Source organism: Oreochromis aureus, linkage group 7 (genome assembly GCF_013358895.1).
Source record: "Oreochromis aureus strain Israel breed Guangdong linkage group 7, ZZ_aureus, whole genome shotgun sequence".
NCBI lineage: Eukaryota > Metazoa > Chordata > Actinopteri > Cichliformes > Cichlidae > Oreochromis > Oreochromis aureus.
This window is the reverse complement of record NC_052948.1, coordinates 52,545,392-52,617,480: the sequence shown is the minus strand read 5'-3', so window position 1 is coordinate 52,617,480 and position 72,089 is coordinate 52,545,392. Positions and strand designations below refer to the sequence as shown.

Genomic DNA, 72,089 nt, shown 5'->3' with positions numbered 1-72,089 from the left:
CCTCTTGTCCAACATCAATGTCAGACTGCACAAATGCTTTTCTGGATGAATGCGCAAAAAAAATCCAACAACAAACTCCAGGATCTTATGTAAGTGAATGCAATGCAAGAACAAGTCCATATTAATACGTGTGGATTAAGAATGATGGGATAAAAGCTCATGTAAGTGTATTGTATAGGTGTCCCAATACTTTTGTATAATCTCTCACAATAATCATAAAGAAAATAATTTCGTTGATTATTTTTTTGTGTAACGTGGCTTCTTGGCAATAAATCTTATACCGTTGGAATACCTGTTTATATACCCTTGAATGGCACCACATTTGTGGGTTGAGCAGCAGAGTTAAGAATGTGGGATGCTCCTATGAAAAGTGTATACAGTGGTATCAGTCTGAGTGTTTCTCCACTTAATTGATCTAGCAGTCTGGCTTATCTGATCAGTGTCAACTTGGCCATATCAATTCACAGCAACTTGTAAACAACTTTATAAACACTGTTTATGTAGAGAGGTTTGATGAGAGGGTACTTTACAAAATTTAGAGAAGCAGTATTACATCACCCCAATCAAAAAGCCAAAAGTTCTTTGGTATCTGGGACTGTTTAGATTTAGTTTTTTGTGTTTTTTCCCATTTCCATTTGAGGATATCTACTAAAACTGTGTCCAACACTCATTGTGTCCAACATTCATTTCAATCTGTGGAGCTTTTGAAACGTGTATGCCATACTGATGTATGACCCTGATGGTTGTGTATACAAAACTACAAAAGTTTGAAGATGAGCAACAGTGCTTCAGGGTAAGGCGTCTTCCCTGAACCCAGGGAACCCAGTGAACACAGGGAGCGCACAAAGCACTTTGACTAGTTTCATTTTAGCATGTGATCAAATTTTTTCATGAATTAATATAGCTGGAATTGTTACAGACAGTGCTGGGCATCAAATGGCTACACTGTGGCTCTCTTCCACAGCATGTCTTTTATCCTCTCTTCCTTCTCTCACCCCAACCAATCACAGCAGATGGCCCCGCCCCTCCCTGAGCCTGGTTCTCCCAGAGGTTTCTTCCTGTTAAAAGGCAGTTTTTCCTTCCCACTCTCGCCAAAGTGCTTGCTCATAGGGGGGTCATATGATTGTTGGGTTTTTCTCTGTATGTATTCTTGTAGGGTCTACCTTACACTATAAAGCGCCTTGAGGAGACTGTTGTTTTGATTTGGCGCTATATAAATAAAATAAAATTGAATTGAATTGAATTTTCTGCATTTTGCAGCAATAGCACAACATGTACGTATTTATGCAAGAAAACGATTCTCAAATGCGAAACACAATTTTTCGAGCAAAGGATCTCTGGCCCATTGTTTTCCAATCCTGTCAGCACTGTCTGCAGCACATGTAGCAGAGTAGCATCACAGCTGAACAGATGGTGGAGCAGTCAGATGGCGTCTTTGCAGCAAGATGCAAATTAGTTTGTGAAACACCTTGCCAACAGGTTAATCTACAGTGACCCCATCATACATACTGTTTCTATATATGTATGAGCAGACATGTTAATAACCTTACTGCAAAAGTCATGCTTTTATACAAAATTCTCCAAATAAAGAGAAAACTTCTGATAAGAACATCATGCTGTTCTGATTCTTATGATTTGTGTTCATTTGTGCTAGTTTTGTTTCAGCTTTCTGCACAAGGATCTTAACTGCCTGTATAATCAGATCATTATCAGAAGATTGTTGTCAGCCTTGTTTTCCTCTTAAAAACCTGCTCACCCTTTTGCCTGGTCTAGTTGATTCCTTCTGAAAGTAAAGGCCTGGTGTTGCTGCAAAAGTTATAAACCATAGTTCAGTGCAGTGTCAAACATCCGATTTCTGCCAAATAGGATGCTCTTTTATGGTTAGACCGTTTACAGCTTATTTAAAAATACACAGTAAAAGGACTATTGTCTGCAACTTTTAGAAACAAATGCTGCTTTGTCAGACGGTTTTTCATGGAAACAACCTCAGAAAATAGAAACATTAGCCATTGGGGATTTTTGATGAATTGAGTGAATTGAGGGCTGTTGACTACAGATCATTGTCTGAATATTACAAGACAAGGGAACTTACTGGCTTAAAGGTTATTTTGTGTAACAACCTAACAATGGACATCATCTCAAATGGTGCATTCAAAGTTTCCAGTTGTTCCCAAGATTAGCTTATGGCAACATCAGTTAAAGACAGCTGGCTCAACACAAACTGTTTATGCGTTTCCATGATTTTACTCTCAGGCAGGGAGAATCCTGGCGTGTGGTCACGGTGAACTCATACTGCTGACAGAGCTAATGTACCATGCTGCTTTGTCAATGAATAAAACCCAGTTACAATGGGCAAACTATTTCCTATCCAGCACTAATCATACTTACTAGACTGCTAGCAAATATCTGCAGCAGCGTCTCTTTGCACCACATATTAAGAATGTCACTCTTGCGCATATAATTTGTCCACCACTTTTGCCAAACCTTCCTCCTTGTTTTCCCATTTTACGTTAAATTCAGTTCTATTTTATTTCAATACCAAAACATCACAACGCTTGTCCCAAGATGCTTATATTGTAAGAAAGAGAACTCCAACAATCAGACCATCTGGTATGAGCGAGCACTTGGTGACTGTGGGGAGGAGGAGCTCCCTTTTAACAGGAAGTGACCTCTACAGATGCTCAGGGAGATGAGGCATATGATGTGACAGGCGTGGGGTTGATGGTAAAAAGCAAAGAGAAAAGGACAACAAACAGGACAAAAAAGAGAAATGCAGGAGAGAATAGAAAAAAAAATGACATGCAATAATGGCGCAGAAAAGCACAGGAAGTGTTCAGTGCATTATGGGTAATCTCCCAGAAGAGACTTCCTGTGCTTTATTTTCACGTAACTGAGCCTATAGCAACATAACTTACAGATGCTGGTTCCACAGTAGATGGGCCTGATAACCAAAGGACTTGCCTTCTATTCTACTGGAAACCAGAGGAACCAGTAACCCTGCAATCTCAGAGCAAAGTCCTCCTTTAGGGATAATATGATCGTTATAGGTCTTCAATTATGGAAGAAGTGTGACAACTAAGTGACTTGTCCTAAAAAAAAGACCACAACTATGTGCTATGTCCTAATCATAAAAATGCTGTCACTTTAATTTAGATGAACAGCACTGTTATCTTTGCAATGTCTGGAAAACAAATGGTAAATTTTGGTGACATTGGGTCGATGCAGCTATTGTGACTGGCCAGTTGAGTATTTTCTATGCCTTGTGTTAATTTCCAGCTACTTTTTCCACCCCAGTCTTTGAATTTATCAGTGAGAGAATCATCATAATAGAAGCAACATGACTTGGACTTCCTGCAGAAGTCTAAATCGGAGTTTACCATCTATCTTGTACAAGATATTTCTGCTGTGAGCAGGAGAGCAAGCTCCACTGTCATGTTAAACTGCTCAAAATGTTTAACTTCAAACATCAAGAACTTTAACTACTGGCCTGCAGAGCTGACACTAGTGATCAAGACCTCAGGCTGAAAACTCCAACTTGGAAGCCAGTTTCTATCCAAGTGGGCATGTCCAGTGTGTATTTTAACAGTCAAGCATTTAAACAAAACTCAAGTTTGTTACATGTTCCCCCTAATAGCTCTACTGATCGAAATTTCCTAAAAGAGGTACTTTTTTGTGATGTATTGATATAAAAGTACTGGAAACAATTCTGTTAGAATGTCCTCCCTGCTCTGTGTTAGGACTGGCGGACTCTGAAGCAAGACGAAACACAGGAAGTCAGTTTAAAGTGTTTATGTGTGCTGCGAACTGTGGACTGAACTTAAGAGGTTGTAGGAATCTGAAGTACAAGGGTGCACCTGGTAACTTGGAAACAACTGGAAAACTGTTAACACTAAGTGAGCTGAACGACGCCACCATGAAGAGTGATGGAAGGATGTGGTGGAGAGCTGGTCCTGTAACACCGCAGGTAGGTGATGAGCAGATAGAGATCAGGTGGGCGAGTAAACACAAAGGCAGCATACACTCACACGTGGAGAGACAGGAAGAGAGAGAGAGACAGAAAGTGGCAGGTCTATGTGGGGACCATAACATTAATCCATGAGTTTTTCTTCCATCCTTGACCCTCCCATTGTTGCTTCCATGATAGAGGTTGTTGGAAAGCATGGCAGCAGGATATACTGCAATTTATGTGACTAATGGATGGAAGTAAAGTTGAAAAAGGGGCCAAATGTTCCTTTTAGGAATATGATGTCCAACATCACACTCAGAGGTAAAATTAAACATCTTTGGATTTCATGTGAAAAGGAAACCCACTAAAAAAAGATTTATTCATCTGCTTCAAATAACCCCTGAGAAGCACATTTACAGTAGAGAGAAAGAGGAAAATTCTTAGTTTCCTCCTGGAACCTATATATTATCCCAAGTTTTTGTTTTTAAAAAAGCACAGCGTACTTCCCAGTGCCTTTTATTTGTCCTGACCAGCAGAAATCAGTCTAAACATCCAGCTTTACCTTTGACTCAACTAAGAAACAAAAAAGAAGAAATGTTTAACACAGGACATCAGGAACACATCAGTTACATGTTTTAAGTTAACTAAAAGGTCTTTTATTTGCATATTTAATCACATTTCTGATAAAATAATTTCAATATTAAACAAAGCTAACCTGAGTAAATCAAACAATGCAGTTTTCAAATAATGATTGCATTTAAATAATAAAAACTATCCAAATCTATCACATTTAACCGCATTTTAAGTTGAGATTAATTTCACTGACCACACCAATACCTGATTACTGCCAGACCTGCTGAATCAAGAAATCATATAAAAAGAACCTGTCTAAGAAAGTGAAGTAGGCTCAAAGATCTCCAAATACAACACATTACAGTATATCACTATGTAACCAAAATCACCAACATCTATCAGTCTGGAAAGATTTACAGAGTAATTTCTTAGGCTTTGGCACTCCAGTGAATCACAGTAAGAACCGTTATCCATAAATGGAAAAATCTGGAATAGTGGTGAAATTCCCAGGAGTAGACAGTCAACCAAAGTTACTCCGACAGTGCATCGATGACTCATCCAGGAGGTGACAGAAGGACCAGAGCAACATCTAAAGAACTGCAAGCCTCAATTCCCTTAGTTAAGGTCAGCTTTCATCATTAAACAAAAAGAAAGAGACTGGGCAAAAATGGCATCAATGGGAAAATATTCTGTGGACTGACGAGATAAAAGTTCTGCTACATCTGGAATAAACTAACATCATTTCATGAAAAGAACATCAGACCTACAGTCAAACATGCTGGTGGTAGTGTGATGGTTTGGGGCCGCTTCAGGATCTGGACAACTAGCTGTAACTGATGGAACCATCTCTCTAGAAGAAACTCCTGAATTTCCGGCCATTATTTGTCCTGAAGGTCAGGTGCAGTTGAGTTATGCAGCAGCAAAATGATCACTGAAACTGAATCACTGAAAAAATCTGTGTTACTGCCAAAACGTTTGTTTTGACTGTATTGAGTGTCCTGGAGTCATATCATGATACTACTGTTACTGTTATTGTTAGCAGCATATTGAGTCATTGGGTGGTTTCCAATCCCCGCTGGATACAAGGGGCAAATTCTCAGCCCTGTACTTGACCATTTATTATGCTTACGATTTTTTTTGTATTTTTTAATTAGCAGGAGGTCTTAGTTTCTAAACATGACTAGCTGTGGTAAAAATACTGTAAGTTAGTTATGTTTTAAAATGTGATTAAATGTTCTTTTTTACACTCTCTTAGTATCCATTCGATATAATTTATCATGTAGTGTATTGCCACCACTGATTAAAAGAAAACACTCGTTAAAGTGCAAAGAAACTGAGTCAGTGAGGTCAATGTTCATTCTATATTACCAATGGAAATTATCGGAGACCTGTTCTTTTAATGGCACTGTGAAGTTTAAAGGTAAACATCAAATCTGTCCAATAAAACTTTTTATTTGTTTAACAGGATGAAATTAAAGTGAAGTACAGGAGTAACCAAAAGGCTGTTAAAATCCAGTAACTTGGTAATAAAGAGAAGTCTGGCATTTCATAAATCACTTGTTTTTATAGAATGAAAAGGTTCGCAACAAGAAGCTTTTTAGGTCATAGTTGCAATATGTGTGTTTGTAATGTTGCAAATATAATGTTTGTGTGTGATGCAAACCTAATTTTGACATCAAGTAAGACTGTTTCTTATTTTGCAGCGTACACAGCACAGCAGATCTAATAAAATCAGTTGCAATAGTTTTTTTTAAAGAAATAAAGTAACCCATATTTGCAAAACAGTAAAGTCGGGTGGGATTCAAAAACCTGCTAAAACAATCAGGTTAATAAAATCTTAACTGTCAACTCTGTCATCTCTGCCTTTTGTCAGGGAGACAAAAGATTTTACAGTAAATCCAATAAATGTAGATGAGTGGCGTTCATGTCGCTGTATCCAGACCAGCCTGCCAGCTCTAATCTCTCTCTGTCTGGAAGCACTGACCTCTTTTGTTCAGTTGATGGCTTATTAGCTGTATTGATTTTGGCTTCTTTACTTTACAGACCTCCTGCAGAGAGCCAGATGACCCGTGCACATATCAGCTACTGTCGGCCACCGAGAGCACCAACAAACTTTACCAGTGTTTCTTGCTCAAGATAAATTCCCAATTTATTGATGTAAATTTTTGCTGTTTTTTGCTTTGATTTTAAAGACAAAAGGAGGAGTACTCCACTGAAGACTGATCTGGATTAAGTGTCTCCTGTTATACTGGATCATGTGTTACAGCCTTGCATGCTGTTTTTTCCCCCCTGCAGTCACTTCATTGATGGAAGCTTCTCACAGAGGACTCAGTTGCATCTGCTGCATGAGCCAAAGTGGCTGACACATTGTGTGTTGTAAGTACTGAGACGTTTCCACTTATTTTATTGAATTTCAGACAAATCAAGGATAAGTTTGGTCAATATGGTGTCATATGTACAAAGCATCTAACTGAAAACACTTTTCATGTGTTTTAAATTTTAGTGAAGTATGAAAGCTTTATGGCCAGCCTGATTGATTTGAAGGGCATCTGATATCCAGTGACACTGTAATATGCATAATATTTTAGAGTTATTAACTGAGTATTAAATGCCTTGGCTCTTTATTTGCAGTTTTTTTCCTATACACACACACACACACAGACACACACACACACACATGGTTTTTAGTATCCATGTAGGTGTTAGAAACATTAAAAAACACTTGTGTGTTTAGGGTTAGTATTATAGAAAAAATCATAAATGTTGCGTAACCCTCAGCTTTGTTTTGGAGTATCTGAGAATTGCAGTTGTCTGATCATGATTTATGTCAACAGCTGGTTGAAAGCAACATCTTTTCCCCGATCGGTCTTTTTGAGATGTTTGTGATTTCCTCACCATGGTTTTTGAATCACGTTCTCCGTGAGATGGATGGCAGTTTGAGGCAGAACAGAAACTGATGTTTGATACAACCTGGAAACACTGTCAGGGTTTCAAATTTTTATATCGCCAGGGGATAAACGTCAACAAAGAAAACAGACAGTTTGTCATGGTGATTCTTATACAGACTGGTTTGTAGGCAAAAATTAAAGATGTATTCCAGTTTTAATAGAAGTAATAGAAAGATTTGATTTCAGCTCTTTGTTTCATAAAAGTATTTTTACTTTGTTAATAAATGCTTCGTCTTATGCATTTACTACTTCTGGAATGGATTATTGTAGTTAATTATCATGATTTTGTCCTAAAATCTCACTGAAAAGCCTTCAGTTGATCAAAGATGCAGCCAGAGTACTTTAGGGACTAGAAAGAGAGCATATTTCTCTCATACTGGCTTCTCTTCTCTGGCTCCCTGTTAAATCCAGGATCCAATTTAAAATCCTTCTCACAGTTCTTGAATAATCAGGCCCTATCGTATGTTAAAAACCTCATAGTACCATATCGCCCCATCAGAGCACTTTGCTCTCAGAGTGCTGGTTTACTTGTGGTTCCTCAGATAGGCCTGATAGACGGGTCTGCCTCCCACTTCTACTTCTACTGCCTTCTACTTTTAGAAACTCAAGAAAAAAGTAAACCTGCAGTTCGAGAGACTGGAACATCAGTCTCAGTGCCCTCAAGATATGATGGTACAAGATGTTGTACACTGTAAGGATTTTAAATTCAATTCACAGGGAGCTAGTAAAGAGAAGCTATAAATCTCTCTTTGTAGACCCCATTAGTACTCTCACTGTAGCATTTTGGATCAACTGAAGGCTTTTCCAGGGACTTTTTAAAACAAGAGGAATAAAAATAGTCCAGCCTTAAAGTAACATTTTTAGACTAGTTTTTCAGCATCATTTTAGCTTAAGGCACCATTTTGCCTTTAAGCATTATGTTTCATTCAAAAAGAGGATCCAAATGCAGACAAGAGAAGGCAGGAATAAAACTGACAAGGAAGCCATTAGTTGTTAACACAGTTTACAATCCAGGAGACCAGAGGAGTGATTCAAATCAAGACAGGAGTGAAGGAGAACCCAGACAGTCCTAACAATTCATAAAAAATAAGAGAGAGGGACGGAGCTATAAATACACAGGGAACTAATTGTGAACAGGTGGAACTAATGAATATGGGTGAAAACAATCAGCTCGGAGCAGGCGATTATAAGGAGCAGAAAAACAGACACGGACGGGAAGTAAAACAACAAAGGCTGTGTGAGGAAAGCCAATTACCAAAATAAGACAGGGCACAACAACAAGGGCAATAAGAAGTTGATGCAGGCAAAGGAGCAGACAAAACAGAAACAAAGCAAGAAGCTGACCAAGAAAGACACAGGATGTGACAGACACGACAGATTAATGGCATGATTTAACTCACAAAATAACATGCCTTGAGTGATTTATGTCACTCACTGCTTTCAGTGTACAAAAATGTAAAATGGTGACATTTTGGCAAATTCTTATCTTGAGATGCTGAATTTGAGAGTTTAGGCATTTAGGCGATGATCTGAAAAAAAGACACTGAAGACCAAAAAACATGTCAGAGTGGGCGCCTGTGTAAACCTATGCAGGGTTCGTCACAACCTCCTGTATGAGTAACCTCTACGGAAATGTTCCCACTCCTACTGTCACCCACATCTGAAGGCAAATCGTGCAGTTGTCGTGGTAACAGCAGATTGTTTTGGTTAGTTGCGGTGGGGCTTTCGATGAGGGAAACTGTGTCTTCAGAAATTTGTCTTGTAGAGGATTTAGGACTCTCTCGCTGACCTGATGTGGGTGGAAAGTCTTCTCAAACAGCTCAAAAACCTTGTCTTTTACTAGTTCATGTGTACGGCTCCCTGACTTCCTGGAGCATCTTGGTCTATGATGACGGATTTAAGCATGCTTTTTTTTTAAAGCCAGTCATTAATATGTAGCAATTTTAACTAAGCACATGCCTTTACATTAGAGGAACTTTATTTTTGGTAGGAATAAGGGCTGAGTTTTTCCTCATCTTTCTTGCTGCTTTCCTGGAAGTAGTGCTTGATACGTCACTGAGAAATACATTAACTGAAACTTCAAGGCCTTCATCCTTAAATATATACTCACTCTCATTTCAAAACAATTATTGGTTACTATGATTATGCCTCTTGTAATTATCCCTCATACGTGCCAGGTCATAACGTAAGGTCTTCAGCCAAGGATGTGCTTGCCATCCCACAATCCCAGCTGATGAGAAAGGGTGCCCAGGCCTTTTATGTTAGAGCACCCACTCTCTGGAACAACCTGAGGAAACCACATTGGCAAGCTCATTATTTTATTAATTTATCTGTATTTTTATAAGCAGGCTTTCTCAGTGTTTCCAGTTTTAGTTACTTTACATCTTGTCTCTTGTAAAGTTTAAAGCTATTACTTTTAATTTCATTATGTTTTTTTATGGAATCTCTTGGTGCTGATAATCCTCCCACAGTGTTGCATATCTTTTATTATCTGTCATTATCACGCTAAGACTAACTGACTTTATCTCAAATCATATTTCCCAGAAATGATGACTTTCCACTGGAAACGATGTTTCATACGCTATGCTAATGAAACAGCTCCACATTAGAAATATCTCTACTGCAAAAGAGAAAAATATCAACAAACTGACACTTCTAAGCTGTTTGTAACAATAACACTGAAGTGTTTTGACTCGTGTCCCATATTTAGTGTGACTATGACAGATAAAAAATATTGTTTATGAACTGTGAGCTTAATATTTGTGTGTGATGTGTAAATACTCCTTCCTCTTGACCTCAGTTTGATTGCAAATGTTTGCTGAAAACACAACACGTGGAGCTGCACGTGGAGCAGCTGCATGAAGTTGTCCTTGTGCGGGAGCTCACGCAGCATTTCTGGCAACACTTTATACAAATAGACTCAGGAGCCAAAAAGTAAATAACTTTTCAAGGAACTACTGTGCTGAAGTTGCTTCCTGCAGTACCTTTGATTTATTTAGTCAGACATACCTTGTTTAGAAAAATAGAAATTATACTTAAAGGATCTAATTGGCCAGCTGGGGATGTGGTGGAAACGAGGAGTTGAGTCATTCGAGAGACTCGGAGTAGAGGTTAGAATTTGGATCTCCTTTTACTGCTTTACATCAAAAGGAACCACTAAGGTGATTCAGGCCTCCTGGGCTCCTCTTGGGTGAGGTGTTCTGGGCATGTCCTAGCTTCGGGATTTCCCCAAATGAGCTGGAGGAGGTGAGAGGGAGGTCTGGGCTTCTCTGCTTAGGCCGCTACCCACTCTGCCCTGGATAAGTGGCCCTGCCAGATAATCAGCTTTGGTCAGTCAAGTCTAATGCAAAGATTTTCAGTGTTTTTTATCTTTTCTGGATGGGTGTCAGTGTGACACATGTACATTTATAAACTAACTAATACCTTCAGTGATTCTGCCTCTGGTCGCTATTTGGCCTGTTTGGATTGACAGCTGACATGTTTTTTCCTTTTTACAATTAGACAATGATGCACATACCTGTGGGATTCACCACCAAACACTTATTGGGAAAGTATTTATTACTTGTATTACTTTTAGCTTACTTCATGAAGAACATTCAAGACTCTTTTTGGATGTTGGCTCCTTTTGTTCCCTTCTTTGTCAACATGATCCCACACTGCTTCAGTAATGCTTCTACTACACAAACTGTGTGTTTGAGATCAGTTTCAAGCTGAAAAAAGAAACCACTGCCAATCTGAAAGATGGTGTTGCATGGTGGATCAAAATCTGTGTTCATAATTCCATCAATTTGGACAAGATCCCCAACATGACTGATTGAAATGCAGCTCCAAACCACGGCACAGCCTTCACTGTATGTTATAGATGGCTGTAGATTCTCTGTGTTGCCTCTCTCCCGACCTCTTCTGTACATACTGATGATGATTCTGAACAAAATATTTTAAATTTACATCCATCACTTCATAAGACTTATTGGAAATGATTTTTAGCCCAGTTCTTGTGTAACTTGGCGTACCTCAGCCTTTTATCTGTTTCACTTCCTCATTAAGGGCTTCTTGACAGGCACCTTTCCACTGAGACCTTTTTTGATGAGGCCTCGTCAAACAGTAGATGAATCAACTGAAGGGCCAGTTGCATGTCTTATCTGTTTCCTGTCTTAGGTCTTTACTGGAATTCTTTCTGTGTGATCTGCACACCATACAGAGAAATGACAAGTTTTCATCTAATAGCTATTTGGAAATGAAAGGCGGGTCCAGCAATTCTATTTTGTGTCTCTCAAACTGTGCTGACACTGCATTAGTGATCTGCCTCCTTAAAAATCAGACTTAATAAATAATTGATTTGTAAATGTTCCACAAAGCAGTGTCTCCTACTTCTTACCTGTGTTCAGCACAAATACCTCCTAAAATGTATTCGTAATCACCAGTTTTGTTTGTTTTGGGGGGGTTTTCTTCACAAATTTACATAGGTAGGATCTCCAACTGCAACCACAGTGAGTGGGATCAATGTAATGAGTGTTTTGTGGGTACTTTGTCAACCCTGCAGGACAACATCACACTTCATAACAAACTAGCACATAAATGAAAACAGAAAATACTGAAAAGGATGAAGGCTAACAGCTCACAGCTGGAAATATACAGAATATATTGGAGACTGCCTCCTGGACACGGTAAAAAGACTCTCAAAGAGTCATAAACCCTTAAAACAATCTGTACCCACAGAATTATACAAAACAGCAAAGTTATGTGGCTGGTTATGCTATTTTGGTAAATTTACTCTGTTTACTTAATAGACAGTTCACAGTGGCTTATGCGGTCTGAAAGAAACTGCAACATAACTCAACAACAGGCATGATTTTCATTCTCTAAGCTAACAGATTATCTCTTTTATGTTGACCTTTATGCTGTTTACCAGGCATAAAAGGATCCTGTAAGGGTTATGCCCAGACTTCTCTGTCCTTCCTGTCCAATGCAGAGACAAATGGGGTGCTGTGCTGCCTCAATATGACGTGAGAGCAAGTTTGAAATGTAGCCCACTGTATCTACATGATGTATTTACTTTAACCTGGCTGTATACTTTAAGGCATCTGTACAGCAGAGCCACTGTTGACAGCAAGTGAGGGCTAGCTGGCTCATCAGCACATCATTATAACAACAGGCTGACTGACTGTGGGGTGGCTGATATGTTAGTGCTCCAGTATTTTATCCTGCCCGGGTAAATTTATTGTTTGAACAAAGGATCTTAAATTGTATCCAGGGTTAGAAGATTTAGTTACTGTTTATATGTCCCTGCTAGAATCATATTTGGTGTCATTAATCTTCATATTGAACCATTTTCAAAGTTTAGAAAATTTCTCGTAGACTTAGCTCATTAATTTTTATTAGACTACTTCTATATAGTAATAACAATTTAAAAAATTGCAACAACTGCAGCCTGGGCTGTAGAAGACGTCACGGGAGTGAGAACAATCAAATTCGTGCTCCCACACATTTTCCATATGTCCTTGTCCAAGTGGAGACCGCAGAGTTCCTGCAGCTGTGTGCATAAAAGAGCTGAGTAGCTGCTAACTAAGGCCAGACTGAATAGCCTCTGTGAAGACCAGCCATCTCCCACAGTGGGGAAATGTCAGCTAAAAGGAATGAGGCAGGCCTGCAAACCAGGGAGGCCCTGCTGGTTCAGAAGAGACTACCAGTGCTATAACTCATCCAGGCCTGTTTTCAGCTGCGTGCTATAACTTCTATACACAATAGGCCCATAGCTTCTTCTGAACTATAATATTAACTCTACAGGTCATTAATAAGTGACTGAAATTAAGCATTATAAGATTCACAATTTGAATGTCCTTTGTTCAAACTTGACAAATATGTGTTGACCAATTTTTTTTGAGGCAGATGTGATTCCAGCTTTTTTCTGTGGAAACATTAGAGAGAAGGAGAACTATATTTCTTTTTTAGGCATCAAATGCACTATAATTTTTATTTTTTACTAAGACATTGATCGCTCCCTGATACCTTAGATCATTATTTCAGATAGACATAACCAGTGTGATATCACCCATCTGTTTGTGGTTGTTTTTTTGTTTTAAATATGAGCTAAAAGCTAATTTAGCCAGCTGAAAATAAAAATAATTTAGCAAAAAAACAAAAAACAAAACAAATTAACAAAAACCTAAATGGTTGATTCAGATGACTAAAAAGACTACTGGATCAGTTATTTAGGAGGGGTTTTTTTGCAATGAAAACTGAACAAGCTGAAATGGGAGCCACCTGTTACTCAAGTGTAAACATGTTCATTTATCCTGCAGATTTGGACATTATACCATGACAGGCTACGGATGTGACTTGTATGTGGAGCACATACAGCATATAACACATGCCTATGTCTTCCAGGTCGGAAAAATGAAGCCAATGTGGAAGTGTCTTAAACCTGAATTCTATCTGAAGATCATGTGGTGATACCTGTGGTTGCAAAACAACTTCCTCTCTAGTAGATGTCTGTGGAAAAACAGCTTTCATTTTGTAAATCATGCTATGGAGGATTAGCTACGCTCTTTGGATAATGACTGGTCAGTCACAAGTTGTTGAGCAAGAAGCTTCACAGCAATATCCCCAACCACTATTTTTTGCAGGCAAAAATGAACTCTGTAAACCAGTGAGTGATGTCATGATAGCTACATCCATCTTTTACACTGTCCGTGGTTTTGGAGCCAACTTTAAGTGGCTATTAGAGGAACTGCAGTTGCTGCCACTTCAAGTTGGTTTCATTTTTCAAAATATTTAGTTTGAATTTGTGGTGCTGCTTGATCAGCACTCTTGATCAGCAAAGACCTAAAGCAGGGAGGGAAAAAAAGGCAAGTTTGATGAGCAGGCAACCATATGCCATATGGCTGGAGAGCAGCAGGCCCGGGTTTGAGTCTGACCCATGGCCCTTTGCTGCATGTCTTCCTCTTTCTCTCTGTCTCCCTGTTTTCCTGTCAGTCTACACCATATCTATCTAAAAAACCTAGGTGGTTTTGTTTATTACCTTTCCTAACAAAAATACAATGACAATAATTAACATTTCAAATTTTAATAAACTAATTAACTGTCTAAGTTCAGAATCCTTAGAAACTTTAGCTAAACAATTCTGAATATACAGCTTATGATGAAGCGGGAGTCATTATCAAGTGACTGAAAGCTTCACTTTCACTTTTTTTTGCCTTGAAAGTTTTTCTTTGCCTTACACAAGTTACAGCATCTGTATTTTTTTTGTAGATAGAATATTGTAAGAATAAGAAATCGCAAACGTTGTGTCTAAGCATCCTATCTGAACATTTTTTGGCGTGGCCTGTGGACTCTCCATGCTTCTGTTCTCTTTAAGATAAAGTGAATATCTGATTTTACACACAAGTGTCTTTGGGATTGCATTAGGAAGGGCATCCGACGTTAAAACAAAATAAAAAAGTGATATGTCAAACATGCGGAACTACGCACAGTGGAAAACCCCTGGAGCAGCTGGCTGTAGCTCGCTTGTATGTATTTTAAAGCAGTGGTGGAAAGAGGGTTTCACAAAGTATGAGCTTTAGACAAATTAGGAAAAGGTAAGTTAAATAAAACATCTGCACATCTTGTCCTGATAAGCTTTTCATATTAATTTACCTCCTCCAACTGAAGGATAAATAAAGGCTGTGATAAGGGGGGGCAAGCGGACATTACTTTGGTCCAGTAGGTTGTTTAAAAGTTGGAAGCTCTGCTGTGCCAAACAAGTATTTTAAACAGAAAACAGAGCCTTAGCAGGACTGCAGCTGGCATGAATGTCATCGACACTCTGGAGAGGATTACAGTTTAGTACACTAACATAAACACCAATAGATTCTGCCAGTAGTCTTGGCATAAGCGCGTAACATGATATCAGAATTCACACATTTACAGCTTCATACTGGATGATATTTGTCAGCTGGGACTTTGGTTGATGTTTTGGGACAATGTGCGTTGCTTGTTCTCAAATCCTAAGAAGATTTATTAATGGAAAGAAAAATCACATTTCCACTGTCTTCTTGAGTTGGCAGGCTTCACTGTTAATATGACAATAATGCTGTGTAAATGTTTGGAAAAATCCATGCTGATTTTCAGAAAAATACATCAAAGAGAAGCAATGATATTCAGTGCTTTGTCACTGTTTGAATTATTAAGTTATTTATAGTAAAGCAATCATGGCAACGGCAGCCTACGGTAATGACTTCATTTTAAATTTCTCAGAGGATGATGATATCTGCTGCTCAATTTTCTCCGTGGCTTTCAGAAATCTCTTTTTGTGGTTAATAAACCCCGAACATCTCAACTTTACAGCACCGAGATCACTGAGGCATGCAGCAGTGACAATAGACATTCCTAATGCAGTCGGTGCATGTCATGTACTTCTTTGTCTGTTTTAATTGGCAGATATTTTCTTTCCTTTAATAACGATAACTCAGTAAAACCATTAACTCAGGAAGCTAAACTGATCAAAACATGAAAGTGAAGTGAAATCGGGTGATGTCGACTGCAACGGCAGATGCGTATTCCTCTGTAGTTTTATTGGAGTAGATGTCATAAGTGACTATTTGAATTGAGACTTATTATTTGGTATGATTAGATATGTTTTTATTAGTGGTGCCATGACTCCTGGGACTCAAAGATATTGGATGGATTGCCATGAAATTTTGTTCAGACATGCCGCTGCTAAGCATGCCATTCCTAAAGTCAGAGTAGTTTTGTAGCATTGTGAACATGATGGCATGCTGCGGTTTAGCTCAGCGCACTGGGCCGGACTCTTAGGCTGTGTTTGGAACTGTTCACTTGTGATCTTCACAGTGGGCTTAATAGAGAACAAGTGCAGACAGCTGGTGAGACATTTTGGGCACTACACGGATGCCATTTTTACAGCAACAGCTGGAGAACATATGCACCACACTTGAGGGAGAGGATGCTACTATTTTTGAATAATAAGAAATTGTTATTGTCACATTGCTAAACAATAGGAATACATACAGTACATACATCTAAGCACACATGGGTATATTTACAACATACTTGGGCTGAACTAGCTCCACAAACACAAAACAGGTTAAACAACAAAAAGTGATCAATTATTGACTGATAATGGAATCCACAAGTAAACAAAGAGGCAAGAGAGGTAGACACATGGAGAACAAACAACTAATCTGACAACTGATAAGGGACAAGACCACACACAAACTTATAAACACACACACACACACACACACACACACACACACACACACGCACACACGCACACACACACACACACACACGGGGACCGTGTTTTAGGGGCCGCCGGTGAGGACAATCAAACATAGGGCAGATCAAACAGTCAGAAAGGGACAGAAAACAGACACCAGTGGAAACAATTATGGAATCAGAGGGACGAGAAAGGCAGAAGACCGAAAACCTTAATCACAGCACAGAGACAAAGAAAAGTGGTAAGCACTACTTGATTCATTCAAAGCACTTTGTTTCACTTCAATAAGCTCTTCAGGGTTTGGTATCTTGCCCAAGAGTTTGTTGGCATGCCAGGACTCAAACCACCAACCTTCCATTGAGGAGATGACATGCTCTACCTGCTGAGCAACATCAATCCTGTCGTAAATGAAGGAGAGACGTAGTATCAAGGAAAATATGGACATGAGAACCACAAGAAAGAATAATGATTAAGTTAAGATAGCGACCAAAGCCCAACAAAAACCATGTGTGATGTCATGCAATATAATTTTTGTACATAACAATACATGACATGCTGACAGTTAATTTCTTTTGACAGAGTAACAAATGCTACATACATGTACATATGTATCTGCTGTTTTATGTTTTTTCTTGTAGTTTCCTGTAGCTCAGCCCCAGGATCGATACTGTGCATCACTCTGAAATAATAATGCAGCTTTGATGAAAACGGATTGATTAGTAATTTCATCACAACTGCAACAACTGCAGTGATGACTGACTGGTCACCGATCTCAGTAAGCCTATCAGACCCTGAGGTTGATTAAGCACCAGCTCCACACAGACAAACACAGCTGCTACATTCAGTACATATCAATGACCCGTGTCATTAATCCTTCAACTACGCTAATGTCTGGGCCTGCAGATCCTCTAATCTGTGAAGAGCATAAGCTCATTAGAGCTATTACAATGAGACGACAAAGGGAGGTGATCTCCATCCAGCCTGTCAGTTTAGTGTCAGTTAAAGCTGCTCTCAGCAGATGTTCTGGCAAGCCTCAGGAGTGACCTAAGAGAGGTTAGTAATGCCTTCAGAGCCATATTAGTTCATGTTTATGTGAGCTTTGACACTTCTGGTCTGCTCACTGTCTGCACATGGCTGGTAGAGAATCCAGTGCCCACATGAGGACGGATCTTTTATGGAGGCTTGTCACTCTTGTCATCAGTGTTAATTATTTCGACCTGATGCAAATATTAAACAGTTTTTATGTGTTTAGACACATCATTTTAGAGCTGCAAACCAACAGCATTTACTTTTCCTGCAGTTCATCTGCTGTTACAAGCAGCAAACTGCCATTATTTCACCTTAGAAATTCCTAAGTCATTCTTCTGATATTAGCCATGAATGAACCAGCTGTTGTCATGAAATAAATCGATGGCAGATGGAGCTTATTAAACGTTTCCTGCAAATGTCACTGGGCTGTAAGAGTTATAGCGGATCATAAAACTAATGAGGTCATCAAAGACTAAGCTTCCCTATGTCACTATGTTTACAAGTTACTGACAGTTTGTTGATTATAAATCTGGTGACCACTTCTGGAAAAAACCTTACAATCCGATGTATAGATAAACAGATACGGCTCAGCAGAATATTAGACTTTAACTTCATAACATTTTTTACGAGAGCATAAACACTGAAACTGGCAACAATCTGAATCACAAAGAGTATAAAATGTTCTAGATTATTTTGTTCCATAAAGAAGCCTCAGACAAGAAGACCTGATAATATAGAAAAACAGAGAAAAAGCCACCAAGACAGCGGAAGACCAAAAGATGAGACCACAGACATCTCAAGCCCACAATGCCACAGGATGTTCAGAGTTAGTGTCAGTCTGAGCTGTTTATTTCACTGTTTGCACTGTTTGCTGTTTATTATTCCACTTGCAGGCCCAGAGTATTTGAATTTCAATATTTTATAGCCTCTCCAGAGGTAAATATACATGTGGGGCTTTGTCAGGTCAAGAGACTAAGTCTGTTCTTGGTTGGTCTATACTTTGAAATGATAGTGTCCTTATTAGCAAAGGTATCCAGCATAAACAATATTCCAAAAGTGGAACAAGGCAATTAGAAAGAACCACTAATGAGGACAGCTCATAATCTTAGTCAGTGGTGAATCAGACCCTGACTGTAGGGGTTCTGGCTGAACTTTACTGGTAGCGTGACTGGCCTGAGTTTAAGGCTAGCTAGTAAAATCAAGAAAATGCTGCCCTTCTACTGCACTGCATAACTGCATAAATAAAAAGTACTTAATTAATCATGGCATTATTTTGACACACTGTAGTCCACTTTCAGCTTTGAAGTGTGACTCTGTAACCATTTATTTGCTTTGTTGTCCATTTTGCGACATGATCAAATTTAATGCTAATGGTAGTTTTATCTTTACAGTTTCCAAGTTAAGACTGAGCTCCATGATTGCATCTCTGTCTTAAGGTGGGACTAGAAACATTTTGCTTCTCTTTATGCCAGTTTCATTGTTTAGATTATAGAGAACTGGACCGAGCAACGTGTCAGTACAATGAATGTTCAGTCTTTGGTGAGTTCTTAAAGCAGGAAAAAAACATGTCATTTGAAGAAGAGATAATAATACACAAAAGAATCCCATCCAGTCATATCTTGTAATGCTAGTAGAAATAAAGGAACTGTAAATTTAATGAGCTAAAGCCAGATAGTAATTGTTATTATTATCTTTATAATTAACTCTTCAGCTGATAATACTAAAGAAAGTCACATGTGTGTTTTGTCAGAGACCACACACAAAGCACACAATGATAATACGTTATTGTCACACAGCAAATGTGGCTAATTCACACTTAAGGACTGACAGCTTTTGCTAATCAGAAGAGCTCGTAAAAATGTAAAAATCCACCAATGCCAAAACAAAAATTATTTAATCTTATCAGAGTTGAACTGAGAAGCTGAAACCTGTATAGTTTTAGATTTTTTGCTTAAAGAAATTATATCATTAATCAAAATCGCACCAGATTATTGTTCTGTCATTGAACCAGTGTTTTTATGTACTTCAGCCAGTAATCACAGGATGCTTTCTGTGCATGTAAGTTGTTGTTCGTTTGTTTTTTTAACCTTAATTTTAAGCTGAATTCTGAACATTTACTCAACCCTCAGAGCATGTTCTTAGTGTTGTCCATACTATAATTCGACCAAAGTGATGATGTTGTGAGTTGTTATGGCCGTGCATAATTTAAAGCTGTGTAGGTGTGGCTGTTGTGGTGACAGTTCTCTTGTCCGTCAGTTGGTTAGTCCAGACTGAAAAACCTTTGGAAGCATTGCAATAAACAGCTGTGGTTGGACCTCAGTGGGTGATTTAGTGACTGTGGTTCCTGACCTTTCTCTTTGTGCCACCATGAGGTTCCCATTTGTGGTTCTGAGAGAACAAATATGAAATTTGGTACTGATAAACCATAATTGTTACTGTGAGGATGAATTCATTTGATGATATCTTGGCCTATTTTTAACTGATTTAGGCTAAGCTAGTAAAAAAGAGTCAAATATGCTTTGAGTAAGCAACTGTTAACATGATAACCTGAAATGATGAACTTTACGTGCCTGCTAAACATTAGCATCCTTGCATTGTTATTACGAGCATTATTGTTATTACGTGTTGGCCTTCTGACATTAACATTAAGTCAAAGCACAGCTGGTCCTAAGTACAGCCTCACAGAGCTGTTGTGTTGGCGTCTTGGAAGTCGGAGACATGGTTGTTTAACTGTTTTGATCCATTGGTGGCAGACATTCTTCAGTTGCAATCATAACTGACATTTGTTTATAGTTTCCGTAGCAGTGGCTTCCAAACGTTAAATGGTTTGTGCCTGAACCAAATGGGCCGTATTGCAGTGTGTAGAACATGTGAAACACATGTGCAGTCTTAAATTAAAGGGGACCACAGTGTCAACTATTTACTTCAATCCACAGACATTTTGTCCATCTGCACGGTTCTCCTTCAGACCAAATCCCTGGAGCCTTCTTGTGCTTGGGAGAAGATTTAATTTTATGAATGTTGATAGATTTATTGAGTTTCTCCTCAGGCTGTGAGTGGACTCTCTTCAGCACCTGAACTTCCTGTTGAACATGTAAATATTTCCTTACATCACAGGATCTTGAAGTCCAGACATGTTTTTCCTTGTCAGACTTGACTGTCCTGCAATGAAAAGTGACAAATCTACTTAGCACTGTTGTGCCATTGTAATAATCCAGGTTTATGGTTTTAGTCCATTAACTGAACCCTCTGAGGTTCCCTTTTCTTCTCAGCAACAAAGCCAGAGATACCTTTACCGACTGGATTTTGTTTTGTTTTGCTTGGAGAATGCAGACGTCTGTTTCAAATCACATTCAACATTTTGTTCAGAAATGGAAGCACCATATGGAGCCGTAATAGTGTTGCACTGGTGTAAGAAAAGCAAAAAAAGCCTCACAAATCAACAATTCATGTATACATGAAAAAGCAGCTATGTTGAGTCACAATGAAAAAAACAACTTTTGATAAGGACTTGCTGCTTTATCCGAATGTTATTGTACATCATTATGAGTATCTAGTATCTCATTTAAACACAGTAACAAAGAAGATGAGGTGAACCTGGATCAACAGACTCTACCATCCTTCATATTAAAGTTTTTTTTCTCTGCTTGTGTCATGATCCGGAGTCCGTGACTCCGTGTTTATGTTTTAGTTTATTATTATTCTGTGGTTTTGGTTATCTTGGGTGTTTGTACTCTTCTGTTTCATGGTTCATGTTCCTATGTTCTGTGTCCCCCAGTCTGTGTTAAGTTGGTGTGTTATGTCATTACGTGTATGTGTTTCCTGTTTTACTTTGAAGGTCCGTGTCTGTTTTCAGTGTGTTCAGTTTACTTTTCCCCTGTCTCGTCAGGTCTGATTACTTCCAGCTGTGCCCTCCTTTTGTGTCTCATTCCCTCGTTATCCTTCTGTGTATTTTAACCTCGTGTCTGCCTCTGTTAGTTGCTGGTTCGTCTGCGTTGTTACCCTCCATGTTCTTGTGTGTTCTCCCTGCATCTCCGTTTCATGTTTCAGGTTTGTTTTTGCTTAGCTTTTCCCAGTTTAGTTTACTCTTAGGTTTTGGTTTTTTGTCCACCTTATCTCCGTTTGTGTCACTCTTTGGTTAATAAAGCTCGCTCACCACTTAGCAGTCTGCATCTTGGGTCCATTTATATTTACACACGGCCTGCCTCGGCACCCCGTGACAGAACGAACCAGCCAGCATGGACCCAGCGGCTTGCAATCCGTCTGAGGAGCTTAAGGATGACATCATTTATAATGTGGAGAATCTTCTCGGTCTGTGGCTGGAACACCCCGGAAGAGCTTACGCCGCGCGGTGGAAAGCCGGCTACAACGGCTCTTTCCGGCCTGCCATGGCTAATGGAGTCGCTTCCCCGACCATGCAGGCCTTTCTCCACCTCACGCCACACCTTTTTTCCGCCACAACTACCTCGCTGCCCGACCCGCCGGATGTGGTTTTGCCCGGCCCGTCAGAGCCGTCTGCGGGGAAGAAACGGCGATCGCGCCACCCCACAGCCGGACGAGCGGACTCCTAATTCGCCGGCTGTGGTGAGTGAGGACTCTTTTCCGTTTTCGGACTGTGTGACTGTTTATTCCGGGGCTGTGTTTTGTGTGGCAGATACTAACGTGAACAGCTATTCACCCGCTCAGCAGCTTCAAGCCCAGTTAGCTGCCCAGCAGCCACTGTCAGCTCAGTCTCCAGGGTCAGCTGCTCACACTCTGTCAGCTCAGTCTCCAGTGTCAGCTGCTCACACTTTGTCAGCTCAGTCTCCAGTGTCAGCTGCTCACACTTTGTCAGCTCAGTCTCCAGTGTCAGCTGCTCACACTTTGTCAGCTCAGTCTCCAGTGTCAGCTGCTCACACTTTGTCAGCTCAGTCTCCAGTGTCAGCTGCTCACACTTTGTCAGCTCAGTCTCCAGTGTCAGCTGCTCACACTTTGTCAGCTCAGTCTCCAGTGTCAGCTGCTCACACTTTGTCAGCTCAGTCTCCAGTGTCAGCTGCTCACACTTTGTCAGCTCAGTCTCCAGTGTCAGCTGCTCACACTTTGTCAGCTCAGTCTCCAGTGTCAGCTGCTCACACTTTGTCAGCTCAGTCTCCAGTGTCAGCTGCTCACACTTTGTCAGCTCAGTCTCCAGTGCTCCCAGTTTCACCCGCAGCTCAGGCCCCTGTGCCGCCTGTAGTTCAGGCTCCAGTGCCCCCTTCAGTTCAGGCTCCAGTGCCCCCTTCAGTTCAGGCTCCAGTGCCCCCTTCAGTTCAGGCTCCAGTGCCCCCTTCAGTTCAGGCTCCAGTGCCCCCTTCAGTTCAGGCTCCAGTGCCCCCTTCAGTTCAGGCTCCAGTGCCCCCCGTAGCTCCAGTGTCCCCCGTAGCTCCAGTGTCCCCCGTAGCTCCAGTGTCCCCCGTAGCTCCGTCGCCAGTCTCACACACTCACTTTATGCAGGGAGAAAGTCTAAGTTCCACCCAGGGAGATTCTTGCGCTTTAGCTGCTTCAGGCGAAGTAATGCACTCAGGGCCTCCCCAGAAGCTAGGTTTCACCCCCCAGCTGTTTCTGGACCCCTGAAGATTAAGCAGCCCTCAGAGAACTCCTCCGTGTCAGTGTTGCCTGGGCAAAGCCAGTGCTCAGTGCATTGCCAGCTGCCTTTATGTCGGCTAGTGGACTCTTTGCTTCGTGTCTCCGCTGGAGGGTCCGAAGGACCGCTCCGGCCTTTGCCTCGTGTCTCCGCTGGAGGGTCCGAAGGACCGCTCCGGCCTTTGCCTCGTGTCTCCGCTGGAGGGTCCGAAGGACCGCTCCGGCCTTTGCTTCCTGTCGTCGCTGGAGGATCCAAGGGATCCGTCCAGCCTGCAGCGCCTCCGTCTCCGGCTTCCACGCCGCCGCCAGCTGCAGCGCCTCCGTCTCCGGCTTCCACACCGCCGTCGCCTGCAGCCGCATCGTCCACGCCGTCGCCTGCAGCCGCATCATCCACGCCAGCTGTGGCTTCTGCTTCAGCCTCGTCTGGCCCAGCCTCCGTGCCTTCAGCCTCGTCTGGCCCAGCCTCCGTGCCTTCAGCCTCGTCTGGCCCAGCCTCCGTGCCTTCAGCCTCGTCTGGCCCAGCCTCCGTGCCTTCAGCCTCGTCTGGCCCAGCCTCCGTGCCTTCAGCCTCGTCTGGCCCAGCCTCCGTGCCTTCAGCCTCGTCTGGCCCAGCAGCTAACTGGCCACTTTCCAGGCCACTGGCCAGGCGCCATCGCCGTCGTGGGCGGCCCCCGGACGCCCTTTGCCTGAGTCGCCGCCGTTGCCTTCCGCACGGCCGGCCCCCGGACGCCCTTTGCCTGAGTCGCCGCCGTTGCCTTCCGCACGGCCGCCCCCGACGCCCTTTGCCTGAGTCGCCGCCGTTGCCTTCCGCACGGCCGGCCCCCGGACGCCCTTTGCCTGAGTCGCCGCCGTTGCCTTCCGCACGGCCGGCCCCCGGACGCCCTTTGCCTGAGTCGCCGCCGTTGCCTTCCGCACGGCCGGCCCCGGACGCCTTTGCCTGAGTCGCCGCCGTTGCCTTCCGCACGGCCGGCCCCGGACGCCTTTTTGCCTGAGTCGCCGCCGTTGCCTTCCGCACGGCCGGCCCCCGGACGCCCTTTGCCTGAGTCGCCGCCGTTGCCTTCCGCACGGCCGGCCCCCGGACGCCCTTTGCCTGAGTCGCCGCCGTTGCCTTCCCCACGGCCGACCCCCTGAACTGTGCCCACGTCGGCGCTGCGCCCTTCCGCGTGGCCGGCCTCTGGACCACCTTCGCCTGCGTTGCCGCTGTTGCCTTCCGCACGGCCGGCCCCCTGAACTGTTCTGCTTTGGACTTTGTGTTCTTGTGCTCGGGTGTGTTTCTTTTCTTTGGGTTTCGGACTCGTGTTTTGTTTTTGTTTTTTGGCTTTCTGGGCCCTGTTTCACAAAGCGGGTTTAGAAAACTCAGAGTTAAAAATGATACTCAGGGTTGAGTAACCCCGAACTGTCCAACTCGGAATATTCGGTTTCAGAAAGGCTGATAACAATTAGTTCAATCAACGCGAGTTGCTATAACCCCAAGTTAAGCGCCACAAGACGAGGATACATAAAGCCCTGATTAGTGGAGCACAGATTAAGCGAGTCACCATGGAGATGGAGGAAAAGAAGGCGCGGTCAATGTATTTTACAGAGCTTGAGGCCGAAATTCTGATGGCAGCATATGCCGATAACATGCAAATTTTGCGGAAAAAAAGTAACACAGCCTCAGCTGCAAAAGGAAGCATGCATGGCAAAACATAGCCGACAGAGTCAATGCGTGAGTGTTAATTTAAACATTGATCTAGGGATTTCCACCCATTTAACACGTTATTTTATTATATTTTATTTTTTATTTTATACATTTTATTTTGTGATGTGATGTGAGCTCTGCGGAGAATTTGGGCTTCAACATCTACTGGCTCTTCAAGGAAGGGGCACGCCATGTCTGACACTTCCTACAGTCAGGTTTCCGACAAAGAGGCGGAGAAAGTCAGGGTTAGTTGAAGTAAACCTGCTAGGGGGCAGGTTAGCTTCACGGAGTGTGTCGTCATAGTAACTCACTCAGAATTAATCTAAACTCGCTTTGTGAAACCGAAAACCCAGAGTTTTCGTTAACTCAGGGTATACTTACTCAGAGTTTGCACTAAACCAGCTTTCTGAAACAGGGCCCTGGTGCTCCTGTTTTGTTTTGCCTCAGGCCCTCCGTCCTGGACCCCCTCCGCCCGCCCTGGTCGGGTTGTTTTTCTGGTTGTTTTGTTTCTTGTTGGGCTGTCTGGAGCCAGCCTTTGAGGGGGGGGTCCTGTCATGATCCGGAGTCCGTGACTCCGTGTTTATGTTTTAGTTTATTATTATTCTGTGGTTTTGGTTATCTTGGGTGTTTGTACTCTTCTGTTTCATGGTTCATGTTCCTATGTTCTGTGTCCCCCAGTCTGTGTTAAGTTGGTGTGTTATGTCATTACGTGTATGTGTTTCCTGTTTTATTTTGAAGGTCCGTGTCTGTTTTCAGTGTGTTCAGTTTACTTTTCCCCTGTCTCGTCAGGTCTGATTACTTCCAGCTGTGCCCTCCTTTTGTGTCTCATTCCCTCGTTATCCTTCTGTGTATTTTAACCTCGTGTCTGCCTCTGTTAGTTGCTGGTTCGTCTGCGTTGTTACCCTCCATGTTCTCGTGTGTTCTCCCTGCATCTCCGTTTCATGTTTCAGGTTTGTTTTTGCTTAGCTTTTCCCAGTTTAGTTTACTCTTAGGTTTTGGTTTTTTGTCCACCTTATCTCCGTTTGTGTCACTCTTTGGTTAATAAAGCTCGCTCACCACTTAGCAGTCTGCATCTTGGGTCCATTTATATTTACACACGGCCTGCCTCGACACCCCGTGACAGCTTGTTCATGTATAGAATAAAATTATGATTTAGTAAATGCTTTTTAAATATAAGTTATATAAAATTTATCTGCAAAATTTTGCTTTTTCATTTTTTTTATTTGTAGGATCTTTAACTTGCACAATAAAACGTCTTGAGGTGACTCAAAGATGACTTTGGGGACTGAATTGTGGGTAAAATTGAGGCTACAATGCTTCAAACCTTCAAGCTCATTTGTTACCCGTTGAATATCACAATGACTGCTGGTCTGGGATTGGCAGAAACTTGGCTTTAACACAGCTTTGGGTTATTCATGACTACCTTCTTGCTAGCATGTAGAGGCTGGCAAAGAACTGGTATCCTGTGAGCAGGAGCAGACAGTGTTTTTCCCCCTTTTCCCCTATTTAAAATCCCATCCAGTCTGGCAGCTTTGCAATCAGATTTGCGATCTGAATGCATGGTGGTGCCGAACACGTTTTGCTTTTACAAGAACCCCTGCATAGAATCTCTACAGGCTCCTCTTGTTCATGTGAATCTTTAATCTGTGTATTTATTCATTTCTTTTTGTGTTACTTCAGCTATTGCATTATAAGTTAAATAGTATGGCAATGTCTATGTCAAGACAGGCAAGAGACAAAAAAAAAGGTTGGAAAAAAGGTAGAGATGTTAATCTCTGTTGCTCAGATATTGTGCAATCAACTATTTACTTCCTTTGCTGTAGCTCAGGAGGTAGAAGAGGTCATTTACTGATTGGAAGGTTTGTGGTTCGATCCTGGCTCCTCCAGTCTGCATGCCAAGTATCCTTGGGCAAGGCACTAACCCCAAGTTGCTCTCTGATGCATCCATCTGTGTATGAATGTTAGAAAGCTTAGAAGAAAGTGCTTGCGTGATTGGGTGAACGTGGCATGTTGTATACAGCGCTTTGAGTACTCTGGGAGAGTAGAAAAGCGCTATATAAGAATCAGTCCATTTATCATTCATCCACACTAACTGAAATCAAGCAAATTCAGTTTTGTGTTTTTTTTTTTTTGTTTTTTTTTAATTCTCTATTTACACAAACGATATAACCTGTAACATGGAGAATATGACACTTCTCAAATATGCAGACGACACTGCCTTTGTGGTGAACCTGGCTGATTCTGACAGTTTTGCATTATATTGTCAACAACATGTTCTTGCACCAAACCTAAAGCACTGTTTTCATTTTTATAGTGTGTTGCATCCCTGTAAATGAGTTTGTGCTCATTCACCTAGGTTAAGTGTGTCTTCTTAGAGGAAAATAGTCTTTCACTCTTTTAATTGTGCCTACATGATGGACGTGAATAAAAAAATCGTAGCAAAGCACTCAACACCTGTGAGATGCCTCTTTGCCGCAATGTGTTTCCTACAGCACAGGTTTTACCAGTGAGTTCTTATTACTCACTGTGTTTATTGGACAAGTGGAATATGATTGCACTGGCTATTTCAGATATTGCTTGGATACGGCCTTTTCATTGTGGGAAGGCAAAACTGTGATTGTGGCTAAAATTTTAAATGAATTGTGCAGCCTACGGATACGTCTTTCTGAAACTCACAATGAAAAATGAAAAAAAAATTCTATAATGGGTGCTAATGAGTGAAGACAATAGGAAAGTGTTTACAAAGGTCAAGCCTAAGTTCCATTTTCTTATACACTTTGTAGGATTTAAAAGATGTGTTATCTTGACTGTGCACAGATATATTTCAAAGCTCACTGACCTCAAGTGCCTTTTCAAACAGCAGAGACCGACTTCTGATTGCCGCTTAGTGTTGTGTAGACCAGTGATCCCCAAACTTTTTTGCACCACGGACTGGTTTATGTCCGACAATAGTTTCACGGACTGGCTTTTAAAGTGTCGCGGATAAATACAACAAAATAAAACCAGTACTAGTACCAAAAAAAGAAGATTTATACATAACACACGGGAAAAGACCCAGGGAAACCGAGTAAATGAAAAATAATTTAAAAAAAATAATGATTAAAAACCATAAAAACTATAAATTTCACACCCGTGCCTCAACTCTCGCGGCCCATTACCAAACGACTCATGGACTGATACCGGTTGGGGACCGCTGGTGTAGACTATATCTGTGCCAGTTTAATACACAGAGCAGCTCCTTATAGTATGACAATTTTTAAAATGATGCCTTCAACATTTCTAAATAGACAGGCATATAGTGAAACAATGATGCTGCCAAAGCATAACTGTTTGATAGAAAGTCAAAGAATCTCTAGTCTCAATAGTGGAGGTGTTTAGAGTAGGAATAATAGCAGAAGCAATAATCACTGAGATACAATATTTTGTTTTGGACTGACATGACTAATGTATCAGTGAGCTATCCCTACAGCCATGCTGCTAATAAAACCTTTAAATAATTTAGTCTTTGTATGATGTAACCCATTTCTGTCACGTCTTCACAGAATGTAGAAACTGAGAAAATTATCATTCAAAGGTTCCATTCACAACAGACTGCAAACTGTATATCTTAACAGTCCCACAGACTCACTTAAAAGATTTAAGCTGATCCTCATCTAATCATATTAAGATTAAACTGTGGAGGCTGCTTCCATATGCTGGCACATTGCTTTTTCTCTCCCTGGGCTTCAGTTATTTAGTCTTTATATAGTTTATATTATATTTATATATTTATATAGTCTTGCAGTTATTGCATTCCTGTCTGTGGTGACTGCAAGATACAAGATGTCATGAATTCCATTAACACATGTTTGTTTCTCATCTGTTCAGTTAAATGTGTTAAATGAATGTCTTCATATGAGAAATATTTGTATGGTAGCAAAACACTTCCTTTAAGAGATTTCCTCCACTGTTTCATTTTGACTTTTATCCATCACCTTTATTATATAATTGGATAGATACCGAAAGTATTCAATCAGTAATCGTCTATTTTGGTGATTTTTCTCATCTGTGGTTGTGCAAATACTCTAACAGAGCTGGAGAAAGATTTGTATTTCAAGGAGGATTAGAGTGAAGCATGGAAATAAGTGGAGATTGATGACGGAGGGGTAACATGAAATGACAGTTTGAGCATGCTGAGAAAAGATTGGGATTTATTTTTGCAGCCTTAATCATGTAGGAGAAAATCATAAATCATTATTGCAAAGTGAATCTAGTTGAAAGCAAATGTCTGTCTGCTGTCTACAGTCTTCCTTCACTTTCGTCTTATTGCCTGGCTTTCCCCTCTAATTTCCCTACACAACCACAAGCACCGCTCACTCTGTCATGACTCCCGGCTACAGTGGCATCTCATTTAAAGGAAGCAGACCAGCCCTTGTATCCATCAGTCACAGCAGAGGGAGGGAAGACGGGGCTGTGAAGGGAGGGAGAAAACGACTATTTAAGGGCTCGAGTTTAAAGCAATGGGAGTCTGACCTAAACACTCCTCACACTTTAAAAGACATTTCCTCCCACTCTTTCTCTCTCTCTCTCACCCTCTCTCTCTCTCTCTTTCTCACTCCTTGTCTCCCGCTTTTCACTTACTCCCTCTTTCAGCTGAACCCCAGCCTGAGCTGTGAACTGTGAGGGAGGATAAAGAGCTGGACTGACAGAGCTGCCACCTTGCTGGAGAGGCTGTATGACGGAGCAGTGACACAACAGAGCGAAGCATCATCTTTTTTCTTGGCTTCACTAAATTTGTGAAGACCCGGAGGAGCGCCTCATGTTACCTGTGGGGGCTTGTGACAAAAAAACAGAGGTAAGAAGATCTATTTATGAATTTCTCTGAGTAAACAGTCATTTGAGTTCGTGCAGCAAAGGTCAGTTTTCTCATTTCCTTTTGTTTTTAAGTGAAAGTAGTCAACTTGCACTAGTGAAGCATACTACAGAACCAAAAGGCACAATTATTATTTATTGGAAGTGCATTCTTGGTGTATACTGCAACTTCTTCCTCTGTCAGACTCACACAGCAGCCAGTGCTGGGAGCAGCGGTGATGACTGACTGCTGTGGGAGTGAGCATGTGGAAGAGTTATCCCAGGCTTTGATCGCCTCGGTAGAAAGGCCAGCGCACTTTGTGCCAAAAAGAGACCCTTGCAAAAAATGTTGTCAGGTTGTAGATCAGTACTGGGAGAAAATATAAAAATAACAGCTGTCCATCTGTGTGTGTGTGTGTTTCTGCACGGGGCCAAAAAAATGCACAAATATCCCTGTGTCTGGTGAGGTTTTGCAGCCTGATGATTCATCATATTACTCTGGGCAATGCAGTTCAGACTTCATCGTGCATCATTTTTCCACCACTGAGATTAAATGAAAGGAAAAATAGGCGATGCTAGTGACGTTGCCAGCATGGGTAAAGAGAAATGAAAAAATTACATCCCTCAGCCACTCAGTCCATTAGCTATGCTTAATTGAAATTTAAGTCAAAGTCAGTGGTTTTAACTTCTGTTTCATCCTTTGTGTGGTGGGTTTGAATCACCAGCTCCAGTCCACATTCAGCAGAAATGAATATTTCAGCTGAATGAGATTATAATCGTTCAGTTCCTCTGATGTGCAGTTTTATCCCCCTCACCCACGCTACTTCAGCTCATACCTAGAAGGCACACACACATACCTCTGTCTGCTATGTGCCGTGTGTCCTGGGATGATTGTGTGCACCCGAGTGAGAAAGGTGTCTGTGTCAAAGGGACAGCTGGTTTAATAGCCGGAGCTCCCAGAGGGCTCATATGACACTGGTTCCCTCTACATGACCTTGACACACAGAGTCAGGGGTCATAACTCATGCTTCTTTAGTTTATGTAAATTATGTTTTGGGTCCTGTTTCAATTTTTTTTTCTTCAAGTTTCAGAATTCATTCGAGCAGCTGAAGGTTAGCGAGTGTAGTGAACTGGGTTTAATGAAAGTCTTTCCTTCTTTCCTTGTTTCTGTTCATGGAGGAAATATCTGCTGGTAACATGCACAACAGTAAAATGCCCACGCTTCACTCACTCACAGCAGATTAACTAATTTAAAAGGACACATTTAGACACTTGCATAGTATTTCCTCCATTTATTAACATATATAACATAACACACGTTTGAATTTAAGAGCATGCAAAATCAAAAAAATTACTTTTAAAAAAATGTTTATTTTTGCAGAGACACAGTAATTGCTACTGAAATTGCTGAAAGTCTGCATTCTATTCAGGCTCACCTCCAGACACAGTGAAACTGCTTTTTGGTACTCTTAAAGTCCCACGGGATAATATCTGCCATGCTGCAGTGGGAAACTTTGTAATCTGCTAATGAGGTGCTGCTATTTCTCTTACTGTATCAGCTACATTAACTACTCTAATTACCTTTCCTGAGATGATTTCCAGCTGTTTCTGATGTTGTCGAGAATCGGGCTTTGTACTTTGTAATGCATGGAAAAATAGAAATGTTAATATATCACAGATGAACAGATTGATCCACGCGTTTATTGTTGACCACTGGCTGAATCCTGAGATAATGCTGTCAACCACAAATGTTTTCCATACGGAGTGTGTCCAGACTTGCTACACATACAATCTATTAATGGATGCTTGTGTTTAGCATTAAATCTGCATGCAGTAGCACTTTTGGTCTCGCCAAAGGTTGAGCTATTATATGGACATAAGACGAGAACCTCAGTGCCTTTTTTTCAGTTTGACTAGGCAAAACAGATGTGATCAGCCCAGGGCCAACATTCCCAGTTTCTCTTTTCCACGTGGGAAAGTTCCCTTTTTGCTGCCAGCATGGGGAAAGAATACTAAAGCTACGGGAACTGGATTATAGCTTAGTGAACAGGTTATATTTATTTCAATTTTCTCTAAATTGTCTTCCCATGTCCCATAGTCAAAGGAGATGTCCTTGGTCAACCCCAGGGCTTCTCTGAATGATGTGTTCTTGGCTTTGTACTGTAAGCACTACCGTTCTCAGTAGTTTAACTTTGCAAAAACATCAGATCACATTCATATAAACAAAGTTTCCGCTGGTTTTGAAAAGTTACAAAAAAGAAAAAATGTGCTGCCAGTTATCTTTTTAAAAAGCCTTTGAAGTTATTTCAAGTCTGAAGTTTAAAATGTAAAATTTAAGTTAGTGTGATGTGTAATGTACACATAATTTACAATTACTGATATACGGGTGACATGCAGAGCCTTTTACACTTTCACAGCTGCCTCCTGCAGCTTGCTGCACGTTTTCTGCAATCTTTCCTGGCTAAAAAACTACTATTTACTATTAGTGCTGTAGAATTTTTTAGAACCATTCCTTCAGTAAAAGTAACAATAAAACACAATGAAAACACCTCACTATATGTAAAACTATATTAGTGGTAAACTGTACATACATTTTTAAAAATAAAATACTTTGCAGAAAATTGTGTTTTTTAGCAATGTTATATTGATTAATGTAACTGCTTTAGAAGCTTTAGGTTGAGCTTATGTTAAATAATTTATATTTTGTTTAATCAACAATCAAAAGGATCCTGTGAGGATCATGTATTTGTAAATAAACACCTGCTAATGAGCTCAAACACAGATTTAAAAAAAAAAGTATATTAAATATTTTTTTAATGTAAAAACAAACAAACAAACAAACAGGTTAGTAAAAATTAATGAACAATTAACAATTAATTTAATTAATTTAATTAATAATTTAAAATATTAATGAAAAACAAAGGTGGTGTATGAGGAACACTGTTGGTTAAACTTTTCTCATAGATGCTAATTTCAAAATGCTAGTGGAGCTTCCATCTGTTCAAACCATACATAGCAAGAGTTCCCTTCTCCATTACCAAGGCATTTCTGGTTAACGTGTTGATGGAGTTATTAAAAACATTTCACATTGCATTCTAACTCTTCTATATATTATATATACATATTGGCCAAGTCAGTCACTAAGTCATTTCTAATGCTACTTCTACTACAGCATAGCCCACTGATGCTAGCTGATGTCAGAGCTTGTCTACTATGCTCCCATTAATTTCCCATTAGAGACAGATGGGGGACTAGCAATGCACATGCATATCAACCAGAAAAAGGTGTTATTCCCCAACTTGACAAGCTCAAGAGATTGATAATGGAAAAAAGACCTTTGCAAAAACTGAGGTGCACTACAGATTCCTGTGGAATTGGACACAAACGGAGTTAATCCTGCTTCCAGAGACTATTGCCAACTGTAGCTATATGATGGATGAATGCAAACAGGCCAGAAGCTTTAACGACAGAATGTTGTTTGAGATGAAAGGAGAAGGATCACTTTAACTTTGACATTTTAATTGATGTCTGTTTTAGATCTCACTACACAAGCACTGCGTGCCTTGCTTGCACCTCTTACTTTTAGAATGTTTTTTCTGCTCTATACAGCATGGAAAAGTGCACCCAGTCAGAAGAAATGAATCAAAACAATTAATTAATGAACCTAATTAACTTCAATTAGTCTTTCAATGAAAAAGTGTTACCAGGCAGTATTTTCTTAAAAATATGTTGAATTCCATTGCCTATTATTTCAAAAAGTCCATATTGTACATTTATGATAGTGATGGTGAGCTACCTGTGGGCATTATCAAGAAGATTAATTTTTTTTGCCAGACTGTAAATTACAAGTGATATGTGTTGTAAAAGTTTCAAGAAGTAGATCGCAAACACATTGTAAGACCAAGATTTCAGATTTACAACTCTAATCGTAACCTACCTTTATCCTGCCGCTCACCAGATGTGTGAGAGCCTCGTGAAACTTAACCTGGGTTTTATATGGGCGTTTAAACAGGTAAGATGAAGGACAGTGAAAATGCTGGCAGGGGGTGTGGGACAAAAGCCAAGTCAGGTCAAAGGTGGTCAAGACAAAGGAAAGAAAAAAGGACAGATGAAAAAGCCTTACCTTCAAACCTATATCTCTGAAGCAGCAACAGTTTTACAGCCTTTGTATTGCATGCGACCATTGTGATTTAGAGATGACCATGCTGCTGTCATCCAAGTATAACAATAAAAATCAAAGGAAACATTCAGCTATCACTGCAAACTATATTCAAACTGTTTTTACTGTTTCAAAAACTGCTTGGCTAAAGCCAACAACTCTTGATTCCTTTACCAGCCTATTCTATTTTATTGATTTTCCCCAAATATAAAATCGTTGTGCTTCCTTACAGGAAGATTCAGCACAACCTGTAGCGAGTCCATCATATTTTAGAAGAAATATATTCATATTTTACTCTCAAAGTTAACACGTACATTAACAGTGAACCGCTTGATGTGCAATAACAAGGAACTATAATTTTTCTGAGCTCAGATAACATCTTGAGTCAAGGTAATCCAGTGGTTATATATTTTACTGTAACCCACTGTTAGATTTTTCTTAAAAAATTGTGAGGCAGATTTTGTTCTTGGTATAGGTCTCACTATTCAAAATAAAATGTATGTTTTTTGTGTTACTGCAAGTAGTTGTATGTACATCTAGGCTTTCTTGTGTAGCTTTAAGAGGATGAGGATCAGCCACAGGTGTTTTGATTTTGTGTCTCAAAGGAAAAAATACTTCTTGGTCATAAATATATGAATGTGCAGTCATGGCAACCCTGAGATCCAGCAAAAGCTCAGCTGAAGCTTTTCTGAAGATACTTTCCGTTATGCGATAGCTGATCATTGTGTCAATAAACAGTTTCCAGAAACTCTCGAGAGAACATAAATCCAGGTGCACCACATGTCTTTTTAAGTCCATAACTGCATTTTTGGAAGTAATTTTTCACTGGTTTGCATGTGCAGGTGGCTACCAATCAAAGAGTCTGGACAAAATCCTCCTGTACTGCCAGAAATGCAGCTTCTTTAAAGAGGTATTGTTTGCTGCCTCCCAGGTGTGCCAGCAGACAAGCATGTGAACCTGAGGGCCTATCTGGATGACTTGATTTGCTGGCTATTTGTGAATGCAGTGATTATTGACTGATGAGCAAAGGAATTTAAAATCTAAAGCCTGCAAATGCAGTTAAGCAACAATAACACAGCTTTGATATATCATAAAACTCCATAAAGGAAGAATTTTTTCCAGGGCCTTACTATTGATTTTCAGTATCTCGTGCATACTTAGATCATTTGGAAACTCATCACTGTGTAATCCAAGAGGGCTTTCCCGCGCTGAGGAAGAAGCTTGTCATTTTACTCCCACGAATTAGAGTGTTGTTGGTGTCCAGCTAATGAATTTGGGCAAATAGTGCTGTGAATGAGATGAGTATGTTTTCACACTTTTTTACCTCATTTTATGTGGACACTCGAGAATTGGGATTATCATTTTTTGAGTAAAACAGCAGATTTTTTACATATACACAAACAGCGTGGAGCAAGTTGATGTACCAGGACACCTGTGGATTATTTATAATAGGGTTTATTTTATAAAGCAGGGCTTTAATGAAAAATACCTTTCCCTATTTATTATGCAAACTATGTACAAGATTATCAAAAATGTTTTCAGAATCAACTTACTACATTTATTGGATATTTATTTTGACTGTTTAACACCAGCTGAAAAAACAGTCCAAACAATAACTGTGTCATATCCTAAATGTTCATGTTGCACTGATTTCCATCTCTCAAGCTTCTTTCTTTCTCTAAACAAGACTAAACTAGTCACATGTAGTGAACTTACACCAAATCACCAAACCCTATTCGCCTGTACAGTTGATTGTTATGAAAGACAGGCATTATGAAAAACTGCTTTAAAAGACTTGCTGTAGTTGCGAGGTATTGGATGTTGTGGATGGCTTTTCGTTCGTTAACATTTCATCTCAATCCTTTTTTTCAAGAAAACTGATGTTTTCTTGGAACCTCATTGCTGGTTCTTCAGGTGTTTTCTCATATATATATTAATTGTGCCACAAAGCATTAAATACTAAATTGCTGTAACAATGTATCTGTCTGTCTTTCCAGAACATTCACCGTTAACCAGGATCGAGCTTTTGTCTGAGGTTCACACGGATATTTATTTCACTAATACGGCGCTATACATCTAACATGGGTACACAAGGCCTTCTGGGCTGCCTTCTCCTAATCACTTGCCTCATCTTATCAAATGCTGGGCTTGTGAAAAAAATCCTACGGCATCGACGACAGACTTTGGCATCCCCTGAAGATCATAACATAACCCTCCCGAGTGCAGATCATCCTGTGGTTTTCAACCACGTCTATAACATTAATGTTCCTGGCAGTTCCTTGTGCTCAGTGGACCTAGACGCTACAGAAAGTACGCACCTTCATCCCAAAGATGCTCCAGTCTCCTCAGGCCATCACATGACCGAGCACACGCTCGATGGGGAGAGCCAGATTGTCTTCACTCACCGCATCAACATACCTCGGCAGGCCTGCGGTTGCACCGACCACTTGCCCGGTCTAAAAGCCCTCATGAGCCGGCTTGAGATGCTTGAGGGAGAAGTTTCAGCTTTGAGGGATCAGTGCCACAGTGAAGGGGCCTGCTGCAGCGCTCAGGTCAAAGGTAGGTGTAATTTTTCCATCACGCTGTGTCAGTCACATTTACCTGTTAGAGCCAGCAAAGTAAAACAATCCTTTATTTATCAGACTCTGCAATGAAAAGTGCTTTGTAACCCCACAAGGCTCGTTCATGAGTCACATCTGTTCCATTCATCTGGTGAGAGTTCTTTGGAATTTAATGTGGGGGTGTAATTTTAGCTGTACAGTAGAGGACACCAGCTCATCTATTAACTTTGCATGTTTTTTTTGTTATTTTTTGGATCAGTGAGGGATTACATAAAGTTGTATCAGTACCAATGAAAGCAAGAAAACAGTAGCTGCTAAAATAAGCAGTTTGGCATTTTAGGAAATACACATTCACTTATGCATCTGTTGGCTCTTCATAGCATACAGAAAAGTCTTTCTTCACTGCCAACTCTCAACAAGAAAGTAAAAAAAGCATGCTTTCTCCAAATGTCAAACTATTGCTGTAGATGATGAAATTTTCAAGCTGACTGCATTTGTCATTGTTATGCTGCATTTTTTTTAAAGGTGAAGTGGGAACAAAACCTTACTGTAATGGTCATGGAAACTTCAGTGCTGAAACCTGTGGTTGCATATGCGAGCCTGGCTGGAAGGGACCCAACTGCACCGAACCCGAGTGCCCAAAGAACTGCCAGGACCGAGGCCACTGTGTGGATGGAAAGTGCAAGTGCTTTAAAGGCTTCGCTGGAGAAGACTGCTCAATTGAGGCCTGCTCTGTGGACTGCAGCGTGCACGGCCAGTGCGTAGGTGGCGTTTGCGTCTGTACGGATGGTTTCTTTGGCGAAGATTGTTCTCAGAGCAAGTGCCTCAATAACTGCCTAGGCCGTGGGCGCTGTGATGACGGAGACTGTGTGTGTGATGAACCATGGACTGGCTTTGACTGCTCTGAGCTTATCTGCCCCAAAGACTGCTACGACCGTGGGCGCTGTCTGAATGGAACTTGCTACTGCGATGAGGGATTCACCGGGGAAGACTGCGGAGAGCGTATCTGTCCCAACAACTGCCATGGTAATGGTTTCTGTGTCGATGGCCAGTGCGTCTGCACAGCTGGCTACAGTGGAGAAGACTGCAGTCAGCTCACCTGCCTGAATGACTGTAATGGTAGAGGAACCTGCTTCAGTGGGATGTGCATCTGCGACACAGGGTATCAGGGTGAAGACTGTAGCCAGTTGGCATGTCTGAACAACTGTAACAACAGAGGCCAGTGCATAAATGGACAGTGTGCGTGTGATGTCGGCTTCCAGGGAGACGATTGCTCCGAGCTGTCCTGTCCAAACAGCTGCTTGCACAGGGGGCGCTGTCTCAATGGTCAATGTGTATGCGAGGAAGGCTTCGCCGGTGAGGACTGCAGCATCCGCACATGCCCTTCAAACTGCTACGGCCGTGGAGAGTGCACCGAGGGGCGTTGTGTATGCCACGCAGGCTTCACTGGTGAGGACTGCAGTGAACTGAGCTGCCCCAACAACTGTAGGAATCGTGGCCGGTGCATCAATGGTCAGTGTGTCTGTGACGAAGGGTTTGCAGGAGAAGACTGCAGTCAGAGAGCTTGTCCCAACGACTGCCTGACCCGCGGTTACTGTGTGGATGGAGAGTGCATTTGTCACGAAGGCTATTCAGGAGACGACTGCTCCGTGGTCACCTGTCCAGATAACTGCAACAGCAGGGGGCGTTGCGTTGACGGAAGATGCATGTGTGAGATCGGATATGAAGGAGAAAGCTGTGCAATGCTGAGCTGCATCAATAACTGCCAGGACAAAGGGCACTGCGTGAACGGTCAGTGTGTCTGCGATGAGGGATACATCGGAGAAGACTGCTCACAAGGTAAGAGGCTTTAGACAAAAAAAAAAAGATTTGAAAGTTCACAATTTTAGAAAGTTTCCATGTGTTAACTAAGTGCACCATAAAAGCAAATGCAGAGTGATGTAATTTCCTTCCGTTCTCAAAATTCACTCACCACTCTTCTTGAAAGAAACTATTCTGGTGAATATAAAAGAGGGTTTTGGTTTTTGTGCTGCCCTTGTCTGTACTCGGTTTGTGCTTTTTTGGCAGTTCTTCACACCACAGCCAGATGTGTGTCTGGAGTTTGCATTAGCTCTACGTGGTTGATATTCACTGACTTGAGGGCCTGAGAAAATGTCTAACACAACACCCTCAGCTGTTTTTTTCTTGATTTTTTCCAGTATCTCCTCCAAAGGACCTAACTGTTGGGGAGGTCACCAGTGAGACTGTCGACCTGTCCTGGAACAATGAGATGCTGGTCACAGAGTATCTTGTCACATATGTGCCCACAATTCCTGGCGGTCTTCTCCAAGAGTTCACTGTGTCTGGAGACAAAACCGCTGCAACTGTTAAAGAGCTTGAGCCCGGTCTTGAGTATCTGATTAATGTCTACGCTGTTCTGAGTAACAAGAGGAGCATCCCTGTGAGTGCACGGGTGGCCACAGGTATGCCATATTTGTTTCTGTGTTCATTTGCTGTGAATAGGTTTAGAAAAAGATAATAAACATTTATTAACTCTCTCTCCGTCCCCCCTAGACCTTCCGCAGCCAGAAGGTTTAAGATTCAAATCAGTAAGAGAGACCTCAGTCGAGGTCATTTGGGACCAGCTGGACATCCCCTTTGATGGCTGGGAGATCTATTTCCGCAACATGGTGAGTCTGCCCATCTCTGCTGAAGACTTGCCTGCATTTTATTAGCCATTAGGGGAAAAGTCAGAGGTGATAAGCGATGCCAGCTTATTGAAAGTCTCAGCGATACACGGATTTATTTTAGTGGTAACCATTAAATTTGCTTTGACATATGGAAAAGTTTAGTGAGGGCAAATCTGGATGTTATAGAACTGCGGCTAAAACTGCTGCTGAGATACCGAGGCAAAGTCCAACCAACTCTTCTAAAAGGAATGAATGTGCCAGCTGATAAGTCAGAGACCTTTTAATATTCCGTAGCCTTAAAATGTGTTGTCCTTTTCTGACTTTCAAGCTGCCGCTCCTGCCTTTTTGTGCCTTGCACGAAGAAATATACTGCCTGCGGTACACTAAACATAGCCAAACCTAAAGTGTAATGAAAATGCTAAAGCAGAGGCACCATCTTTTAATGCTTAAAGCTGATTTTCTCACAGCAGTCAAGTTTAATGCATATTCTCTACTTTAACATGATTTTTCTATATTATGTAACTTTTACAGAAAGAAGAAAATGGAAAAGTTTCAAGCACCCTTCCACCCTCTCAGAACCAATTCTTCCAATCAGGGCTTGGACCAGGACAGGAGTATGAAGTCTCCATCAACATCATCAAGAACAACACCAGAGGACCCCAAACAACCCAAACATTCACTACCAGTGAGTTTCAAGCACACTTACTATTTACAGTCATGCAGTTTATGGCTGCCTATCATCAACTCTCGACCATAATCGTCACATTAGAGTCAGAGAAGATTTTAATTTTCCTGCTCTATTTGGCAGCTATTAGTACCTTTTTGGGGGCAGCACAAATAGCCTTCACTTTGCCTGTGCAATGTGAGCCAGAGTGAAATTCCATAATGTAAAGAAGAAGAACTACAAGAAGAAATCCCAGGTGGCTCTCCATAGTTCCATCTAACAGATTCAGGGTAAAGAGTAATAACTCAAACTAATTGAATCTAAGCATAGCATGTCCATGTCATAGTTGCTTTTTTTCCTCTTCCAATAAATCTTTTGCTCTTAGCTCTCGTCCTTGTCTCGTTGAAACTTTTATTGCCGAGTTACTCCATACATTAAGTTATGAAATGGTTCCAGTTCCTTACGCCATCAATATGGCACGCCAAGCCAGACAACTTCCTTTGAGCATGGAAAAATCATTTAGTTAACAGGACTGTTTTGATGGACTCTCTGGGTATCACACCGTTTTGTTTCTGATGTCATTTATTTGTGTAGGCTGAAAGTCGACACAGCTCCCACAGAGGAACAATAGAAGCGAGGTTAAACTTTTCATACCCTTGTACCCCCAGTGGTCCTTTTTTAGCATGGATCCAAAATGTGGAGGAAAAATGTCTCCTCCACATGTTAACACAGGAGATTTGTCAGGTAGTGACATGACATCAGACTTAAAGGGAATCACATTATGTTTCATAATGACTTTTCCTGTTGTGGTGGTTGATATCCAAGTTGAGTTATGCAAGATGTATTTTATGTTTAAACGCGCACAAACAAAACAACGATTACTTTCTCTTCATCCAGGTTTTCTTTGTGAATTTGTATTGTGAACTCTGTATTTTTAGATAATGAATTACACATACAGAGACGGATTAAATCTTTGTTAGAGACATTTCTCTTCTTATTGACGCCAAAGGTAGACATAGTTTTTTGGAAAGCTTGCAAGATGACACTAGAAGAGATGGACATAGCTTGTGGTGCCATGAATTGGTTTTGATGTTACCGTTTTGGTGATGGGTTTTTTTAGCCAAACATGAACATATCTGAAACACTAAGCAGTTGCTTGGTTAGCAAGCTACATGTATCAGCATCTTCTACTACTTTATGATGCCGAAATATCTTTTGTAATCTTCAGGATAAACAAAGTGGAAACCAGCAGTGACACTTAATATTTTTGCACTGATAGTGCTAACTTACTGATTTTTAGCAAAAGTGTTCACACTCAACATCTTAGGTTAGCATGATTAGCAACATTAGCTAAATAGAGCCAGCTTACATTGATTACAAATAAGTTATGTTTGAATATTAAGCTACAAAAAATAACCCCTGGATGCATCAGTTTCTAGGATAATTACCACTCTTCACAATTTTTCTCTTTTTGTGAATCAGTACCTCTGTTGCGGTTAGATGACATCATGTTTCTTCATGCATCTTTTCTTCCCTCTGTATCTCATCCAACTTTCCTTCTCTTACTGAATTACAAATCTAGAGATCGACGGCCCTCAGCAGGTGGAGGTGAAGGATATAACGGACTCCTCGGCTCTGATCAGCTGGTCTCAGCCGGTGGCTCCCATGGATGGAATCACCATGTTTTACATGCCCAGCTCTGACCCTTCAGATGAAAATCGTGTGGATATATCCCCCCCAGACAAGCAGTACAGCATTGATGGTCTGAGGCCAGACACCGAGTACACAGTGTCGCTCATTTCCAGGAGTGGAGACATCACCAGTGACCCTGTCACTGCCACATTCACTACAGGTTGTCTTGTGATAATAACTGTATTTTCTGTTTTAGTTCACTCTATTGTTATATTTTGAGACTTCTATGCATTTGTACACTACAAATTAGAGCAGTCTAATGTAGTATTTAAGCTTATTGTATGTTTGTAGGTCAACGAGTGTCAAGTCATTACATAATTAATGAAAGAAACTCTGTTTATGTTAGCCCTGGATGCCCCCACGAACCTTCAGACTGTGTCCCAGACAGACAACAGCATCACCCTGGAGTGGACCAACAGTGAAGCTGATATTAGCAGCTATCGGGTAAAATACAGTCCCATCTCTGGGGAAATTCATGGTGAAGAAGTGTTCAAGCGAGGATCAGGAGATAGCACACAGGCTACCATCACCAGTAAGTATCACATGGATTACAGTTTTTTCTGAATGCTTAAACCCTAACTGTGATTCTTATAGCACAATTTCTAAAACTATTAATACTTATAGCAAAACCACTCACTGAGTTTGCAAAACTAAAAGCACAAACACTGCTTTGCACTCAGTTTGCCATTTTGTAACACACACTTTGCAGAACTGTAAACACAACTCACTGCTTACACTCAATTTCCAAATGATCAACGCACTCCTAGCAAAACTATACACATTCATGGCTATTATTTACACTATTTTGCCAACTGTCTGGCACACTGTCACATGTGAAAACTTTTTTAGATAATTAGTTCACTTTGCAATCAGCCTAAGCACTATAATACAGGTAAGCTGTGTGTGTGGAGTACAATGGAGGGAGCAGGAAGAGTGAGAAGTAGAGGAGGCCGAGGAAGAGGACGTGGAGGTGAAGAAGTAGGACGAAGAGGACGACAAGGACAAGGAGGAGCAAGAGGAGGACGAGGAGGGGGGGTAAGAAGAGTAAGAAATAGAATTGCTGATGACATCAGAGCTACAATAGTGGACCATGTAATCAACCATGGAGTGACCCTGAGGGAAGCTGGCCAACGGGTTCAGCCTAACTCGAGCCGCTACACTGTAGCAAGCATCATAAGTACATTTTGAAATAGGAATCGGTTAGTACAGTCACTTTGCACTAAGATCTGTAGCACTGCCATGCTAATGAGAAACACAACAATACCATAGATGTAAAATTCCAGAAGATATTTTCCTCGGTGCCTTCGACTAGAGGACATTTCATGTGATGTAGACAAAATTTTGTGGCCAGATCCAGAGAGACGACACGATGTAGACTGATTTCTTTTTTTTCTTCAGTGAAATTACTATTTCGTTTTGACTTGGAAATAAACACTTGTGTTTGTTTTGATGTGTGTGAATAAACACCAGTACTTGAAGTTTGGATCTGTCTATGTTTATGGACCTATGACAAAAGTATGACCTCAATCTGACATGGCCTACCTGGTGCACAGAGAAAGCAAAAGCCAGATGTGTTTTTCATTCATACCATCAGTGTGTAGTTGGTGCATTGTGTGCTTATTAATTTGATGGCTTGCTGTTGGATACCAAAATACCATTTTTACAAAAGTGTGGAGAGTTAAGCAAAGGTTATTCGCTTTTACAAGAAAACTACAATGTTTTGCTGATTGGGTGAAGAGTTTTCTTATTTGTGTGTAGAGTTTTGCAAAAATAGCCAATAGTTACAAAAAATGTGCTCAAGCCATCAGAAAAAACTGTAATATAAATTAAGCTTGACCACACACATGCAATATCTAGAATTGCATTTGTCAACCAACATGGATATTTAGCCTCCGTCTTTCTGCACCGCAGGGCTAAAGCCGGGTACAGAGTACGGGATTGGAGTGACTGCTGTGAAGAATGAGAGAGAAAGCCTCCCAGCTACCACAAACGCAGCAACTGGTGAGAGACACTGCTGAACAGCTGTCCAAACACTCCTCCTTCACACCGCTTCATAAACACACAGACAGATAGGATGTGTTGAAACAAATTGAGTGGTGAAATGACACTAATGGGCTGTTTATCTACCTCATTTTTCTGTCAGACCTCGATCCTCCCAGAGATTTTGAGGAAACCGAATCCACAGAGACGTCTCTCACCGTCAGGTGGCAGAAACCGCAGGCCAAAATCAGTGGATACAGGCTGGTGTACATCTCCAGAGACGGTCAGGTTGGGGAGGTGGGGTTCCCAGCTGCAACGACTACCTATCATTTGCCTAATCTGACTCCTGGGATGAGCTACACCCTTACTTTGACTGCAGAGAGGGGGCACAAAAGGAGCACACCCGTCTCCCTGTCTGCATCCACAGGTGGGTAGGGAACCATTTTGCCACAGTTTGAATAAATAGAATGAATAAGAACGCATGCATTTGTAGTTAAAGGCTCTGTTAAGTTCTTCAGGATTTCATCGAGGAGCTAAAGATAAAAGGATCTACAGACAGGTTCAGCTGTTGGAGTTCAGGGGTGTCAGCATCATTAATTCTCTTTTATCTTACTGTTCATTGGACAACCTGAGATTGTTTCCCTCCACAGTAAAAAGATCATTTCTCCTATCCTTTTTTTTTTTAAATTAATTAAGATTGGTTCATAGTAACAGCTGCGTTTTTTGCATATATAATGCTAATCGCAGCTTTGTAACCAAGGCAACCAGGACTGAAAGCTTGAAAATGATCATTTGTGTACATGTTTATAAATACAAGTAGAGATTTGCTGGCTGGAAATAAATCTGCTGCCGACCAGCACCAAGAAACTATTACTTCATCTGTTACTAAACGATGCTTTCTTGATTTTCTTGTTTTCCTTGTAGCCTCTTTCACTTTTTATTTAGCTGACTCAGATGACCGTGAGCTAGTGACTCCTACAGGCTTGGAGGACAATGTCATTAGCTTTGTGTATCTAGACCCCTCCGAGTCCCAGTTTTCTGGGACCGAGCCTGAGGATGAGCCTGGAGTGCTGACTATCTCAAGTGTCACGTCTGATGGATTTGATCTGTCATGGAAACTAAAGGCTCGTGGTGTCTATGATAGTTTTGCACTAGAATATAAAGACACTCAGCGATTGTGGGACATGAGAGAGGTTCAACTTCCTGGAGATGCCCATGGCTCTAGAATCCATGGCCTGACGGCATCGACAGAATATCTAATAAAACTTTATGGAATAACAGGTAGCCAACGAGCTGCGCTACTTGAAGCTGTTGCAATCACAGGTATAAGTCTCTCTTTTAGGGTTTTTCAGCTTCTCCCTTCAGTGGAAGCTTTTGATTAGAGGCCAGACTGATATGGCTTGCATGCTGGATTCTTTGTTCCCAGATTTCACAAGACTTTTTTTTTCACTGAAACCATCATCTGCATAACCTTTGGCATGACTCAATTTGAACCTAACAAATGACTCTGTTTTTACAAAAATCCATCCCGTTTGATTCTTTGGTTCCCAAAGTTCAAATGCAAGAAGAAATCCACAGTGGCACCAGTGTCTAGCCTGGATTATTAAAGCTATCAGGCACACTGGTTTTCTACTGAGCTGGCTGTCCCAGTTTCCTCTTGTATCTGAGCTTTTACATGAAAGCCTTGTCCCATTATTAACCCCGTTTAGAGAGATGAGTGATTCTCTAATAGCAAATTAAACCAGGTCGCCTGCATGTCTCATGACTAAGACTCCTCAGTCGTGTTTTAGAAAAGCCGAAAGAACATGGCTGTGCATGGCTTCAACTTAATTTGAAGACAACTGTATACTTTCACACTAGTGGACTATGCAGAGTCTTCAGAAAGTTAATGACCCTGCTTCAGGTGTCATTAATGCCTTAGCAATGGCTTGATGATTTAGCCGTCATAATATATCCATGATTCAGGTAGAGTAAAGACAGAATTTTGTGCAGAATTATTATATTTTTCATGTTAACCGATTGTTTTTCTTCACATGATCTTTTACAGTTTCCAGCAGAGCCAATAAGAAATTCATTCTTTAACCTGCTTTTATTCATTCAGCACCCAAGCCCACATCTCCAGATGTGCTTACGCTGAGTATCAAAGATGCCTCAACGCTCCCACAGTCTGTTCCGGATAATGAAGCTGTTCAAAACCCAGACATCCTCGATACTCTAAATAATGAAGTAACTTCCACAACTGATTCTGGCGGGATAAGCTCCGGTGCCGAGCCTGAGAGCTCAGTCTTGGACCTACTCGGGGATCTCACAGTCAGTGTTACCGCCACTAGTGTAAAGCTGGCGTGGTCCGCGCCCGATGAGGCGTTCGATAGCTTTTTGGTGGAGCTTACTGCTCCGTCAGCAACAACGCAACCTCGTGTGACCACGGTACCAGGAAATATGAGGAAGGCTGAAATAGAAGGGTTGTCCCCTGCTACACGCTATGATATTACATTGCAAGGGCTGGTGGAAGGGGAGCGATCTTTACCTCTAAGAGTTTTTGCTACTACAGGTACATGGAACAAATATTTCTTATTGTAGCCCTTCATCTCAATCCATCATCATCATCATCATCATATCTTTTATCTCCTATGTCTGAACAATTCAGAATGGTTGAATCATTTCTTTTTTCCACAGATACTTCATGTTTTATTGTAAAAGATAATCCTCATTGATCTGATCTTGTCTTTTGCTGAACTTTTAAATCCTCACAACAAAGTATTAGGTCCACAAAAAATCTGAGATTTTGAGATTAATGCGCATTTAACAAAGAGACTTCTAATATTGAAAGTTGTTTTTAGCTGAACTTAACTAACAATATAAAAGTCATGACAAATGAAGGAAAGTTCTAACATGTTGTTGGTAGAATTTGTTAAAAGTTAGAATACTTCAAATTATATTAAGAATGTATTATTTAAATCTGATAATGAACTCAAAATTAAATATTAGTATTCAGTTTTGACTCTAATGTCAAATGTATTATAAATATACGATATACTGCAATATATCAAATATACAACATTCAATACTTTAATATCAAACATTTCAATTAAGAGTGTAAAACGTTTTTTTGAAAAATTATTTTGTGATTAAAATGAAAGTGATTAGAGTTTAATGTTGTTCAATATTTAGGAATTTTATTTTATTTTTTATTTCACAAGTCCCTCGAAGGACAATTACTATACTAAAAGTTTGATGTTTTATTATGTTTTTATTACAACTTGATGATGTCAGCCTGTGATGTTCATATGATATATTACTTGATATGGTTTCTTGAAATATTTTAACTTTGTCCTTGGGCGCTAACAGTAAAGGTCAAGGTCAAATGCTTAGCCAATCTAGGTTCTTGTGTCCCCAATGCCTAGTTTTAAGTCAATCCATAAAAAATTATGCATAATGTTAAGTTTTTACTGATTTTTTCATATTTGGCATGACCTTGACCTTCACCAAAAATCTGCTTGAGCTATTATTGGTATCCACCATTTGACAAAATTTCAAAATAATATCTTGAAAACTGTTGATGTTAGACTGCTAACAAACAAACAGACAGACAAACAGACAAGCGAACAGAACCAATTACAGATTTCTGCCCTTCAGTGGGATAAAAAGATGAGGAGAATTTAACCCTCCAGTTTTGTGCACCCCCACCCCCCTTACTTTAGTGTTCCCGGTCAAAATTGAGCTTTCTGTTTTAACAGCTCTTAAATTAGCATAACAAACATTTTTCACCACCAAATTCAGTTGAGTGGGTCGTTCAGTGGGTCGTTCAATAGGTCATTCATTTGGTCATTCAGGGGGTCATTCAGTCAATGGGGGTCACTCTTGACTGGTAACACCACAGATGTATATTTTCTAAGGTTGATTAAAACACTCAAAATTCAATGAAAGAGGTGATCATCACTTTTGTCTGTTCAAGTGCATAGTGTGGAGGATGTCATAAGGCCTTGAGGCAATCAGATGTAAAACACAATATTTATGATTGTTTTAAGTTGTAAATCGGTCAGATTTGACCTGAACACGACAGGAAGGCACGAGTTAATTTATGATAAGATTTTTCTGTTTTTTGGAGGACTTTATTCCGCCACACTACTGAAATATTTATAACTATATCCTCAATTTTTATTTGCAATTTTATCTCAAAATCTGAGATTTTTTCCCCACTGTGCTCCTAATACTCCTGATATACTTTTTTTTTTTTTTTTTTTTGCCTTAAAATGAAATGCATAATCCATCTTGCTGTCCAGCTGACCCCAGTCTGATATGTCTATCTACCAGAGATGCTGACGCCAATGGTGGTGAACCTCACCATCTCTGACATAACATGGGATGGCTTCACTGCGTCCTGGAGCCCCACGAGTGGGGACTTTGACAGCTTTGTGATTGAGGTAACAAACCTGGAGAATTTTGCAGAGAGCCAGAACCTCACTCTGTCCGGAGACGCTTTGAGCCTGGGTATCTCTGGGCTGAATCCCAACACCAGCTACATGGTTGGCCTGTATGGGATGTATCAGGGCTCCTTCCTTGAACCTGTGTACAGTGAAGCCACCACAGGTACCTGCAACTTGCAGCGTTGCAGCCTTTTGTCCTCTAAACTGTCCTTCTTTTCCATGAATAATTTCTACTAAAGTCAACATCTGTGAAGCATACACATAAATAGCTCCGTTGTCTCACTCTCAGTGGAGCGTCTTCACCTCGCAGCATGAAACAAGAACATCATGATAATAACCCAATTGTTGTTTATGGCCTCAATGTCCAACACCCTGGACACAGTGCACTTTACTGCTTCATCTTAACCAACATGCCGTATACCATTCCTCACCCTCCAGCCACTGATTCTGTCTAGCTGAGAGAGGGCAGGGTGATGCGTACATGTGCCTCATCACTGAGCCAAACCCCTCAACTTACCCTCCGACTGCTCCCCCTCATCCCAAAGTGCATGAAGCCCCCCCTCTGCCGTCCCTGCATCGTGGTCCGGTCTGAGGCTGATGTGCTGCAATGATTGCAAAAGCAAACCAATAACTCTCACCCTCCCCCGCCCGTCATACAGCAACAGTGCGATAATCTCATTTCATCTCATCAGCCCTCATTCAGCGTATAATTGATTAACCATGACCCATCATTTGCCCGTCGATGTGCAAGCGCTCATAGTATGCGTGAGTATCCATGTCATCTTTCAGTTTGCGTGAATGACGCTGGGGTGGTTTTGTGGATTCTGATGAAGTTTATTTTCACGGAACATCAAAGTAAACACGGTCATTTCCTTTTGAACTGCTAGGTGGCAAATGATTAAATCTTCTTGTCACTATCAAGGTAAAAAGCTAATAACATAAATTGAAGCTAACAGTAACATCACCTCGATTTACATCAGAATTTTGTTTTTAGTGCATGCTTGCATGTAAGGACTATATTTCCTGCAACATGTAAATAAGGTTTAGCTCTCTAACTCATCTGCTTTGAATTGCTTTGATGCAGCGTTATGCATTGAACTGATCAGCATTAACACGCCCAAACCATGCTACATATGCATGAAATCTGCTTAATCACATTTTCAAATTTAAGTCAATGATTAACAACTCAAACTTGCAGGTAATTTTGAAGGCCTTTTGAGTTTCTCTCCTTGGCTTTACATGTTGCTTATATTCAAGGTAAAGAAAAAGGTATATTTGGTTTCCAGTCATGAGCCTGGAAATATTTTTACAGTGACACAATTCTCTTAATTTTGAACACGGCTCTACAAGCAATATTAAGGGACGCACTGAGATATGATTCAAACACAGACTTTCAACTTTAATTTACAAGGTGAAACAAGAATGCTGCATTGCCACAGCTGAGAAATCACAGCCATTTTAATGCATAGTCCTTTTTAAATGTTGAGTTGAATTGCTTTCATAGTATTCTCTGTAAATCAGCTTTGCTGCATTTGGCTGAATCACAGGAGACAACAAAGCTCTGCATATTTCAGAAATTGTCCAGCTGCTTCTGTGTTTGGTCACATTAGCAATAAACACGTCTGGCCTGGTAGCTTTAGAAACCATGCATGGCTTTTGCATATTCTCTTCACTGTGTTTTACATTGTTTCTATATGTTTGAAATCATCGGCTATCTCCATACCCTTTCAGTTTTAGAAGGGGTCCAGCTTTTTTCGAATCCAGGATACGGGCGGATTTTTAATATTTACATCATCATTCTTGTTCCCCTTGAATTAAATTTGAAAAGTCTGTGCTTCAGTTGCCTCATGATTGTGTATTGCAAACGTATTGCGGTGGCAGCCACAGTTAGAATTGTGAAAATTGTGTTTCTGTTTAAAAAATCCTGGATCTAATTGTATTTAAATAACTGTGGTGCAGGATTTTTGCTTTGCATTTAATGCAAAAAAATTACATGCATGTATTTAATCACAGCTTCTCAGACTGTCAACAGTTACTGTTGGTGGTGGTGAGTGTCCCGTAACGCTAAATGTATTTCTTTCTAGAAAAAGATCCGTTTCTAATCATTTACTTGTCATTTAATAATAACATTTTCTGCATAAATGCCTTGGTGACAATCTAATCATGGTTTCTTTCTTTAGTGAATCAACCAGTGGTTGGCAAAATATATATCTCGAACTTAACGTCAGAGAGCTTTTCAATCCTCTGGAATGGCACTGAAGGAGAGTTTGATGGTTTTGTCCTGGAGATAATTGATTCTGATTGGCTGATGGAGCCAAAGGAGTATAACATATCCCATGATGTAAAGTCCTATGATGTCACAGGGCTCAGGCCCAGCACTGATTACATAGCCTACCTCTATGGAACGTACAAGGGATCCAGAACAAGTGCAGTCAGTATTGTTGCATCGACAGGTAATTGGTTTTATGTGTATCAAATTATTAGTCTCCAAGAGAATTGTTGTTACCTTCACTCTAAAGTTGACTTGGGTTTTAAAGTGACAAATACATGTGTTATCCTTTTTTTTTAATAAATGTATATATTTTATATTTTCTCTCCCCTGTAGCTGAAGAGCCTGATTTGTCCAAGCTAGTTGTTTCTAACATTACCTCAGACAGATTCTCTCTGTCTTGGCGGACAAGAGAGAAGGCTTTTGATAAGTTTATAGTAGAAGTCAGAGAGTCTGCTTTGCCCTCTCAGGCAATGGGGCGCGCTCTGCCTGGAGACGTGCGCTCCACAGTAATGGCGGGGCTCAAAGCGAGCACGGGCTACAACATAAAGCTGTATGCCACTGGTGTTGATGGCCAGAACACACAACCCCTATTTGCTGTAGCTACAACAGGTATCACATGACTTGCATTTCTTGACACTGGACATACCTCCTACATTGTTATGTACATGTATGCAGGACGACATAACTGAAAAGCCATGTTCTTTTTTTATTCAGAGGACATCCCACAGTTGGGGCCCATAGCTGGTTCATCTGCGAGTCCACATAACCTCAGCTTGTCCTGGAGCACTGTGTCAGGTCATTTTGATGGCTTTGTTATCCGAGTCAGTGATTCTGAGCAGCAGTCTGAGACACTGGAGTTCAGATTGCCTGGTGAAGTCCGTAACATTACAGTCACTAACCTGATGGAAGCTACAGGCTATGATATTGAACTATACGGTATTTCTCATGGGCGTCACACTCCCACAGTGTTAGCCCACGCTGTCACAGGTACTACGTATTTTACTCACATCTTTTATTCTAAAACTTGAAGTATACTTTTTTTCCACCAAAACTAAAAAGGAATTTAGCTCCTTTTATCAGTTTAACTTAGCAGAATAACTAAATGAATTCAATATGCAGGTAAAAATCCCGAAACACCTTAAGAGCAAAGCTGACATGCATCACAAGCAGCTATTGTTTTTTTTTCTGACACTCATAATCAGCAAGCATTTGTTGATGCTTGATCCATAGTCAGTATAAAACAGACATGGTTTCTGGGTCTCAGGGAAACCAGTATGGAAGTGCTCTAAACCTGCATTCTATGTAATGGCCACCAGAGGGAAAACCATCAAGTTTCAAAAAGACTCAAGACTTAATAGGAAAATGGCACAATTCCCTCTTCCTGTATGAGTGCAATAAACCCTTTTACTTAAAACTTCTTGGGCTTCAAGCCATTCTGAATATTTTATGCCCATTTTGAAAATTATGGTCATTCAAATAGTGAGAAAGAAGGATAATCATTTAGGATATGCTAACATCTTGTAATGGACACATTCACCTTTAATCTTTCACGCCAACTTATTAACCAACTAAAGAGCTAGACAGAATTTAGAAACCTCTAAACCTTGTCCACCCTAACTGGAAAAGTTATAAACCATTTTTATTTGTTAATAATCATCCACCTGGCTTGTCCTCAGAATTTGAAGTTGATTTCTTTGACTTTTTATCTGATTTATTTCTCAGTTCATATAAAACAATTATTTCAGGCAAGTTTAACATCCATGTAGTTGTTGAAAATGACAGCCTCATTTAGTTTTTTATTAGGTTTAATTGGCTTCTCTCAAAGTGGAGCCCTCCCACGCACCACTTTAATGTTAGAGAGGAAATATTATCTTACTAATTTAGAAGATCTTTGTTTGGCCTCAAAATAGTTCTTGTAAGAGTAGTTGGCAAACAGTTAACTGGTCATTTGCAAAACAATAGTTTATTTCAAGAGTTTCATTTAGGATTTAGAGTGCATCATAGCACAGAAACAGAGCTAGTAAAGGTTTTGAATGATCTTTTTATGGCCTTTGACAGTGGACTCATTTCTGTGCTTGTCCTGTCAGACCTCAGTCAAGCATTCATTGCAATTTTAAAACATGGTGCAGGTATTAAAGGTTCTATGCTGCAGTGATTTAGCTCGTATCTCTTAAATAGACTCCAATTTTTTCAAGTAAATGGGTAGCCTTCTTCCCACAAAGATGTTATTCACAAAGGATTTTGTGCTGGGACCAATTACATTTACATTATACATACCTATTATTAGGAAACACTGCATACATTTAATTTCTATGCAGATGACACCCAGGTTTATTTAAATTTAAATTACAGACATAAAGGTATGGATGACCTCTAATTTCCTACTTTAAATTCAGATAAAACTTGGGTTATTGTAGTCATTCCTAAAACAGATATTTGCTTTAGATGACATTACCTTGCCCTCCAGTAACATCTTCAGCATGCACATTAAACAAATGTAGAGGACTACTTACATTCGTTTTCACAATATTGCTAAATTCTGAAACATGCTGTCTCAGAGTGATAAAGCTAGTTCATGCATTTATTACTTCTAGGCTGGACTTTTGTAGTTCATTATAATCAGGTCACTAAAAGCTCCTTGAAAAACCTTCAGTTGACCACTGCAGTGAGAGTACCCATTAGGACGAGAAAGAGAGAGGATATTTCTCCCATAATAGCTTCTCTTTGTTGGCTGTCTGTTCAGAACTGAATTTAAAATCCTTCTCCTCATGCGCAAAATAATAATAATGAATATTCAGGCCCTGTCATATTTTAACCCTAACAGAGCACTTTGCTCTCAAAATGCTGGTCCCTAGAGTTTTCAAAAGTAAAATCGGAACCAGAGCCTTCAGCTATCAGACTTTACTATGGAACCAGCTCCCAGTTTGGATTCAAGATATAGACACTTACTCTACTTTATAGTTTGGGTTGGGTCAAGTTAAGTTAGCTTTGGCTACTGGGGGCTTCCTATGAAGCACTGAAGAATAGGGAATAACACCTCCCACAACCAATTGCAAACCAGTTGGGGAATTTGCATTTTTCTCTAACAAGCAGTGGTTGTTATGTGTTCACTGATAGGTCTTAGGCCCGTGTAACTTGGGCTTAGTGATTGATTTCAATTTCCAACAACCACTAAAATACTTAGTTTTTTCCTCAGCAACTATTGCTTGCCAGTAGAAGTCTCTAGGACTGTGTTACTGGGGCCTTAAGTGGCTGCTGGCTACAACCGCCTGTGTCAGCATATCTGCCGGTCAAAGTGAGCAAAGTACGTACAGTTGTCATGAAGAAAACCAATATACAAAGAGACCAAAATTGCATTTGTTTCGTGCTCTAAATCAGTCTTAAGTGGCCATTCAAGGAACTGCATTTTTAGCACTTCTGTGTTTGCCATTTTAGATAGTGTGAGGACAGTACTAAATTATGATGCATGCTAGATTTGCCCTTAGTGTGTTTTGGCCTATAACTATTACCTTGTAAAAGACCTGTCTCTGTATTTGCTTTTGCAACCATTGCACACGTTATCCTCCTAATGAAGTCTCGTCCCCCTCCTGCCCTTCCCCCTCCCCCCACACACACTCCTTCCTCCCATTCAATTAAACCCACATTCCTCTCAGCTCCTTTGCCTAAAGTGGAAAACTTGACCATTTCCAACATAACCCCATATGGCTTCCGTGTGTCGTGGGGGGTGAAGCATCAGCTACCGCGGGATAATCTAACCCCCTCTAGTGGTGGCTTCAGCCATTTCCACATAGTGGTGACAGACTCTGGCTGGCTGCTGAAGGCTCAGGAGTTCACTGTGCCAGGAAACCAAAGTCACCTGGACATCGGGGGCCTCATTACCGGCATAGGCTATGAGGTCCGACTGACAGGGGTGTCAGAGTCAGGGCTTCTCTCTCGGCCTCTGACCGCAGTGGCTGTGACAGGTACAACTCAGTGCACTGTAAGCACTCCTGTCTTACTACAAAGTCCAGTGTCTGACTTTGTTGAAGCTACCATGGGTGTATATGTGTAGAACTATTTTAACCATTTCACTTCTGCAGTTTCACTATCACAACCTGGTGCAGTTCTGTGATATTTACTAATCACTGATATTCAGTTCACACAACAAAAGCCATTGTCTAACAAAATTAGCCTGAGGACGGATATATCTTTCTCAGTGCCACGTTTTGATGGTGAGACTTCAGCTCAGTACTCTTACCTAACCCTAACTCAGATGAACTTTTTTTCCAGTATGACCTCACTTTTCCTTGGTTTTAAGCATTTCCTTGGTATGCAGCTGTGTCACCGAGAGGAAGAGGTGTTGAGCTCCCGTCTGTTTCTTCTTACCTCCAAAATATGAGCAAGCACATTTGTTTGTCTTCATATTTTAAAATGTGTTTTCCTTCGCATTTTTAATCGCTGATAGACAGATATCTATGGACAAAATCCAATTTCTGCACCGTGTCGCTGCCTAGTTAGGCTGGTTTGTAGATCAGGTTCAAACTCCCTGGATGGATACGAACCACTCAATCGAAAATGGCATTTTCATATGCAGGAAAACACGGATAAATCAGCAGATATTCTGAGCATGAAATGTCTGTTGATTTAGCTTCTAATCTCGTTTGTCACCTGCCATTACTTTTAAATGCACTGAATGCATCCAGGCTGGCCTTGAGGACGCATTTCAACAAGTGTATGCTGAAATCCTTCTGAAAGAATCCTTCTGTTAACTGACATCTACAAAAAGCATCTTGTCTTTTCATTCAAGCATATGCCTCTGTAGTCCATGCGCTGTATTTTTGACTGATTAACACTAATGGATGCCTAAGCATGGCAGATTGGTGGTGGTGGACAAGAAGGCCCTCAGGCTGGAACCTAATCCTGTCTTGCCCGATTTCTGACCTCTTCCAAACTGATCCCTGTGGGTGTTTCTCAGAACGTGATGAATATTGCTGGGAAATCACCAGACGCGCTGCAACGTTAATGTTTCCCTGTTTAACCAGAGGCTGAGCCAGAAGTGGAGCATCTCTTTGTCTCAGACGTCACAGCTGACAGTTTCCGTCTGACGTGGACGGCCAATGAAGATCTGTTTGACCGATTTGTGATCAAAATAAGAGACAGCAAAAGGTTAGCCCATCCTCAAGAGCACAGCGTCCGCGGCGATGAACGAACCAAGGTCATAACTGGACTTATGGGTGGCACCGAGTATGAAATCGAGCTTTACGGTGCCACACTGGATCGACGCTCCCAACCTATTACGGGGGTTGTTCAGACAGGTATATTTAAAAACTGCAAAGTGTGCAGTCTCATGTTAACTACCAAACTTTCTGAATTTCAGTGCGACATTCGACTTCAGAGAACTCAACCCAGTGTCCCACTAATCATCTTTATTCCTCTGGTTTCTTTGAAACTTCACGTCCGTCGAAAAACGTCCTTTTGGGAAAAACTATGTGTTTTCACATACTTACTTACAATACTTACAATTTTTGCTTTGCTTTTTTGCTCTCTGCGCAAATCCATTTGCTTTTTGCTAGGCCTCAGCACTCCCAGAGGACTTCACTTCTCTGAAGTGACTGACTCTTCAGCCGTAGTTCACTGGTCCATGCCTCGCTCTCCGGTGGATAACTACCGCATCACATATGTGCCATTTGAAGGAGGTAAGAGGTCAATCATTGCTTATACAAGTTACATTTAAGGTTGAATTTAATTAAACAGTTTAAATTTTAGCTTCCTTGTTGTGTCATCAGACATACTGATGTTGAAAATAACAGCTAACTGATGACATGTCAGAAACATGCATGCAATAATATCAAAAATAATCCACTTATCAGTTCAGATTCACTTTTTAATTTCAGAAACAGACTTTCAGTAACAGCATTCACTTCTCTGTGACTACAGCTCTCACAAAGTCAGAATGTGAAGAAGAGCGACTCTCTTCCAGCTAGCAAACCCGCTAAACTAGGCTCAGTGTAACTGAGTCCTTTTGTCCTTTTGTTTGAAAACGTGTGCTTTCATTTTCCTTTTAAGCTATTCAATGATCTTCCTAGAACTGAAATGATCCCTCCCTGTATGCAGATTTGTTCTGCTCTTGCTCAAAGCTGCACGTCTGCACTCAAGTCACATGCCTGTCATGTGCTGCTTGTACAGAGTTCCTGTGCTTCTGCTATAGCCCTTCATCCTGCCTTTCTTTCTGACAGCTGATTGGTTAGTGGGCTCACCAGATGAAATTAAGGCCTTTAACAGCATGTCCTTGGTCCAATTACTGGTCAACCTTTTATCATAGTTCATTTACAGAGTCACATAGTTGTCGAGCTATTCTAAAAATGGTGCGATATGTTTATTGTCAATGCAAAATCTGTACAAGACGGAGCTATACATCAAAGTTCAGAAAGAAAGGACACATAAACCCTTTTAAAGGTAAAACACCTGCTCAGGCTAACCGGGAACATCTCAGTGTCAACATCATATGATACTATTGGCATTGCACTACTTGGAGATTTTTCATCTTATAAAAATATTTTTTTAAGAACACAATTTCCAGCTCTGTATTTTTTTTATCCACTCTGCCAGAGTAGTTTTGCATGATTCAGTTCAATATGATACGTATTTACTTGATGCAGCCCCTCAGTTCACCCAGTCTGTGAAATAAGGTCCCTTCCCTTTAAGCCAACTTTCTTTCAGCAGGTGGGTAAGGTTACTGTTTAAACTGTCACAACCTGCTAATCGATCCACTCGCTATGCAATCAGTGAGAATCAAGAGCAACACAGCGTTTTGTGCAGTCTGAAGTCTGAGCCTTTGACTCACAGGGATTACTTACAAATGCACTGACCACATTATTAGAAACTTTAGCCATATTTAATATCCATCATTGGAGCCCACTAATAAAATATGCAATAAATCCTCTTTGATGATTGTTGCTTTTATTAGATAATAACAGATAGAAAGGAAATACCAAACAAGGTTTTGTTAATAATAATATTAATCAATTTTATTTAAGAGCGCCTTTCAAGACACCCAAGGACATTTAACAAAAGAATAAAACACGTAGTGTAACAATGACAAAATGAAGAACAATTAAAAAAATATTTTGTATGTATGTATTTAGCACTTGTGTCACAATTCATAGCACACAAAGATGATTTGTGAGTACCCAGAAGTGACATGAGCATAGATGAGAAGCTGAACTGGAACACAGGAAATCTGTGCACGCCTGATCTACAGAGTACAAATTTGTTTTTAGCTGCTAGTTTGGAGGAAACTCACTTCATCATCATAAATCATAAATTATAGGACCATGCTCTTGAGTAATGAAAGTAATATACTATCATTAGCACACGGCGCACTGTGATTGTAATCAGTTTGTCATTTTTTAGTTGATGTAAGCATTTATCTCAGCCTTACAAAGGCTTCTCTTGGCCTGAATCTCCAGCACTCAAACATTTATCACCACCCACCACAAAGTACGTGAAGAGCTTTAGTACATCTTGTTCAGTACAGTGGAAATACACTGATAGATAAAATCTGACACCTCTTGACAAGCTTGTCTTTGAATCAATAGTACATGTGTTTGTTCTCTCTCCTCCACAGGAAGCCCAATGACATTGACTGTAGATGGCAGCATGTTCAAAGCTTTGCTTCCCAATATGATTCCCGGAAAGACGTACCAAGTAACTGTCAGCGCTCTGAAGGGTCTGGAGGAAAGTGACCCCAGCACAGACACTGTAACCACAGGTTGGCTTTTTTTCTCTTATGCAGCCTTCACTCCGGTGACACTGGAGTCAGTTAAAAATGTACTGACCTGACACATTTTCTCTGTGATCTTCCTCATGCCCCGCAGGTTTGGACAGACCTCATGGTCTTACTGTTATTAATGTCACGGACACTTCGGCCCTGTTGCTGTGGCAACCATCTGTCGCTACTGTTGATGGCTACATCATTACCTACAGTGCTGATTCTGGTGTGTCTCTGGGTTTAAACGAGCTTGCTTTCTGTTCATTTTAATTGACTTTGTATTGATTGCATAATTTAATTCCTGCCCTATAGTGTCCCCAAAGGTGGAGCACGTTTCTGGGAACATTGTGGAGTTTGAGATGAACTCCTTGGTTCCAGCAACCCACTACACAGTTGGAGTTCATGCTATGAAAGAAGCTCAGAGGAGTGCTTCTGCTGTTACCGAATTCACCACAGGTAAATACAGAAAGATGTCCAGATGGTATAAAAGTATTGCTTAATATAAAAGATGGGTAACACTTTATAATGTGGCCTGTTACTAAAGATGTAATTCCCTGGAATTAAATGGAATTTCACTGTATTTTATTTGAAATTCTAATTTAATTATACTTGAAAAATGGCAGAAAATCATATTTTGCATGGTTGGATCTTAACAAGGTTCCAAGAAGAGCTTCAATATGCAACAACAAGAAATGGGAGTGAGACAAAACATGTTTTTGAGCTTGCAATTTATTGATAACAACGCTTAAAGTGAAGCAGGCTGTTTTACAGCTGATCAAAAGTTTAGGACCACATGCCTTTAAAAGGCCAAATCTGTGCAAAAATTAGGATTCATTGTCATTTTCTGTCAGGTAGTCACACTGTGATGACGTTCTCATGGCAAAGACAAAAAAACTTTCCCTTTTTGAACGTAGTCGGGTTGTTGAGCTGCATAAGCAGGATCTCTCGCAGTGCTTACTCTTAGAGTAAGAGGGAGTATATGTCAGCGTCAATATAACCTTAAGCGACATGCATTGATTTTTTAACCACATCAGCTGTACTGAATGATTAATGTGATGCTGTATTTGCAGATGTGGACCCTCCTCGTGATCTGATAGCTATGAATATTCAAACTGACAGCGCCACTCTGAAGTGGAGACCACCTCATGCTGCTGTCACTGGATACACGCTCAGCTTCTCCTCTGCTGATGGAACAATCAGGGTACGCACATGCCCGTATCATTTCATCGTTTGACAACAGATATGATTTGCTGTGTTTTTCCAGTTTTTCTAACTGTCGTTGAAAGCACAAGTTTCTGATCACTTAGCTATGCTGCAATAGGCCTAGGCTGCAGGGGGCTTCCCATAATGCTCTGAGAATTTCATCTTCACTCATCTCTTTTCACTTTCCATGTGCTTATACACCATTTTGCATTTAGCTACTCTTTTGTCTCTTTTGTCTTGTTTCCTCGCCTTGCCTGAGACAAAGTCTGCCAATGTCTTCCTGTTAAAAGGGAGTTTTTTCTTACCGTTGTTGCAAGGCTTCTCTGCTGAGAAAACCTTCACTTGTGAAATTTAAAAAGTAAAATCTGGAGCTCTGATGGATTTCCAAGAGCTGCATACCTGCATACCCTGAAACAGAAATAATGCAGATTCCTTCTCCTTTTTTTCACCATCTGTAGTTTATGAAGTCCAGCTTATCAGTGTTCTTTGTTAAAATATTGCCTTACGATTGCAATCTCATCTTCCTTTCTTTCAAATTGAGGGAATAGTATAGAACAAGGAAATGACATCAACCCATCATAATGCTCTGGGGTTCAATCCATTCGAATGTTCAAAACCTTTCCATGGTGTTGTCATGTTTTCTGAAATGTTTGTGTTGTAATCAGTTAAGAAATGCCATTGGTGTAAATAATATGTGTGTCTTGCATGGATTCAGGAGGTGATGCTAAGCCCAACAGCATCGTCTTACAGCATGTCGCAGCTCACTGGCTCCACGGAGTACAATGTGCGACTGCAGGCTGCCGCTGGACCCCAGAGGAGTCGTCACGTGGCCACCGTCTTCACTACCCGTAAGCATTAAAACAAACACAAACCTCTTCTTAATTAATGTGTAGCTGAAAATTTGGAGCACTGGACTTGTTGCTGCTTTCTCAGAAGTGAAGGATTTGGCTGTTATGCAACAGTCCAGATGCACATTAGAAAGAGATTGCCTCTTCTAATGTGCATTCCTTTCATTTCCTCTGATATTGGGGCCAGATCACCTGTGCTTGTTTTTCTTTCTGTCTGAGCTGAGCTCCAGATGGAATAACCTTCTTTGTTAAGCCCTCCCCCGTTCCGTAGTCCTCTCTCAGGATGCTATATACAGCCTCATGCCTTGTTTATTTAACAGGGACCAAAAAGAAGCGAGCGCATCCTTCGGGGTCTCTAACGTGATGCCTTTTTAATATGTGCTTTTCAGTCGGACAGTTGTACAGACGCCCACGGGACTGTGCTCAGATATTGCTGAACGGAGAGACGACCTCTGGTCTGTATACCATCTATATTGGAGGAGAGGAGAGCCAGCCCATCCAGGTTTACTGTGACATGACCACAGATGGCGGAGGATGGCTGGTGAGGAAATCAGCCTTCTGGAATCCAAATAAAGCCAGTTTCACACCATTATTCAAACTGAATCCTGATGATACTGCTTATGTGGCACCTGTTTTTCTGATGACAAATGATAGACAGCACCACAGAGGCCTTAGCCTAGCTTCTTATGATTGCTGCAAAGCTGTTTTGACGCTCATGAGAGTCGGTACTCTTCAGGTTTTCCTCAGACGCCAGAATGGAAAGTTGGAATTCTTCAGGAACTGGAAGAACTACACGGCTGGCTTTGGTAACATGAACGATGAGTTCTGGCTGGGTAAGCTCGCTCATCCTGGAGCCGTATTTGCTTTCTTTCCCTCGCTCACTGCCCTCCTGACTCACACATATTAAACTTGGGTTATAGGTCTCTCCAACCTCCATAAAATCACATCTTCAGGCCATTATGAGCTGCGAGTGGACTTGAGGGACAACGGGGAGACCGCCTATGCGCAATATGACAAGTTCACAATTGCAGAGCCAAGGACACGCTATAAAGTCTACATAGGAACATATAGTGGAACAGCAGGTTGGTATCACTTTAATGAAATAGCCTGACATGTTGGGGAGTACAAGTATTTACTTTGTACTTTAACGTTAGACAAGAGAATGGTATTCACACTTGTTTCCTTCCAGTAAGTGTAATAAAGGCTCAGTTCAGTTGAACCTCTCAGAATAAGCAGATTTTTTTTTTTTGTCTAGTTTATTTAATGAAGCCATATTTTATGTTTATACTGTCAATATTTTTTTGATTTACAGGCCCATTAATTACAGAGTATTTGCTTGAAAGTTTACGCTAATCCTTTTGAGCCCTTCAGGTTGGAAAAAAAACACACCCACTCTGAGTGTCACAATCTAAATTTTTCTTTTTGTTTAGCACCTTTGTTGTTTGCTCAATCTGTTCCGATGACACAGGAGAAATCCCTGAAAAGAGCATTTTGATCACCTTCAAAAGATTTAATAACCACTTGAAATAGCTGGCTCGTCAAAACAAATGGAAACTTTATAAAAGGTTTTATTGTTCGCAGCATTTTGATACAGGCGCGTCTTCTGCTCGTAACTCCTTCTGTGTCAAAATAATGTTCCAGTCTTGTCATATATTACCACTCGTGAATGTAGCTTTCGACTAAAAATGGAGAAAAACCACTGGTGCTCACAAGTTCTTTGTAAAAGTTTGGCTGATAGTTTGATTCAGATATGAACACACAGAGGTCTGGATCACACCCACTGATCCGGATCAGTGGGTTATCTGAGTCTGAGCCAAGACTCGAGGGCACTGCACTGAACACAACTGTCTCAGCAGCTATATCGCCCTCTTTAAAGTTTAATAAAGTGAATATAGGGACATAAAATCTTATGATCCTGAGACACTCAGTGATTCAGACGCAGGCACCACAAAAGATAAGATAAGACCAGATAAGATAAGAGACTTTATTACTCACGTTGTTGGGAAATTCAGATTGCTAGTGCAGCAGAACGAAGAGACCAGGAATAAATAGATGAAACAACAACGGAAGAAAAATGTACACTATACAAGGCAGAAGAAATATTATTTACATATAAATATATGGATATGTAGATGTAGATGTGATACAGTGATACACTTGGCATTTCAGATCCACACTGAAATATGTACAGTGTGTGCATGTGTGGTGTAGTTTCACGTGTGCTGCTGTATAGTCTGACAGCAGCTGCAAAGGAAGACCTCGGATATTTCTCCTTCTCACACCGTGGGTGCAGCAGCCTGTCACTGAAGGAGCTGCTCGGTGCTGTCAGGGTGACCTGCCTGGGGTGGGAGGTGTTCTCTAGCAGGGATGACAGCTTAGCCACCGTTCTCCTGTCACCCACCACCTCCGCTGGCATCCCAGAACAGAGCTGGCCTCCTTGATCAGCCAGTTCATTTTCTTCCTGTCTCCAGAGCAGATACTGCTGCCCTGCAGAGCAAACCATAAGTGAGGGTCGATGCAACCACAAAGTCATAGGAGGCCCTCAGGAGCTGCCCCTGCATTCTAGTTTGGGTGTTAGGTGAACACTCGGGTACTTATATGAGTCGATGAGCTCAGCATCCTTTACCTGGATGCTCACGGGTGTAAATCGAGGATGTTTATGCCTGATCTGGAGGCGGTTCCGCTGGCACCCGTCAACAAAGGAATTTCTCTTACTTTCTGTTATCGGAAATGAGGCCAACAACTGCTGAGTCGTCCAAGAACTTTTGCAGGAAGCAGTTATCAGAGTTGTAGGTGAAGTCTTGTGGTGTATAAGGAGAATAGCATAGAACTGTTCCCCGTGAGGCGCCTGCAGACGACCCTATCAGACACACACTTCTGGATCCTTACATACTGATGGCAGTTGGCAAGGTAGTCCAGGATCCGCGTGGTGTTGGTCGACACCTGTGTACTCTGTCTGCCTTAGGTTTATCTTTCCAGACTTTGGAAGTACAAAAGAGCTCACAGCTGTTTTCTTAAAGACATAATTTAATCCTGCATTTTAAATCGTGCAGTTTTGACAGTGACGAGTGTTCTCATTAAACTCTTGGCAATAAACTGAACGTATTTCCTAGAATGCCAAATTATTTCTAAGAAAAGTCACTTTGACAAATCCAGTTAAGCTCATCAGACTGCCTTAACTGAATAATACTCATTTGTCCACCAGGTGACTCCATGACCTACCACCAGGGTCGGCCCTTCTCCACTTACGACAATGATAACGATATCGCTGTGACCAACTGCGCCTTGTCCTACAAAGGCGCCTTTTGGTATAAAAACTGTCACCGTGTCAACCTCATGGGGAAATATGGTGACAAAAGTCACAGTAAGGTACGAACGCTCTCACACGCATCGCAGAAAATGAAGTGGTAAACCATAATACGAGTCACAAGCAGTTTATTAGGAGCACAAAAATTGAATTATCTAATGAGAAAATCAGATTTTTCCCAGTGGAACTTGCTCCCTGCTCACTGCTGGATGTGTAGTTTAGGAAAAGCTGATGATTTGTATTGTTTAGGGGGTTTTTGTTGTTTTTTTTCCACAGGGGATCAACTGGTTCCACTGGAAGGGCCACGAACACTCGATCCAGTTTGCAGAGATGAAGATAAGGCCGGCCAACTTCAGAAATTTTGAGAGCAGAAAAAAGCGATCATAGACTCATGAAGCCCTCTCTCCTCATCACACCTCATCTCCAGGCATCAGCATCTGTGCTCCCCCATCTTTAAGACACTCTCGAATATACAAACACACACACAGGCAGTCACACCAAGCTGTGACTGAGTTTTCAATGTGGGAAAGACCCTGGAGAATCATTAACTGGGGTTTTTTTTGTTGTTTTTTGTGTAGTTCTCCCGTGTGTGACTGTATATTTTTGCATTCCCGAAGAAAGTAGATGCTGAGTTTGATTCACGAACGGACATATATGTGTTGTTGGGACCAAACGCCTGTAGAAAAATTTCAGTAAATTAAAAAAAATTTAAAAAATGGATCTGAAAGGATCCACTGAATTAGTAACATGTCAAAAGGCACATAGTCACATCCCCTGAATTCATCAGTGTTCGCCTCATCCATCTCAAACTGAATCACTGACCAGGTTAGATGCATCAAATGAAAACTTTAAAGCTTAAAAACTTAAATATTGTCATATGTTTACTGTACAATGCCCACCTATCCCACCCCCAAGAAGCTATTGAATTCTTGCTTGAATTTTGATCTACTTATTTTGATAGAAAAAAAAACCTGATGCTCTGTAACCTTCAATACAAATAAAAGAAGATGTTAGTTTGATACAAGCGTGTGGTGGCTCTTCTTATTAGTGACCAGCTGAACCACGTCCACTCCAGCAGATGGCGGTGTTTGCTCTGTGCAGTTCTGCACAGGGGTGTCCTGTGTGTGCTGCTAAGTGCAGCTGAAGGACTAATATTACCAGGCAGCTGATGGTAAGTGTTAAAGATGATTCACAGTGGGTCTTAAAGCAGGAAAAAGCACCACATTTTAAAGGTCTTAAACTGCATTTATTCGTAGGTACAGCTTGGAAAATAACAGCGACATTCATTTATCAGGTGTAGTAGCAATTACTGTTAAACACAGCTCAGTTCTGATAAAAAGTGTTTCATTGTTAATAAAAAATAGAGGTTTTAAAGACATGACTGGGGTTTTGTCTTTCTTTGATTCAGTGTGTTACTAAAAGATCTTAAATTATTACCTGTTTGATGCTAATATAAATCTTTTGCGTTTTATTTTTTTCGGTGACTGCATCTGTTCAACATGCCAAAGTTTAAAATGTGGTTTATCTTTTCTCTTTTGCAATTCAAGGCCTTTGGATCCCCCCCAGCTCCAAGCCACACAAGGTTTGCAAAGTCAATATCTATTCTGCAGTTGTCATCAAATCCAAATTTGATCGCCTCTTAAAAAAAGAAAAACAAAAAAGAAAGAAAAAACTTTGGAGTTGAAAGATTTGACTTTAATGAGAAAATCCAGTTAAAGATAAGTGAGGCACATGCTCTACTTCCTGTCAAGGCTAGATATCTTTTTTCAACATTAGCACGTGGCTGAACGATCCGACCCTGCAGCCACTTCTGTGTCCTCTCTGCAGCCTCTGGCACAGTTTGTTTGTTTTGCAGTCCAATTGAGTGGGGACATTTTGGCCTCTTGCATCTGATCCTACATGGGAATGATCGAAGAAACAGTTTCTGAGTATTGGTGTCCATGTCAGCCTTTGTGTGTGCTCACAGAAGACTGACGCTTTCAGTTGTTGGAAGTTTAGGATGCTGGAACTATATGTTTGAATAATACAATTAAACATGCAAACCCCAGGATACGAGATGTCGGCTGGCACAGAGCTGGGAGTTTTCCATATTAAGTTCAAGATTTAGAAATAACTTCTGACCTGGATTTCTACTAATGCATGCTGCTAATATCTCATTTCATCCTGAGGTGTTTCTAAATAAGGGCTCCACAAGTTGGGTGTCCTTGTAATCTATCTCCAGACAGACTGAAGTGCTCAAGTAAAGCCTTTCCAGGGATCCTAGTCTTCACTCTTTAGGAACTTGTGTTTGTCAATAACAGGCTAATATTTCCCATGGCAGAAGGGCTGATCGCAGACACAATAATGCTGATATTTACTCAGATAGTTTAAGCGTTTACATCTATGCCTGAAATCTGTCAGATTTTATAGAAAGCTATCCCAGAACAGGTTTAGTTTTCTACTGATGTTCTGAATTCTTCAGGCTGTGACGAAGGAGATGGCAGGAAGTCTGCCACTTTGTTCCAGACTGCGAAGCTTTAGACAGCCAGAAGATGGATTGCTGTGAAATTTGTGGTCCCAGGAAGATAAATAACATTATTCAGAATCAGAATACTTTAATAAGCCCTAAGGAAATTATGTGGGTTACAGCTGCTCCAAGACAATAACAGTAACAGACTGAACTAATTAAATAATACAATATATTACAAAGTTTACAAATTTAAGTAGTAGTACTAATAATTGCTCAATTATAAGTATCATATAGTTATATAAACTATATAAACTCACTGGCTACTTTGTTAGGTACACCTGTCCACCTGCTTACAAATAAGTGAGCCAATCACATTGCTGCAACCCAATGCGGTCAAGATGACCTGCTGAAGCTCAAATTGAGAATCAGAATGGGGAAGAAAGATAATCTAAGTGACCTGTCACAGTTTGTTGGTGCAGGACAGGTTGCATTTCAGAACCTGATGACCTGCTGGGATTTTCCCACACAGCTGTCTTTAGGGTTTACAGAGAAAGCTCCAAAAGTGAGCCGCAGTTCTCTGGGTGAAAATGCTTTTTTTTATTGCCAGAGCTCAGACAATGGCCAAACTCCTTTGAGCTGAAAACACTCATTTGTATTATTGTATTGTCTTTACCTCACAATATAAAGCGCCTTGAGGCAAAATTGAATTGAATGGAACGTTACAATGCAATGCAATATGATGCAGAAGAGACTCTCTGAACGCACAACACATCAAACGTTGAAGCGGTGGTCTTTTGTGGCAGACACAACAGCAGAAGACTGAACAAACTTTCCTCAGTTCCATGATCTCTGATGGGACACTGGGGCTCAGCATGAAAGCATGGATCCATTCGCCCTCGTGTCCGTGGTCCTGCTGGTGGTGGTGTAATAGTGTGGGGTATATTTTCTTCAGAGTTTGGACTTTAATACTAATTTAGTATATTTTGGTGCATCTATTGTTGGTTGCATCTATCATGTCACAAAGCTCAAATCCTCTTTCAGTGAAAATGAGTTCACTTTACTTAAAAAGCGTCCGCAGTCACAGTCGCCAGATTTCAATCCAATAGACCTAGCATCTTTGCTAAATGCAGTCAAAGAGTCTGCAACAACTGCGTGGTATATCGTGACAATATGGACCATAATCTCTAAGGAACGTTTCACCTTATTGAGTCTATGCCATGAAGGATTAAAGCAGATCTAAGAGCAAAATGGGGGCTTAACCCAGTATATCCATAGTACCTCACGCCAGTAAGAGTATTTCTAGGAAAGCTTTCGTTACCTGTAAGGGTCTCTTTAGCTTCAGAATGCGGCCTGGTTCCTCCATTGAGGATTTCATGTTTGTCTAAAGAAGTCTAAGGACACTAATGTACACTAAGGAGTGTACATTACAACAATTTCATCCCTTGATCAGACAATAGTATGTTCAGAGAAATTGAATAAATAAAAAATAAAAAACCCATGAGCTACATCTCAGACTGAACAGGCCTCAGTTAGCATGTAAAATGTTAAAGTGTTCAACAGTACAATTAGAAAGACTGACCAGGTCAGTTTTTCTAATTGTACTGGGTGTAAAGGTTTGGAGGGCAACACTTCCAAACCCTTGTTTGGAAGTGTTGCCTGCAGAAACCTTCGTCTTTTGAAAAAGAACAGGTCAGCATGTCTTAGCTTTGCAAAGTTGCATCTGTACAAACCACAAGATAACTGTAACTATGTGAAAACCAACACTGTTGAGCATTGTTGGTGAAAACCAACAATGCTCAACAGTGGCAATGGTTGGTGAAAACCAAACACAGCATATCAGCACAAACACATCATACTAACTGTCAAGCAGGGTGACGATCTTGGGACCTTGCATTCATTGAGTAATGCATGAACTCCTCTATAAACCAAAATATTCTAGAGTCAAATGTTGCTAAAAGGTTGGCTGAAACTGAGTCATCCAACAGGACAATGATTCCAAGCACAGCAGGACAACTACAACAGAATGGCTGAAAAAGAAAAGAAACAAGTTCAGACCTCAACCTGATTGAAATGCTGCGGTGTAACTTTAAGAGAGCTGTTCTCAAACCTCTGAAATGAAGCAACGCTGCAAAGAAAAGCATGCCAAAATTCCACAATGTGACAAGGTTGATAAAGTGAGAAAATGAACTAATGATAAATTCAAGTTATTGCTGCTAAATGGTGGGGCATTTTTCACAGGACTGCACAGATTCCTGTAAAAACTTTCTTTTTCACATGACTCCACATCCCACAGGGTAATGCATACACCCCTTCAACAGAGACTTGCCTCAGTACATGTGAACCAAAATTAGCCAAGAGTTCTCAGAAGTGTCATGGAGTTGTAGCACATTGTGATACTCTCAGTATTTGAACAGTGTTATATCACTGTTTGTTCAAAGAGCTGTCTCAGATTTACACAGCCAGCTCTCTCCTGCTGATGCAATGACCTAAAAAATAACTGGTTTCTATTCAGTAAACAGAAATGAGCACATTATGTTCTGTTTTATGTAATGTTGACTGTATAATTTGATTCTATTTTCATAGTGTGCCCTTATGTGAAATATTTTCTGCAAGCAACATGAAGACAGAGCTTTAACTTCATGAGGTCAAATGGGAGCCAAAATTTAAAAAAAAAAAAAAAGGATTTCTGCATGTGCCAACTGAGCAAAGGTTACTGTGTTGCCTAAGAAAATCTGTTTGCATTAATCACGCCATGTGGCCTCACTGAATCACTCTGGACTGTCATAAATCAAGTTTTTCAAGGAAACTTTTCCCCAAGAGTGTGTGCTATATTTGAATTGGCTCTGCTCTCAGTGCAGAGTCCCTGGCACTGTGCGAACATGTATCTAAATCATCGGCCACAGTCCTTTCAGTGCTCGCCGCACTACTTTCCACTCCTTCTCTGGACATATGTAATTGAAAAATAGGTAATTTTATGCTCTGTCTGATTTTTCTGCATGCTGATCGAACTCCTAAAGCTAGCTCATTGTAGAGCAAATGGACATGACAGACTGCACCTGGAGGTCTCCACAAACAAATTTTACATAGGAGACAATTCACACATTCCTCCACACTACAGGGCAAACATTGCTGGACAGTGATTAATGCCATGTTGCTGAATTCAAGCAGCATGATACAGCAACACTGCAGAGCCTTTAGACTATTGTCTCAATAATGGTAGTGTGCTGGATTGTTATTGACCTAATTTAAAAGAGGTTTATGAAATGTGTTTTGACAGTTTTATGAGTTATACTATTTACCTGAAATGTAAGAGTGCTAACATTGATCAATAAACTTCAAACCTAACAGACATTTTAGTTTATCAAATGATGATAAATAACAAGGAAATGCACAGATCAGGTAAAAAGTAAAGCATCTGTCCTTAAAAGGTTTTCAAATTAGGTAAATTGAGATGAACAACAACAGAACATAAAAACTGAGCCAAAAGGCTGACGCAGTGTGTGAAAAGCTAAGTACACCCCATGACTCGGTAGCTTGTAGAAGCACATTTAACAGCAAAACTTCACAAGTCTCCTACACTGTTGTGACGGAATTTTGGCCTGTTCTTATTTACAACATTGCTTCAGTTCATTGAGGTTTATGGACATTCATTGACAGCTCTGTTAAGGTCATGCCGTAGCATTTCAATCAGGTGGAGGTCCGGACTTTGACTGGACCATTGCAACATCTTGCTTCTTTTCTTTTCAGCCATTCTGTTGTAGATTTGCTGCTGTGCTGTCCTGTTGCAACACACTGTTTGAGCCCAGCTTCAGCAGTCTAGAATACTCTAGAATACTTTGGGATTGATTTGGTTCATGGTCAACTCAGTGACTGCAAGATGCCCAATTCATCACTGCATTTTGGTCTTGCCTGTCCAAAGAACGTTGTTCCAGAACAACGATTACGATTTGTTCAGATGCAACTTTGCAAACCTGCTGATGTGTTCTTTTTAGAGAGAAGAGTCTTTCACCAGCCAACTCTTTCAAACAAGTGATTTAGTCTTTTTTCTGCTTGTACTGTCATGAAGTTTAACATTTAACACGCTAACCGAGGCATGTGGAAAACAAGCTGTCGCTCTTGGGGTTTTTAATGCTGAATCACACTACTCATTAATCTCTGACTCTCGTCCACAGCATGTCTTTCATCCTATCTTCCTTCTCTCACCCCAATCGGTCGCAGCAGATGGCCGCCCCTCCCTGAGCCTGGTTCTGTCTGAGGTTTCTTCCTGTTAAAACTGAGTTTTTCCTTCCTACTGTCGCCAAAGTGCTTGCTCATAGGGGGTCATATGATTGTTGTTTGTTTTTTTTTTCTCTGTATGTATTATTGTAGGGTCTACCTTACAATATAAAGCGCCTTGAGGCAACTGTTGTTGTGATTTGGCGCTATATAAATAAAACTGAATTGAAATGAATTGAATTGATTCTTTCGAAACCTACTGCCTTTTAGCATGAGCCAATTTCAATTCAGTTCAATTTATTTTTTATTTTATGTTTTTTTAAATTCCTCCATAAAGCTAGGACATCTTACTATTCATCACTGATTGATAAAAAGAAACAAAACCCAAGTTTTTTTTCTGCACTGTCGTCAGGCTGACAAAGAGTGAGAGCTCTGCTGAGCTGAATATCCCTTTAAACTTAACTAGCAATGCATTCATCTATAATACAATATATCTGTCTGCGGGAAAGGCATATGCCAAATATTGTTATTACTATAATTATTATTATTATTAATAGCAGTAGTAGTGGTAGTGGTATTGTTATTGTTCTTTCAGTATCACTCCATGGAACATGGAACAAATAAATCCATCTAAGTCTCATTCATTAAAGTGCTTTGAGAATAATGGTGCGAATTGAGATGAATTAATTCACAGCTATTTATGTGCAGGATAATCCAATGCAATACATAACATTGTGGAAAAATAATGACATTATAGTCATTAATCATTCTGACTATGTCCTGATTTCTGTTGGCGCTACAACGCACGCAACCATCTGATGCGTTACTCAAATTAGATTGTAGAAAATAAGAGAGAGCTTAATACGCCGTGGCTGGCTGAATGACCTCTGATGTATATGAGATCATGCTTTGGGGGGTTTTCTGCCTATCAACGTGGAGCATGATCTGCTCTAATGGATCCCTGTTTCACAGATTAACAACAGAGCCTGTTTAGTTAATCACTGTGGATTTGATCAAATTTATAGATTTGATGCTATTGTCCATTTTAGATAAGCAGAGTAATTACATGAAAGCCTCGAGGCCAGATGTCTGACCTCTGATTAAAAGCCAAGAAATCAGAGCTGGCAGTTACATTGAACTGAATTATTTGCCTGCACGGTTGCAGTCATTTTAGTTTCAGTCTCTTTCGTCCTGTAGACAGTGGCTTTCATTTCCTACTTCTTGCTCCAAATTAAGGGATCTGTTAATCCTTAAGTTAGTATGGATGCTAGTGCAAAGTCATCCTTCCTTCATTTTACAATGAGAGCATTAAAGACGAAACACATTTCATTAGGTTGCTCCAGATGTATGTCAACTTGGACCTGAGCCTAAGAGGATTGCAACCGCGCATATTGAACCGCACATATGACCTACTCAAGTGGTTTCAATGCAGTCCCATATAGTGCTGCTTTACCTCATCAAGTTGCCATCTGGACTTTTAGGCAACAAATGCATTGGTGAAATATAAAGTACATGTCATGTATGCACACAGAATTTTAATAGAAGCTATAAACCTGATTTAAAGGCCAAAGAGATGTTTTACTTTGCTGTATTTACATATGGCATATATGGCATATACATATAAGTAAAATGTTTATATCATGCTACCAACCTGCTATATGGCTAACACACAGACAGACAGCCATTCACACTCACATTCTATGGCCAATTTAGATCCACCAATTAACCAAATCCAGTGGCACTGGGATTCAGGGAGGATTCTGGACGACTACAAGAACCAACTCAAACCCAAGGCAAGGATGCAAACTTTTTAAAAATGATTTGAATCCTGGACCTGCTTGCTGCGTGGATTTTTTTTAGACCAAGGGTAAAGACAGGTGCTGCAACATGAAGCAATGTAGAATATGAGAAAAATTATGTTTGTGTTTTTGCACCTTAAACACAACCTCGTAGGCCTCAAAAAATGTAATAACCATAAAAACAAACCTAATTGTTTCCATTCTTACAAAGAGACAGATGAAAGTGATTAATTGCTCTTTTCATTCATAGTATTGCTGTACACGACAGC

At 40.7% G+C, this 72,089-nt stretch overlaps 1 protein-coding gene across 4 annotated transcripts; it reads left to right on the top strand.

Moving 5' to 3' along the window:
• The first annotated feature begins 29,525 nt into the window (after positions 1 to 29,525).
• Positions 29,526 to 64,381, top strand: LOC116310475 (tenascin-like). Of its 4 annotated transcripts, XM_039615462.1 has the most exons (28): positions 29,526 to 29,829; positions 35,982 to 36,543; positions 37,071 to 38,384; positions 38,744 to 39,007; positions 39,099 to 39,214; positions 39,746 to 39,899; positions 41,461 to 41,730; positions 41,917 to 42,102; positions 43,482 to 43,571; positions 43,714 to 43,977; positions 45,652 to 46,101; positions 47,865 to 48,140; positions 50,158 to 50,430; positions 50,583 to 50,858; positions 50,964 to 51,236; positions 53,903 to 54,211; positions 55,271 to 55,543; positions 55,802 to 55,924; positions 57,856 to 57,999; positions 58,106 to 58,225; positions 58,312 to 58,455; positions 59,070 to 59,200; positions 59,918 to 60,050; positions 60,440 to 60,591; positions 60,787 to 60,883; positions 60,971 to 61,132; positions 63,256 to 63,419; positions 63,634 to 64,381. In XM_039615462.1, exons 2-28 carry the CDS (start codon positions 36,066 to 36,068, stop codon positions 63,742 to 63,744), a joined length of 6,747 nt encoding a protein of 2,248 aa, XP_039471396.1. In that variant the 5' UTR covers positions 29,526 to 29,829; positions 35,982 to 36,065; the 3' UTR covers positions 63,745 to 64,381. The 4 variants fall into 4 exon arrangements, with proteins under 4 accessions (XP_039471396.1, XP_039471397.1, XP_031583117.1 ...); XM_039615463.1 differs by lacking the exons at positions 50,158 to 50,430; positions 50,583 to 50,858; positions 50,964 to 51,236; positions 53,903 to 54,211 and having other exon boundaries at positions 29,531 to 29,829; XM_031727257.2 differs by lacking the exons at positions 45,652 to 46,101; positions 50,158 to 50,430; positions 50,583 to 50,858; positions 50,964 to 51,236; positions 53,903 to 54,211 and having other exon boundaries at positions 29,533 to 29,829.
• Positions 64,382 to 72,089: the final 7,708 nt, after the last annotated feature.

Bases quoted from the DNA above. Each gene is read 5' to 3' on its own strand.
- LOC116310475 (XM_039615462.1), top strand. From the start codon at position 36,066: ATGGGTACACAAGGCCTTCTGGGCTGCCTTCTCCTAATCACTTGCCTC. The intron at 36,544-37,070 runs GTAGGTGTAATT...TTTTTTTTAAAG, and splicing joins CTGCAGCGCTCAGGTCAAAG to GTGAAGTGGGAACAAAACCT. The intron at 51,237-53,902 runs GTACTACGTATT...CATTCCTCTCAG, and splicing joins GTTAGCCCACGCTGTCACAG to CTCCTTTGCCTAAAGTGGAA.